The 66708-nt window shown below is 43.9% G+C and overlaps 2 long non-coding RNA genes across 2 annotated transcripts; both read left to right on the forward strand.

The window, feature by feature from the left end:
* Positions 1 to 23920: 23920 nt before the first annotated feature.
* Positions 23921 to 33261, forward strand: LOC148113572 (uncharacterized). The gene is made up of 2 exons (XR_015734593.1): positions 23921 to 31008; positions 31460 to 33261. It is a non-coding gene; the product is annotated as an uncharacterized LOC148113572 (long non-coding RNA).
* A 19089-nt stretch (positions 33262 to 52350) lies between these two features.
* LOC148113573 (uncharacterized) lies at positions 52351 to 56910 on the forward strand. Its single transcript, XR_015734594.1, has 2 exons — positions 52351 to 52537; positions 55202 to 56910. It is a non-coding gene; the product is annotated as an uncharacterized LOC148113573 (long non-coding RNA).
* Positions 56911 to 66708: the final 9798 nt, after the last annotated feature.

A 66708-nucleotide genomic window follows, 5' to 3' on the forward strand; every position in this document is an offset into this window, starting at 1 on the left:
CTTCTTCTGCCCCAGAAGGTTTGCAAAAGTCCCAACTCTCGTATTTCAAGCCGTAACTGGAGGCGCCTTGTTCTCCTGGGCTTTTTACCTTCCTACCTTCCTGAAGGAGCTCCTTGGCTCTCTTTGTGGAGCCGGGTCCTGTCAGACTCACCGACTCCACTTCATCAACTCCCATAAAGCGGCGCTTTCTTAGGTAACAGCCTTAAGCGCGTCAGGGCAGCCGGTTGTTGCGGCATTAAAACAAACACACTTTCCCATCACTTTCCCTGGCTCACCTAGTTTAGCGGCCAGGAAGCCAAGTGGCTGATTAGCTGGGAAACAAAGAGAGCATTGGGGAGGCCAGGACGACCGAGCCAGACCTCCAAACAGAAGAGCTGCTGCCCCAGAATTGGCCCAGGCTCCTCCTTTGCACGACTGGTATATTTGATGATTTATTTCATGCCTTTTAGCCCTGCTCCACCAAAAGAGAGAGAGAAGAGAAATGGCTCTCGGAGGTTTGCAGAGGTCAGTCGACTCAGCAATAAAGAGCCCCTTATGGCTCTGAGGCTGAAGTCAAGGGAACAAATTCAAATTCTGTGTGTGTGTGTGTGTGTGTGTGTGTGTGTGTACCCCACATCCAAGACATCATGCTCGCATGGAGTGAAATGAGCCTGTGTCTTTTTCAACAGGCAGGAAAGGATCTCCCCACATCTCCATGGTATTTTCATAGTATCATGTTTACTTGTTTGTTTTATTAATTCAGATTATATAGGCTGCCCATCCCGCTCACATATCACAGTTCATAGTTCTAGCATGTATTATAGGGCTGGAAGGGACCTTGGAGGTCTTCTAGTCCAACCCCCTGCCCAAGACAGGAGACCTCATGGCATACCAGTCAAAATGGCTGTTCAATCTTTTCTTGAAGACCTCCAGTAATTTAGCTCTTTTCTCCCTGTGGGCATCTAATTATTTGGCAGCCTGCAGAGCAGTTTAAATTAAAATTAGGGAGGGGAGAAGCAGCCAAGATGAGATCAGGGAGCCTGCGTAGCAGCTGATACCGGCCACAGAGAAGGGTTGGGTTGGGTTTCATGGACCTTCCAACGTGGTCAAACAGATCCAACTTTTTGAATGCCTGTAACAACACAACCAACCTCTTGGGACAGGTTGGATTAAAAATGGGCATTTGTGTTTTCTGATGTGCAGAAATCAGGCTTGTCAGATGCTACATCTTTTCTATCCTGCTCTACGGAGAGGAGAGCTGGCCTCTGACAGGAAGCCACCTGAAGAGACTAAAAGCATTTGAAATGTGGATTTACAGGTGGCTGCTATGTATAAACTGGGTCAACAAAATCAGAAATGAGGAGGTGATAAGCCACCTGGGAAAGCCAAGGGAAATCACCAAAACCATAGAAAAGTGAAAGTTAGAATATTATGGACATGGGATGCGACACCCAGAAAAATACGCCATACTTCACTTAATCTTCCAGGGAAAGATTGAAGGCAAAGGAGGTCCAGGCAGAAGAAGAACATCATGGCTTCAAAATCTAAGGGACAAAACTCAGCAGCACTTTTTCGTGTGGCTGTTGATAAAAATAGGATCGCCAACATGATTGCCAAAGTCCGATGATAGATATGGAAGAAGAAGGAGGAGGAGGAGGAGGAGGAGGAGGAGGAGGAGGAGGAGGAGGAGGAGGAGGAGAAGAGCAGTGCAAAGAGATGAGACTTTAAAATCATGAAATAAGGATGCCTAACTCCAGGCTGAGGATAAGGTGAGCTTGCATCCTCTGAATACAGGCATATATGGAAACGTATCAAGGAGACGTTGATACGTTTCTCCTTAGTCTAGAACTAAGGAGAAATTTCCTGATAGTCAGAACAATCGATCAGCGGAAAGGCTTGCCTTCAGGAGTTGTGGGGGCTCCATCGCTGGAGGTTTTTAAGAAGAGATTGCACAACTGTTTTTCGGAAATGGGATAGAGTCTCCTGCTTGTGCAGGGGGTTGGACTAGAAGACCTCCAAAGTCCCTTCCCACTCTGTTATTCTGTATTTTTGGTGCTACTCTGAGCTGTCAGTGACTGTGGTGCAAAATCCAGAATAATTTCCATTCTCTTTCTATTGTTAGAGGGAGGCAGATTTGCCATCTGGAAGCAACTCCCAGAAAATTAGCTTAGACTGAAGTTTTCCCAGCTCAATATTCTGGTCACACATGGCTGAGGAGAACCCGGAAATGGCCATGTCAGTCAAGTCAGGTTTTTTCCCCCGTAGTGTTTGAAAAGTCAGAAACGCTTCCCTCTTACAGGCACGGTTCTCTTTTGCAAATTTTGCCTTTGGTTCAGGGTGTGTTCAGTTGAGGTGGTTTACAGTGTAAAAATAAGAGCAAATGACCAAAACATAACCTAATAAATGCATTTAATAAATCAAATGCATTAAAACCGAATTAAGCAATGATCTGTTGTTTTCTATGCGTTCTTTACAAAAGTTTCCCGGGACATTTTTATTGTTATGAATTTATGTCTTTCTTAATAAACACAGAGCTGTGCGATGCAGAGATTTACAATCTATATCAGGAAAGAGCCAAGACTTTTCATAAATTAAAAGGCAGAGGTGCTTCTGAGCCACGTAGACCTTTTTCCATATTTGCAAAAGCACAAGAAAATTCCGATTTTAAGGGGAAGAACTGATGAGGGTCTGAGGGTCGCACAAGAGAGATTGTGCTTGACTGACAAACCATTTGTTTAGTGACTGTTCAAAGGTAGAGCTAGGGCCAGGGTTCACGTTACAACAGCCCTGGGAGGTTTTGTTGGAGGAGAGTCCGCTCTCCTGCGGCCTTGAAAGTTAATAATTGGGCAGCAGTGTTACTATCTACGGCCTATTAGCTTTCCTCAGGACCAAGAGCTCCACCTGTTTAATCGATCCTTTTGGCTACTTGGTGGTAAAGAGGGAATTTACCCTCACTCTTCCCTTTAGTAAGGTGGGTTTCTCAAATCCTAGAAGAGAATATTTGTAGCTCAATGTAGAACAATGTAGAACCAGGGGATCCTTGGTGCTCTCTGATCTTGTTTGCTTTCTTGCAGATGTTTCATGACCCAACTAGGGAACATCATCAGTGCTAGATGGTTGAAATTCGCCTGTATGCAAATTTCTCCCATTTGCATGCCATGCAAAGTGTTTGATGCCCATATGAGGTATCTATAGAAGAGAATATTTTTTAGCTCAGGGTTGAACCGTGGGGTCCTTGGTGCTCTTGATTGCTTTCTTGCAGATGTTTCATGACCCAACTAGGGAACATCATCAGTGCTAGATGTTGGGGGGAAATTAGTTTGATTCCTGCATGATTGAACTTCTTTGGGGTTCCATTTAACCCCCTCAGGACCAATTCAATGAATCAGTTGGTGCATTTTAGCTGTTCCCACATTCACTTCTTCCTGAGCTAGTTTGATTCTGGAAGGCCTTCCTTACAGCTGGGAAGGAGCCCAGAGCCCAGCTAACAGGAAAAGCATCTAGTTTCTCTTTAACTATGCTGAATGCTGAACTCCAGAAGCCCTCAGGAAAATACATCTTGTTCTCCAGTTCTTGGCATGCCTGTGAGCGTGTAAATTTTCCTGATCTAGAACAGCCCTACCCAGTCCTTAAGAAAGACCCAGCGTGTCAGAAACTGCTCATGGGAATTGACCTGCAGGGCATTCTTATCTGTTGAATGTAAAGGTCTGCCCTACGGCTGGGATAACTAGGCTGAAAACTGTAGGTGAGGAGCCAGATGTCAGCCAAGATCTAAGGCGCCTCAGTTTTTGCAGCCCAGTCCTAGATTTTTAGGCTCATCATCATTCATGGTGCAATTTGTTTCTTAGAAAAAAGGGAGAAGCAAATATTTGAAAATAGAGATGTTTGCAAGCTCGGTTTGGAACAGGGTTCCAAAAATTGTACAGCACTGCAGTTTCAGCAGAGGCACGAATAACAATTTACCCCACTCCAAATTAGAAAGCTGGGTTTACTGGTTTCAGTCCAAATCAGAAAGGAGACCTGAGTAACGGTGGCAGTCTGCAAAACTACTGGTCACTTGCTCCTCAGAATCCGAGCCCTCCCCTTAATCTCCCGGGCGCGCGGGGGGGGGATCGTTTTACGAGGCAGGAGTGGTCCGCTCGGCGTCATCCGTCCTGAAGTTGATTTAGAGAAGCTGCTCTGTGTGTTTCAACAAGTTCAAAAGTGCAAGGCTCAGCTCGTCTGGACTGAATTCCTGCCCCTGGAAAAGGCCTTGGAAGCCAAGCTGGTAACTAGGAAAACAAAACAAAAGCCAGGCATTGCTGACACGCAGAAGGACAATCGCTCCCTCCGTGGATTGCGGCATCCAGTTTAGATATAAGTGACATAGGAATTGTGGGTAAATTAGCACTGTCCTCCTTTACAATATTATTATTTTTTCATGACATATTTCATTAAGTGTTGTACCTTATGATTCTTGAGGAAAGCATCTTTTCTTTTATCTACTCCGAGAGCGTATGCACCAAGACAAATTCCTTCTGTGTCCAATCACACTTGGCCAATAAAGAATTCTATTCTATTCTATTCTATTCTGTTCTATTCTATTCTATTCTATTCTATTCTATTCATACATATCTGGCTTATCTACACTTGGAAGGGTTCCACATCTATCTATCAATCGATCGATCTTTCTTTCTTTCTTTCTTTCTTTCTATCTATCTATCTATCTATATCTATCATCTCTCTCCATCTATCCATCCATCCTTCTATCTATCTATCTATCTATCTATCTATCTATCATCTATCTATATCTATCATCTATCTCTCTCTCTCCATCTATCTATCCATCTATGTATCTGTCTGTCTGTCTGTCTGTCTATCTATCTATCTATCTATCTATCTATCTATCAATCATCTATCTATATCTATCATATCTCTCTCTCTCCATCTCTCCATCTCTCTCTCTCTCTCTCTATCTGTCTGCCTGCCTGTCTCTATATGGCTGGCTCAAGAATTCTGGGAGTTGAAGTCCATAAACCATAAAAGGGCCATGGTTCCCAATCCCCGATGTAGAAGGACTAGAGCAGCAAAGAATGAAGGCAGCCCATCAGGCAAGGTTACAGACGATGGTGATGCGAAGGTGGCCTCAAGTCTTCTGAGCTTTGGTGCTCCAGGCTGAGGAGTTCCTTCTTGATGTGGTCATCAACTTTCAGCAATGAATTGGCCTTCATGAGCAAAGTTCTCCTCCAGGGTAAACCAACTTCTTCCCTGATTCCCAGGACTTCGGTGACTTAGACGGCCACTTAGTAAACATCATCATTAGGAGATTCCACCTGTTCTAAAACTTATCCTGATGATGTTACCTAGTTTGCTCCTGTAACGAAATGTCTGCAAGCAAAGAACCACATTCAGAGAGTCCTGTGGTTCAACCCTGAGCTACAAATATTGTCTTCTATGAAATTGTCCACCTGAACTTTTTTTAAAAAAATTTCATCCTTGCCTTACTCTTGAGATCACTTCTGCTGGCTTCTCCCCCATGTAACATGCACATTGCTTTGCCCTGGGGACACGGAGATGCTGAAGAGGGCAAGGGGTTGGCCTTGAGAAGCAACTCTACACTCCACTTTTCTTAGTTATGTTGGGAAGACCATCATCTCTTTGGAGAGAAGGTGTTAGTTTTTCTCTCCATGGTTCTGCAACCTTCTCTGTGCAACAGATCAACAGCCTCCTTGAGTCTCCTTCAATTTGAACATGCTTCCCTCTTCTTCTCATTGTAGTTTGCATTCCTTGCCACCTTTATCTTCTTCTGAGATTCTTGTCTTCATCCCTACAGCTTGAGCTACCAATCGGTCCTCCTCCTCCTCCTCCTCCTCCTCCTCCTCCTCCGTTATTCTCCTGCACCTTCAACATCTCCTTTTACTTCTCAGAAAGTGATGCTCACTGAGCTTGTTTCCTTGCCGACGTTTCATTACCCAAACTAGGTGCCATCATCACTACTAGTCAGAAAGTCTCTGCAGTTTCTTGCCAAATGTGGCTTTCCCTCTTCTAGTAACTAAGGTACTTTCTCATCTTCTGGTGCCCTCTAGATGTGTTGGATTCCAAGTCCCGTAATCCCTCACCAGCACAGTTAGATTAAGGAAAACTAGAAATTATGAGAGGTGAATTATAACCTATCAAGAGGTTCCTAGATTGGAGGTTGCTGATAAGTCAGAAGACACAGAAGGTACAAAACAGAACAGCAACCTTTCTGGTCAACATCTCCTTCTCCCTGTCTGGTCTTGTTTTGTGGAGATTAGGTTCAGTTCACGGAAAGTGAAGCTCTGTTGCTGCACCTCTCCCCCATCCCTCCCCCCCCCATCTCCCATCCCACCACCCCAGAGGGCAGCCACTGGCGGGAGAACGGAGGAGTGTTTGCAAAGCCACATTTCAAAACCATGAGGTCAGTCTGTTTTCCATGGAGAGCACCAACCGACCCTTGAAACACAAACAGAAGCCACGGAATCGCTCTATAAGCAAACTGTAAAAAATGAATCAGTCAGCATTCCACCACCTGGGACAGGAGGACTTGCTTTCAAAAGTGGGGAGGGGGAGAGAATGAAAGCATCCTGCTGATTCTGGGCCTGTGGTCTTTTTGCCCAAGTGCTGATCAAATCCTCTTTTCGTTTGGATGGGGAGAAGGCAACCAGCAGCCACCTCCTAGAGGAAACGGGTTATTAGATCTGTTGGAAGCTGGTTGCATTGGAATGGGAGACCAACAGGAATTTCCAGGACTAAAGGTTGAGAAATTCAAAAATGATTAAAGATTTGATTAAGGATCAATGATTTATGGATCAGGCGGCATCAGGTTGGTGTCAACTTTTATTGAAAACATACGTAGATTTTCCCCACGAGGATCAGTTATCCACAATGGTCGTAAGTGTGAAAAATGATCAGAAGTTACTTTTTTTCAGTGGAATTTTGAATGGTCACTAAATGAACTGTCATAAGTTGATGCCTACCTGTCTAGCCATCTTGCTGCTGGTCCTGCTCTTTCCTTCCCCCTTTCCTAGCATCAGTGACTTCTCAAGAGAGATGTGTCTTCACATAATGGGTCTGAATATGATGATGATTTGAGCTTGGGCAGTTGTACCTCAAGCGATCAACTCTGGATTGATGAAACCTTGTTTGTTCCCCTGGCTGTCCAAGGCATGACATGTGGACATATTGATGTGTTGATTGCTCATCAGGAGTCAGGACACCGTTTGCTTTCACTGCCCAGGTTTGCACAGTGGGAAATTCAAGCCAGCTGCTACAACCAGGATTTCTTTAGCGTGGTCTTCTCAACCTTGGCCTGTGAACTTCGACTGTTGCTCCTGGCCAGTCACCGCCGAGAACCCCTGTGGCCCTTTGAGTGGATGGACAGATGGGACTCAGAAGAAGAGCAGCATTGCTAGAAGAGGTGACAGACCAGGCTCTCTATCAAGCAACCTGGTGTAGACAGAAATGCCCCCAACTTTCAAGAGGAGCTGGGAGGTGCTGCAGCTTCACTGAGATGGTGTTCTACCTGCTATTGTTAGAGAGAGCTGCAGATGAGGACTGCCACAAGCAAGCTGCTCGTGAAAGCCACGGGGCCCTAAAGTAGGGTGAGCTGTGACTACAGAACCCATTGAACATTTGGGTATGTCTAGTTTAATGAAAAGAAGGACTAGGGGTGACATGGTAGCAGTCTTCCAACTTTTGAAGGGCTGTCCCAGAGAAGAGGGGGGCTCAACCTATCCTCCAAATCACCTGAAGGCAGGACAAGAAGTAAGAGATGGAAACTGATCAAGGAGAGATCCAATCTAGAAGTAAGGGGAAATCTCCCATCATTGACCACAATTAATCAATTGCCTCACTGGAGGTTTTGAAGGAGAGCCTGGACAGCCAGTTGTCCGGAAGGGTCTCCTGACTTGAGCAGGGGTTCAACTAGAAGATCTCCAAGATCTCTCATCCAGCCCTATGATTTTATTTTCCATGTATGTATGTGTGTATTTATACATATAGACGTGTGTGTGTGTGTGTGTACTTCCTTCAGCCTGTTTTCACAAGATGGACCCACTCAAAGAAGAATCTGAGGTTTTAGTTCAGCTAAATGACATTCCGTCTCTACACCAATTACTATTTTAACTGCGGGTTGGTAAGATTTGCCTTTAAATCCTGACCAAATGCCTTCGTCCAGAAGATGCCTGGAGTAGACACAGCAGCCATCCAGGGTTTTCGTGGTTGTGACCACAGGTGACATTTATGGAAACTTAGGCAAGGAGCTTTCTTTAGCATCAATTTTTGGTTTGGGATTTATTTTCTTTTGGTTTTTTGGAGTCCTCTTGAAGAAAACTCTCTTACTGCACTACTTGTTGATTGGGAAAACAATCACAGGCAATTCAATCAACCCCAAACATCTTGAAATTGCCTGAACGCTCACAGATCTAGTGCCTAATTGACTGACAATGATGGAGGTTTCCTTTGGATGAACAACGTCTTTGCAGAATGGCATGCAAAGATGAACTTCAGATATTTAATGTTAAAAACGATGCCATTTGAAATAAAAACATTTTTAAAAGTATTTCTCAGCCCAATCCTGTGCATAATGACATAACAATAACAAAGAATCTTGGAGCAATTCAGTTTATTATTGCATAAAATTTTGGTGGATTAGTGCCTGCTGAATTCAGTGTGGCCTAACTCTAAATGCACAATGATGCTGACAGTCGAAATATTACATATATATATAATATTTTGACTTTTAATCAGGTGACCCGATAACCTCTCTCCTCTTCTCCCCCCCACAGTGATGTATCGTGTTAGAACATTTTTTGGGATCCAGAAGGATATTTTGGAGAAACTGAGCCAGCGCTAATGTTTGCAAAACCGAGAGCTGTTGCTGAACCTTTGAGGCTTTGCTGCCTTTTCACCTTCTCGCTTTCCACCCAGGTTCCTCCACTGAGTAATGTACACACACACTCAGGTCTTCAACCCCCTTGTCGCCCCACCGACCAAGATCAACAAAGGTGTAAACGCCAATGGCGCCTTTTGCTCATGGGCTTCAAAAGCGGGGATGACGTCAAAACATGCCACCAGGAGAAGGGGAAAAAATGCCCTAGGAAACTTTTTTTCCCTGGAACATAAAAACTAAGTCCTATTTTAGAAAAAAGAAGAAAAATTGCAGGAAAGGATGAAAATATTGCAACAGATTTTCATTTTTTGTTTCTGGGGATCCGTTCAAATAATTATCTTTGGTCTCTCATATTTATTGCTAAACACATGACAGAAGAACAGAATTGGGAGGGACTGTAGAGGTCTTCTCGTCCAACACCCTGCTCAAGGCAGGAGACTCTGTACCAATTCAGACAAATGGCTGCCCATTTCTTCTTGAACACCTCCAGTGATGGGCCAGCCATAGATCCCGTTGGCAAGCCTTTCCACCAATCAATTATTGTTGATTAATTAATTATTCTCACAGTCAGGAAATTTCTCCTTAGTTCTAGTTTGTTTCTCTTCTTGATTAGTTTCCATCCGTTGTTTCTTGCCTTTCCTTCTGGTCCTTTGGAGAATAGGTGTTGGAGGGGCAGCCCCTCCTCTCTGTGGCAGCCCCTCATATATTGGAACATTGCTATTATGTCTCCCCTAGTCCATCTCTTCATTAGACTAGACATACCCAATCCCTATAACCGTTCCTCATTCCGTGTTTCACCTTCCAGCCCCCTAATCATCTTTGTTGCTCTTCTCTGCACTCATTCCACAGTTTTTATATTGTGGTGACCCAAACTAGATGTACTCTTACCAAGGCATACTATGTTTCCCCGAAATTAAGACATGTCCGGATAATAAACCCAGTTGAGCTTTCGAGCGCATGCACTTAAATAACCCCCCCAAAAAAATAAGCCCCACCCAAATAGACGCATCCGTAGGGGGGGAAGGGAGGGGGAACTTCAGAGCCACTGCCGCCAGAGATCAGCAGGCCAAATTCGGTGAGCCAGGCCCGGACACATCGCTGCCACTCAGGAGAAGAAGAGAGAGAGGAGGCGCTGTGAGAGAGCCCATTTCTGACGTTCTTCTCTACCCGGACGGTGGCAGTGCATTCAGCTCCACAAATCTGGCTTGCCAATCTCGGCTGGCAAGGGGGAGTGGCAGATGGGGAGGGGTGGGGCAGTGGAGAAGCGAGATGCATGGAGTGAGACGGGGCTCCCCTTGTCATCTCATCTCTTCTCTCCCCCCCCCCTTGGCTACTAGGAGGTTTATCTGTGTCCTGAGATCACCTGAGTGGTGCAAATGGTTCCTGTGGTCTGCCATTCCAAGGGTGTTTGTCCCAAATTGTGTTGCTAAAAGTGTGTAGAGATTCTAAACGGTCATTAAATGAACTGTTGTAAGTCAAAAACTACCTGTAACTTGCTCAATTTTTAAAGCTCACAAACCTTTATAGACTTCGAAATTCCTCCTCCTTTGAAGCTAAAGGCCTAGGCAACAATCTGACCCATCAGCAGTCCAGCCCCTAGGAAAGCTCTCCAGCCCAGGCCCTCATGAACGCCATTCGTTCTCTTGAGGTTCAGAGAGAAATTTCGCAGCCACTGAATTGTCGTCCTCAGAGTTCAGTCCAGCCCTGTATCATTTCTCTGATCCTTGCCCGCTCCTGCCATCAACTCCATTTCCATTTCTAGGGAGATGGAACTGCAAGGAGGAAGCCTGCTGCTTCTCCTCCTTGGGGGCTGAGATGGGGGGCTGGGGGGGTTGAACCAGTGTCTCCTGGCCAAGACTCCTATTATCTCCCTCGGCCTAGCTGCAGGCTCCCTACAACGACAGGACGACTCAATTGGAATTTAAATACTGGGTGATTGTTGTCTTGGAGAATGGAGAAGGCCGTGTTAAATAGAGTAAATGACAGCTGAGAAGTAAGCAGTTTAGAAAGAAGAATGAATGGACAGAGGAAGACATTCCAAGCCCTCGTCCAGATGATTCTCAAAGATTTCCCAATTACGGAAAGATCATAGGGATTGATTCTGTCCAGGACTTTATTGGTTGTATCAAGTTGACCTTTGACTAATTAATTGGGCTGATTAAAAGAAGTTTGGACCATTATCTGCAGGCACATTACTGGCCCCCCTCCTGGTTTAGAGACTAATTATCCAAAGACATCAACTTGTGAGGGAGAAGCAGAAGAGACGGAATAAGTGAGGGATCCTTGGTGCTCTCTGAGCTTGGTTGTTTGCTTGCAGATGCCTCATTACCTAAACTAGGTAACATGATCAGTGCTAGAAGGGAGAGGGGTTTGCAGGGAGGAGGAGGAGGAGGAGGAGGAGGAGGAAGACTGAGGGCTGCTGGGTGCTCTCTGGGCTTGGGTTTCTTTCTTGCAGATGTTTCATTACCTAAACTAGGTAACATCATCAGTGCTGGATGTGGTGGGAAATTAGTTTGATTCCTGCATGACTGAACTTCTTTGGGGTTACATTTAACCCCCTCGGGACCAAGGTACAAGTTCCCGAAATGAGTATTGCAAGGTAGATGACGAGATCCCAGTATCCTTTCTTTTTTTTTGCATCACCCTGTCATCGCCCCATGTTCTTTGTGATGTCATCTCGATAACAAGTCCTGATAATGTACCCCACTGTCTCTACATGCTGGAACATTTTTCTAGGAGCCACCACCTCATTTCAGATGGAGACTGGCAGTTCCCCTGAGGCTTGACTCAAAACAAACTGCTGAGAACAATCACTTCTTCCTGTGAATCTCGTTGCGTTTCTTGGCTTGTCCCACAACTCTTTAACCACCCATTGAATGCAGTTGATTGTTTGTTAATAAAGCAAAGAATGGCATCCTTCAGCATCTGCTTTTAAAAACCCCTCTGTGGGTTCTTTCCACGGTGGAAGAAGGCTTGCAGCTACAGTTTAAAAGACCTCTAGAAGCCGCCAAAGGAAGGCAGGAAGGGCGTGAATCTCCTCCTCAGAATCAAACATGCCTGATTTGGTTTCCTATCCTTCCTCTCCTGGGCTGAGAATCTCTGCACCATGGGGAAACCTGGGGTGATAATGCAAGGTTTAATCCGTTTACTAGAGTGTTAACCATGTCGTTTTAAAATATTATCACCGTTTTTATCTTTTTTTTTTATCCCAGGTAGATTTGGTTCATCTTTTTTCCCCCTTTTTGAATCTCTGGAAAGAGTTCAGAGGAGAGCAACAAAGACAATTAGGGGAATGTACAACCACAATGATATATGTATAATTGGTAAAATGGAAAAGAAATTGAAAAGAAAAGAAAAGAAAGTGTATATTAATAAAAAAATAGGGGCTGCTCAGGCACCAATAGGGAAAATATTTGGATTGAAAATAAATACAACAATGGAGAGAGAATGGAGCGAGGAGTAGAGGGTAAGAGAAGAGGGGAGAAGGAGAGAGGAACAGAAGAAAGGGAAAAGGAGAGGAAGAAAGGGAGGGAGGGAAAAAAGAATAGGAGAGAAGGTTAGAAAGGGGGGGAAGAAGGGAGGAGTGGGGGAAAGGAAGGGGAAGGAGAGAAGAGGAAGGACAGGAGGAAAGAAGAAAGTAGAAAATGGTAGAAGAAGGGAGGGAAGGGAAAGAGAGAAGGAGAGAAGGATTGTTGTAAAATAAGGGAGAAGAAAAGGGAGAAGAGCAATCCTGAATATAATTTAAAAATATTTTTTCTTTAGAAAATATGTGTATATGTATGATTAACCATGTATAAGAGAATGTACATTTATAATATGCTTATAAGAAATAAAATTTTAAAAAACTTTTTATAAAAAAAAGATGATTAGGGGACTGGAGGCTAAAATGAATGATGAACGGTTGCAGGAATTGGGGGTGTCTAGTCTAATGAAGAGAAGGGGTGACACATTTCTCTTGTTTGGGGCAGCACAAAGAACTCAACAACATCATCACACTCAACAACAGAAAAAGGGTAGATGCAAAGAAGGATTTTGGCATTGTGCAGATCGGGTTGTGGTCCGTTCCTGCGAAAACTCCTGTACATTTCAAAGTAAGCACCGCTAAGATATTCGTAGCTGACTCAGATTCACAAAGTCCTTTAAAGGATTGTTTTGACTCCCCTCATTAATCTGACCGCTCTCCGTTCTTGCCTTCTGATCCATCCTTTTAAGCTTAGAGATCTTCTGTAGATAAACCTAGAACACTCGTGTAATCCCTAGATTTTAGACTAGACAAATAAAGAAACTGGAAGTGATTTAAGGCTGCACATTCTTCTCCTTTTTGTAAGTCAGGGGTCTTTTTTCTTCTTCTTCTTTTTTCTGTTTCCATCAGCCCACATATGTTGCTGGAGACAGACGCCACCGTATTTTCATTTCTTACTAGAATGTCAGTCCATTTTAGACATAGCAAAAGCATTAATAACTTACCACACACACATGCACAGACCCATACAGGCAGACACACTTTGTGCAACTATGTGGAAATAGTCAAAATGGATTTCAAAGCCAGCCTTTTGCAACATCTGGCATGTGACATTAACATACTGTTGTTTTTCAGTCCAATTGCTGTTTGCTCTGCCTTCAATTCAAGAAGGAGGCTTTGCTAAACATCTGATTCCATGAAGTAGTTAATGTAATTTCGGCCACATCTATCTTGGTTCTGCAACAGAAAACGGCATGTAGAAATTGCTGCCATGGACACGTCCCTTTGCTTGGAACCAGGAACACCAGTGGAGGATTGGAGGCCAACACAGATAGCTAGGTACTCAATCACGAGGCATCTCATAGCTCAGACTACGCTTTGTTTGGAGGGTGGGTGTTGACCCTCTCATCTTTGTAGGAGCCCCTCAAATATCGGGAGGCTGCTATCCTGCCACCCCCAGTCCTTCTTTTCATTAAACGAGACGTGCGCAGTTTCTGCAACCGTTCTTTTCTACGATTTAGCCTCCAGCCCCCTCATCATCTTTGTTGCTCTTCTCTGCCCTCTTTCCAGCGTGAAGATAATAGGTTTTCCATGAAGATAAATGCCTGGGCTCCTTTAGCTGCTGATAATCCACCAGCCACAACTTCATACTCCTAGTTGAGAAAGAATGTGCTCTCCTTTGAGGGCCGCTATCTCCCCAAAGCAATCGCTGGAGGTCAACACAGGTTCCCATCACATTGCCCTGTTACGAGCACTCCGGTGGGGGTGATGGGGGGGAGGGGGGAATACTAAGCCAGCAAATTTGTAGAATAAACTGGAATCCCAGCCGGAGTCAGAGTTTAGAGGGCTGAAAAGCAGCCTCTCAAAGGCGGATCATGCTAAAGCTATGACAGACACGTTCTTGCTGGGCGTGTTTTTAGGACAGGGAAAGTGAACTCAGGGAAGGGAGAACGATGGTTATTCATTCTTTCTAACAATTGCTGGCTTTCCGTATCCTGTCAGAGCACTTTAGCAGGGATGAAGGAGGCAGGATGAGGGGCTTTGAGAGATGGCTGGGAGAGGCATAGAATCAAGATCACGTGAAGTGCTAATACTGCTTTATAATGTCTTATGAAGACCGCACTTGGAATACTGCATTTTGGTCACCACGATGTAAAAAAGGTGTTGAGACTCTAGAAAAAGTGCAGAGAAGAGCAAGAAAGATGATGAGGGGACTGGAGGCTAAAAGAGGTTTCCTTGAAAATGGATAACTGGCTGGAAGTGTTGCCTCCTCTGGTCTATTAGCCTTCCTAGAACCCACAGCTCTATCTTTCTATTCACCCCTTTGGCTCCTGGTGGTAAAGAATGCGAGGGAACATATTCTCAGTCTTCCCTTTAGTAGGATGGAATTCCTCTCTCTCGTTTCTCAGACCTTGGCATTAACCTGAAAGGCCAGTCGAGGAGAATATGTGGGTTCAGCTCTGGCACCCACAGTGCTCTCTGAGCTTGGTTGTTTTTCTTGCAGACGTTTCATCACTCAGGTAGGTAACATCATCAGTTCTGCATCGTAATTGACAATGTGGCCTAGTTGGGTAATGAAACGTCTGCAGGAAAACAACCAAGCCCAGAGAGCACCAAGGACCTCACCGTAACCTGAAATACACTAATTGCTCCTTTTCTTGCTCATTCTCGCTTACATATTTGGACATTTGCGGTGCCCAAGGAGAGCCACAGTTGCCTCTTGGGTGAACCTTTGCCTGAGAGAACTCCCGAGGGCCATTTTGATGGGGTCCAATTCCTCCCATTTGGTACGGGGGCAAAACTTTTGTTTGCTGGAATGCCTTCAGTTCACGGTGCCACAATAAACCACCATGGGGGGTGGGGGGAGGTGTTGCGGTTTTCTGGAAGGGTTGGCTTGCCATGCTAGGGGGCCTGCAAGGATCCATGAGCTTTCTGGAACAGAGAGGCAGGAACTTTGGTGGAATCTCCATCCAATTAAAGATGTTCATATGAGCACTTCAGTATCACCAGTATCATTTTGTGCAAAACCAGCTGGAGCTGAATCCAGAAACATCGCCTGTCACCTACAGGATAGCACAGCCATTAAAATCAGAGTCCTTCCATTTATACATGAAACCCATTGATTAATGGAACCTGGGTGTGCTTTCCCAGGTGACTTCCTGCTTAATCAGTTTATACCTAAAATTTCAGATCATTTAACTGATTCCTTTCGCCTTTGCTGGTGAAAAGGATTAATGAATACCGCAAGAATAGAAATTTGTACTTCAAAATCACATGAGGCCAGTGGTTTTGCTAAGCAACTAAAATCCTTATATAACCCAAAAAATGTTTTTTTTAAAAAATCAAATTACTAACAGATGAAAGACCGATTGTGCTAAATAATTAGGCCAGGGATCCCCAACAACCCAGCCCGTGGCCTCATACTGGGCCGTGGCCTGTCTGGAACCGGCTGGCAAGCGAGCACATGCATGCACACTGCTCCACTTGCATGAGTGGCAGGCACTCACACACGCGTGCATACATGTCTGCCACTCACACGGAACCATCCCCTCCCCCCAGTGGTGGGATTCAAGTAATTTAACAACCGTTTCTCTGCCCTAATGATTTCTTCCAACCACCAGTTTGCCAAACTGTTCTGAAAGTTAACAACTGGTTCTCCCGAAATGGTGTGAACTGGCTGAATCCCGCCACCGCTACCGCCCCTGCTCCACCAGTCCGCCAAGCCAGAAAGTTTGGCAACCGCTGAATTAGGCAACATCTAAACTGCAAAAATCTGACCTCAAAATGGAAGGCTTAAAGTCTAACTCTTCACTGCCATCTGATGGTCATCTGGAGCTTTGCAAACCCATATTTGGTTACTCTAGCTCAGTGTTTCTCGAACTTGGCAACTTTTAAGACGTGTGGACCTCAGTTCCCAGAATTTCCCAACCAGCATGCCAAGTTTGAGAAACGGTGCTTAAGCAACTGAAAAGAGAACCCCTCCTAAAGTAAAGGCTTAAAGAGGGGGTAAAAGCCACAGAGAAGATTACTGTTTATATTTCTTTCCAATATTTCATAAATAAAAAATGTCTCTTCTAAGACCTACCAGTAGAACAAACAGGTATCTAAGTAGGAGCTAAAAATAAAATACGTTTAGCTGCCTGGGGTTAAAAACAGCCTCAGCAGCAAAACATGGAAGATTTTCCATTAGGCAGGGAGGCCTCAGCAGGAGGACCCACCATCTTCCACAGCCATAAAACATGGAAAGTTTTTTTTTTTACTTATGATCAGGTATCTTGTAGGATATATAGCCGAAAACTGCAACCGTTGGCCTTGTTTCTGGCCTTCAAAAAAGTTTGGAAAGAGCATAATGAGAAACTTGTTTTTCTCTCCATGGGAGTCCATGTGAGAGTCCATGCCTCTTACAAGAAGTTGGCTGGCCCTTTCAGCCAAGGAGACTCCGCAGTAAAACTGTAGCCATGAAAACTAAGAAGGCTCCGAGAATAGCACGGGGACCCTTCTCTTTTGACTGTTCCAATGGATTTGAAATCCTAAAATGGCCCTCCCCTCCTTTATAGGTTGGGAAAAAGGGAAGCAAAGTCGAAGGGAAAGAAAGAGGAAGAATACAAAATAACAGAGTTGGAAGGGACCTTGGAGGTCTTCTAGTCCATTCCCTGCTCAACCAGGAGACCCTAGAGCATTCTGGAGAAATAGCTGCCCAGTCTCTTCTTGGAAACTTCCGGTGATGGAGCATCTACAACTTCTACAACGTTCCACGGATTAATTGTTCTCGCTTACAAGAAATGTCTCCTTAATTCTAGGTTGGGTCTTTCTTTAAGGAGCTTCCACCAATTGCTTCTTATTCTGCCCTCTTTCCGACTCTAGCAAGGTTTTGGTAAAGCACCAGCCTTCCCAGTTGTCTGTTCTCCTTCAAAGGTTGTTTGTTTTATGTCTGGCAGGTTTATATACGGTCATGGTTTGCTATATAATATCTGTCCGTCCAAACAAGCAAAACTAAAGAAGTTGTAAACTGGTTGTGAGCTGAGCTCCACCAAGCGCTTCAGCTTCCTACAGAAACAGTCACAGCTTTCCCAAAATCTTCCACATATCACTAAATGGGCCTTTCTAAAAATGTTCGACATCTTTCCGATAAGGAAAACGTTTGCCAGGGGTTACTTTCGATGAAGTTCAAATATTTATTTAATAAAGTGGTAACCTGATTAAATACATTAAGTTAAGTGGGAGAAATGTCCTTTTTATTGATGAGAAAGAGCAGAAGGAATATTCTCCTTATGCTAGAAATGCAAATTTTCTTAGTTTCCTCCTTGCACTGAAAGGTTTGGGATGCAAATGACACGAATAACAGCCTCATATCACACAGGGACACACTTTGCATTCTTTGCATAATGATGTCATGTAATGGCCATTGCGGTGTTTACACGAGGCCTACTTTGGTTGTAGCTTCTGGCTGCAAACGTGACAGGGATGAGATATGGCTAGGGTTTTTTGTTTTGTTTTGTTTTGTTTTTTTCAGAACAACACAGCAACCTGAATTCTAACTCTTGGTCTTCACATTTCTCCCATTGTTCCTTCCTGAGGAACCTTTCTGATGATTGATGAGAAAATCATTTTTAATCAAAAGAGACTCCTGAGGTATTTGCCCAAGGGTACTTCTTGTTCTGTACAAATATCTCATCTTTAAACTGCACACCTTGAGTAGGGAGCTAAGCAGACCTTTAGACCTGTTTAGAAATTCACAGATGTGAATTTCTGGTCTTAAAAGGGGAGCTGTTCCCACCCATGCCTCAGGAGAAACGTTGCCATGGAAACAGTAGACCGGGGTCTCCAACCTTGACAAATTTAAGCCTTGTGGACTTCAACTCCCAGATGGCCTCAGCCAGGAGAATTCTGGGAGTTGAAGTCCACAAGTCTTAAAGTTGCCAAGGATGGACACTCCTGGAGTAGATGGCCTGGGGTTTTCTTGTTTTTTGTTTTAATTTCTCCACATGCGTGTTTTTCCACGGCACTTCAATGGATGGGATGGCGTTTAGCATGGGCTCGAGAGCACTGGGGGCGGATTTGCTTCAGCGCTCAGGAGCTGAGCCCAAAGATGGTTATGAACTTGTAAGCTGAGGTAATTACTCTTCTCCTCAAGCCTTTGAAGTTCAGCCACCCTGCCAATTTTAATCACATCCTGCTTTCCCTGAGGTGAAATAGTTTTGGTGAAGAACAGTTGAGTTCCATAGTCCTCTAAGGGAAATGCATGCTGGAATCCAAAGAGATAAAGTGAGCCATAGTCATGGCTCACCCACTGACTATATATAGCTAGCTAGACAAAATATTGCCACTTAAGCCCAGTGAAGGAGAAGAAAGCTTGGCATGGGGAACAGAAGACAAATGAGTCACCTGTCCCCAAGGAGCGAGCAGTTTTGCGGTCATTAAAGCATGGAAAGATCATTTCTGACTACTATGGTCCAGGATCACGTAAGGCCAGGAACTTTCCCTGGGTGGATTAGTGCACCATTGGGGTTGATAGATCCGCAGATGATGTCTATCTGCTAGAGTTCACCTACAACATCTGGACAATTCTTAGATGGCAAAAAGAGATGCAGAAAACTCCAGTTCCTTGCCCGTCTACACTGATAGACTGTTGGTAGACTACTCCGAGCAGGAGCTCTAAAATGGTGTGTACATTTTGTATTGTGTAGTTTGTCTTTGCTTGCCCTATTTTGCTGCATTTTAATGAGCATCTCATTAGAACATAGAAAATAGGATAATAAAGTTGGAACAGTTTTTGGAGGTCTTCTAGTCCAAACCCCCGCTCGAGCAGGAGACCCTATCCCACTGCAAACAATTGTCCAATCTCTTCTTGAAAGCCTCCAGTGATGGAGCTCCCACAACTTCTGAAGGCAAATTGTTCCACTGATTAATTGTTCTCACCGTTAGGAAATTTCTCCTTAGTCTTAGGTTGCTTCTCTCCTTGATTACTTTCCATCTGTTGCTTCTCATCTTTCCTTCTGGTGCTTTGGAAAATAGTTTGACCCCCTCGTCCTTGTAGGAGCCCCTTAAATATTGGAACACTGCTATCATGTCTCTATTACACACTCATCTCACCGAGTATGTAGTCATTGCTAACATCTCCAAGCATCTCCTGGCTGCTGAGCAGAATAAGGCCATATCCCCCGCTGAGCTCCTGTGGCACCATCTCCTGAGCATATGAACGGTGCCAACGTTCTCATCCATCATCCCCAAATGCAGAAGTTTAGTGCAAATTAGGTGATGTCACGGGGAGATCCGGGTTTCAAATCGTCCAACTGACAGCCAAGGCAACTGCCATCTTTAGCTGCTTAATAGGACAGCTGAGGGCTCCGATCAGAAAGCCTTCGTCATTTATCTCCCTTGGCCGAGGGTTGCGATTCCCAACGGAGCCCCAGGTTCTTGGCTGAGACACCCATTCATGACAAAGCAGTCCTTAGTCTGCAGCCTCCTGTCTCGGTGACCATGTCACCACTGGAGCAGCGAGGTCTCCTGGTTCTCACATCCTACACTATGCACCGCAGCCTTCCCAATTAAATCAAACCATTGATTAAACAAACCAATGAGCATAATTGGCTTAATTAGATTCTCCCCCTATTGGCACCAAACCATTGTAGAAAGGCCCTTGCAGAATGAACCAAACATTTCCTCCCCCCCTCTCTCTGAGATAATTAAGAATTGGCCGGTGCAATTTTAAAACCCACGACTCTGAATAGCGTCTAAGGGGAGGGGGTGAGGGGGTGAGGGGGGAGAGCAGGGAAGGATGAATGGAGGGAGGAAGAGAGAGAGAGAGAGAATAGGCCGTATCTCCAACCAGTCAAGGGGACGGGGCTTCGTTGGAGGCGGTGGGCCGCTCCTGTTGAAATGTGTGTCTCAAGTGCAGTTACTCAGCTTCCCTTGAAACAGAGTGGTTCCCTGGTCGCACCAATTCACACATGACCTTTTATTCAGGTGTAAATTCCATCCTGTTGAAGCAAACTCCAGGGCCTCAAAGCACAGCCAAGTTAAAAGATTTTAAAGACTTCTACGGGGCTTTCTTGGGGGCTAAAAGCAATTGATGAGGGCTGTAGGCAGTTTAGAAATAGGATAGATAGATAGATAGATAGATAGATAGATAGATAGATAGATAGATAGATAGATAGAAAGATAGATAGATAGATGATAGATAGATAGATAGATGATAGATAGATAGATAGATAGATAGATAGATAGATAGATAGATAGATAGACAGACAGACACATACATACATACATACATACATACATACATACATACATACATACATCAACCACCCATACATGCACGGCCATCTGTCTGATGAAGACAAGTGGCAATTTGTGTGTCATGGTGTCATGAACCTCTTCTCCAGAGCACCTGAGGGCAGGAGAAGAAGCAACGGATGGAAACTAATCAAAGAGAGAAGCAACCTGGAATTGAGGAGGAATTTCCTGACCGTGAGAACAATTAATCAGTGGAAGAGCTTGCCACCAGAAGTTGGGAATGCTCCATCACTAGAGATGGAGGTTTTTAAGAGAGATTGGAGAGCCATTTGTCTGAAATGCTCTAGGGTCTCCTGCCTGAGCAGGGGGTTGGACTAGAAGACCTCCAAGATCCCTTCCACCTCTGTTATTCTGTTATTCGGCAACTGGTCAATTACAGGATCCAGAAATGGCGACATTTGCAATGCATGATCTTAATGTAACACCGATAAGGCCGATTGTGGCTTGCACAGACAACGATCCCATGAGCGTGTAAAAGATGGCAAGGATAATCTTTCCTGTTTCTTTATTCTTATTACTAGGGATGAAATGATTGAGGGAGGAGTGAAAGTTGTAGGAACCTTGGGAGAGAGAGAGTGACCGTGTCGTACTAGAATTCACCATAATGGAGGCACAGCTAACAGAACTAAATAAGACAGGTGTTTTAGGCTTTAAGGAAGTAATATTAAAGTAAAGTAATACTACTGACAGGCAGATCCAAACTAAAATTAAGGAGGAATTTCCTGACCGTGAGAACAAGTGATCAGTGGAACAGAAGTTGCCTCCAGAAGCTGTGGGTGCTCCATCACTGGAGGCTTTTAAGAAAAGATTGGACAATCATTTGTCCAAAGTCACCAGCTGGTCAGTCAAAGCTGTAGGAAGAAGCGAATGGGAATCACTTCTGAACATGTTGCCCAGAAAACTGCAGGGACTTGTCCAGGCAAGTCAAGAGACAGGAGTCAAGGCTGACTCAGAAGTAGCTGGAGCAATGGGGCGCTGAGCCTGGGGCTAACCAAGGGAGGTCCCACTCACCTCAGGTTGTCTCCTCTGGTTACCTTAAAATTCTGAGAGCCTCCTTTGATCTTATGAGTAATTGGCCTATAAAGGAGGTTGCTGTGAGGCGTGAAGCTATGGAATCTTGGTAACTGTTCCATCCGTTGTCTGTGGACCTTTTGCTGAAGATCTGTGGATCACCGTTCAAAGGTCTCCCAACTGGATCCCTTTAAAGTGCTGCTGCAGTTCGGCACCCAATTTTCCTTGCCCACCTCACAATGTGTGAAGAGGATGAAAGACTCCCGCTTGGCATAAAAATGGGGAGTCTTTGGTCTTGCCGAGCTGAGGATTAATCGCTTCTGCCCAAATCACCACAACTTAACAGCAAATGAATTTGTTGGTTTGTCTCCTCTGGGGCGGTTGAGTGGACAATAGCACCTTCTCACGTAGGAAAAGGGGCCCCGTAGATTACTTGTCCTAATGAGCAATTAGGGAAGTGTGTGGAGTGTTTCCTTTTATCCAATCCCGGCCCGTTCAAGAGGCAAAGCTTTTCTTCCTGGTTTCCTGTTTGTCAAATGAAGGGCCATTCTGGGCTATTCTTTGGGGAAGGTTGAAAGGAGGGGAGAGGTTGGGTGAGGTGAAATGAATTAGTCAGCACTAAAGGGAGCCAGGAGGCACAAGGCGGGAGAAGAGCTCTGCCTGTTGTCTAAAATATCTCCACATACCTGAATCCACTTGGAACATGGTCTATTTGTCATGGCTGCACTCCCAGGAGAGTCTTCCCGAGGACGTTAAAAACACAATCAGGAAGGGGATAGGAGGGCATGTGGTTAGTGCCAGAAGAATACAGAAAGTCACCTCTGGAAGGCAAAGCTAGTCGTAACCCATGGGAGGCTAAAACACTCCTTCAGACCAGAGATCTGGGGGCGGGGGGGGGGATGAATAACAGAATGATAGAGTTGGAAGGGACCTTGGAGGCTTCTAGTCCAACCCCATGCTCAAGCAGGAGACCCTATGTCATTCCAGACAAGTGGCTGTTCAGTTTCTTCCTAAAAGCCTCCAGTGATGGAGCATCCACAACTTCTGAAGGCAACTTCTGTTCCACGGGTTGATTGTTCTCACTGTTAGAAAATTTCTTAATTCCAGGTTGCTTCTCTCTTTGATTAATTTCCATCCGTTGTTTCTTGTCCTGCCTTTTGGTGCTTTGGAGAAGAGGTTGACCCCTCCTCTTCTCTGTCACAATCCCTCAAATAGTGAAAGACTACTAACATGTCAGCCTAGCCCTTCTCTTCATTAGACTGAAATACCCAATTCCTGCAACCGTTCTTCATATGTTTTAGCTTCCAGGACCCTCATCATCGTTCTTGCTCTTTTCTGCACTCTTTCTAGACTCTCAACATCTTTTTCCTATCGAGGCGAGCAAAAGTAATTGAAGGCCTCCCTTGGCAGGCCTTTGATCACGTGACCTTGGCTTCCGTCTAGGCCTTGTTGTCTCCTCCCTAGAGAGCCCCTTTTTCAGACAAGCGACATCCAAGTAACATCCAAGTCTTGATGGGAAGCTGGTAAATGTAGTTGGCTAGTAGGACTGACATTTTCTCATGGAAGCTGTTGCTCAACAAATATTGACTAAATAAGTGTGATCCTCTTTCTCCTGAAGAGAGAATTGTTTCTAAAGAAGGAAGGTTTCTGGACTGAAAGCCCACCAGAATCCACACCATGCCTGAAGACAGAGAACAAGAAAATTCTACAGTTGGAAAACTGTCCTTTGAAAACATACTCTGTAAAGTTAAAAAAACCCTGTGGGAATATTTAACTAAAAATGCTTTATTTTATCTTTAGGGACATGTGAAAGTAAACATGTTCCATAACTCGTATTGTTTTCAGTTATAATATAACCTTCATCCACTCAAACTTTCTTTTGGGTGTCTATCTACTGTTAGACAGTACTTCTACACGATGGTAATTTTCCATTCTCCTCCCCACACACACAGACAAACACTTGCTTGCAGAATTGTTAAATGTTTTATTACAACAATCCTTACCCACCCCCTTATGTGGGCAACTATGGTCTTTTTACAACCTCTGGTCTTCAACTCCCAGAATTCTTGAGCCATCCATTGTTATGTGATGATTGTTGAGTTTTTATGCTCCCCTAAACTACTTCTAATGTTCCTAACATTATATAATATAATCTTCTTTTTATATATATTTATTCTTTTGATTTATTTGCAAACTATTTTTAACTTCTCCGTTTTTATATATTTTTAGCTTCTTAGCTTTAGACCTTGTATGGCTATTTATGGCTTCTTCCAGTGTTTGTGTCTTAAGTCCTCATGTGGGTTTACACTAATACAGGTTGATTATTTGTTCCTAAAAAGTTTTGCCCATGAATATTAGAAAGGCTGTGTGTTTGCTTCTTACCTTGTGTGCCTGCCTCACTGAAACCTAGACTGAGGTGAGTGGGAACTAGCTCCTAAATAATATTTTGCTTGTTTAAAATTACAGAAGTACTGTAAAGGTGGCATTTTTTAAAGTGGCACCTGGCTTTTGAGTGAGGCACCATCCTGCCAAGAAGACATGAAAAAAGAAAGGGGCAAAGCAGAACCAAACAGTTGAATAGGATTTAATTTAAATATAATTGCAAAACAGATGGATTAAGAATAATTAAGATGGTTGCCTCCTTGTTTTACAATAAAATTGGTACTTTTAGAAGGAGCCTGAGGGTCCGAGATTATGTATAGAAAATACTGCACCAGCTTGACATCAAGTTGAGGCATTACAGAGCCGACTCACATCTTCCAAACATCTTCCAAAAAGCCTCAAGTTCTGAACCGAACTGAGGCAGTGAGCTGTTGAAGCAAGATTTTAATCCTCTTGGGTGATATTTCTTCTAATAAAAGCTCCATCCACGCTTCAATTCAGTAATGGAAAATAGCTGGGAGAAGGGTAGCAGTTGGAGGAACTAGAAAGAGAAAACATACAATCTTCTAGATGATGCGTGGTGTTGATTTGGGTCTCCTTCAAAGGCATTTGAGATCAGATCACAGATACCCCCTGCGTTGAGGGTAGTAGGAATGCTAAAACCTGGATCCATTTCAAATTTCCAGTCAGCCATGAACTCCTTGGGGTCAACTAACCCTAAACTTCACTAAAACACTAAACAACCTGACAGCATTGTGGTGTGGAGGGCTGGAACAGAGTTTATGCATGTGTGTTTGTGTCAAAGCATATACCATTGTGACTTCCTTGAAGAAAAGATGAAACATACATGAAATAATTAAATGTGCAACGAAGTGGGAGAAATAGATTTCAGCCAGGGTAATCTTTGGGAATCAATTTTGAATTAATGCCAAGGACTTTGTCAGAGCCCCACAGCAAAAATAATCTGAGAAACATGGTTTGAAAAGGCAGTGTTAGGGTGATGCCGGCTAGGCTGGAAGGAGGGGTCAAGTGGGGAGCCAGTTTGGAATTGTTACAAGTGGCAGAAGCTTGATTTTCCTCAGGATCCATGAAGCCTTAGCTGGTGATTCCCAGGGAAAGTCAAGCAATCTGGTGACATTCTTGTAACATAGGTAGAAGACAATAAAGTTGCTTAATTTAGCTATTTACAATTTATTTCAGCTGGTGGCTCTAGTTGCTTGCACCTGACAGGTAAGAATCAAATAGAAATAACCTGGATGATGTAACCTATTTGGGCATCTGCTAATATTGATTCCTGGAGAGCCACGTACAAGCAGAACTTCCTTAACCTCCATTTCCAGCCTGTCTGCACATTTTCCTTTGCATTTTCAAAAGCTCAAATATACCCCTGATCCTACTTTCTTGTCTTTGTGGTGCCCATGTTGCTTTTTTGTATGGAAACTTTTGGAATTATTTGGCAGTGTGTGTGTGTGTGCGCGTGTGTGTGTTTTAACAGCAAGAGAAGGTCAGGGATCACAACTGGAGTCCCCACCACCACCATTTAAATAAGCCCAGATTGCTTTAATGATGGAGTCTTAGAAGGGGGGAAATCTTGTCCCCGAAGCGGCTGAGAACACAGTTTGGTGGCTTGCATGTAGAAGATCACATTACGCTTCTGCTACCCTCCAGCTTTTAAGACCCAGTCCCCAAATTCTTCTCTGGAAAGAGCTCTGGCCATCCTGACTCCAAGGGAAACCACAGTTTTCTTTGCTTATTGGTTGCAGTTGCCAAATTCTGGCTTTAACCTTCCCACGTACCTTGGTCGACAAAGGAGGGTGGCTTGGAGACCCCAGGATTTCCAGGGCAAAAGCATTTTGCAAAAGCTAATTATAGGTTGCTCTTGGTAAGAGAGAGCAAAAGGAAGCCCCCACCGAAGCAATGCAGGCCGCTTCTGTTACACTTTCTTCTCTGTATGTAATTATTTAAAGAGAAAACATATCCTAACTGAAAAGCAGCTCATCATGGGGTCTCAGAGGAGGAGAGCCTGCTGAAAACATTGCAAAGTCCCTGGAGAGGGACCAGAGCTTGCAAAATTGTAAGCACCCACCTATGCAATGGTCTTCGTTTTGAGTAGATTGTGGTCGATTGTTTATGAAAGGGGTTAAAGAGATATGTGTGGTTTTCATGTTCCCACAATAAAATGGGGCCTGTGAGCACTTCCAGTTCCACCAGAGGAAAATCCCACGTACAACTTACAAAAGAGAACCTTTGTTGGCCTCTGTCTGACCAACTGCTGCCCCCCAAGTCTCATCCATTCATGGGCTCACAAGCATCCCCCACGGAGATTTTAATTTTTCCTTTTCCCAACAAGACTGTAGAGAAGAACGTAGGAGCCATCTCGACATCTTCAGACAACAATAACAGCAACAAAGAAGAAGTTAATTTTAACCATAACGGTTAACTGAACTGAACTAAAAACCATAACATATATTGGAGGGCATTTTGCTTTCTCAGCCTCGGGGATCTCATTTGGGTTGATCTCATTCAGGGATCAGTATTAGTTTCAAGGAGCGAAATCTAACATCTTCTGGATCACTCGGACCTAAACTCAGCAAGGCTAAATGTCTCTCAGGTGTCCCAATTGATTCAGCCTTGTGATTAGGCCTTACTGTAGACATTTTCTGAAGCGTAGAAGGCCCTCAAGAAAATAATTTTAAATTTTCCTATTACTCCTTGATTATTTATAATTTTGGAGATGAGGGTAAAGAGTGGGTCAGTTCTCAGTTTTAATTGTTTCATTCATGAATTTAATCCTTCTCAGCTTTGAGTACATGGGCTGCCCTTCAGGTTGACAGTCTTCAATGCAAATCCTGTTTGGGGTGCTTTAGCATCGCCATCAATCCAGGATGAGACCTTTTCTTGTCTTCCCAATTTTGCATACATGCTGGGAGTTTTCCTCTTCCCTTCTGGCCTAATGCCACAGCTAATCCACCACATAGTAGTAGCCCAATTGAAGTACAAGACCACCTGGCTATTGCTGTCATTTTGCCTTCTCTGTGTTCCTCCTTCTTCCCCCAAATAAGATCTTCTCATTGTCTAAGCTGGTGACCTTCTTTTGTTGACGGATTTGAGCAGAGGCAGCAAACTAACACAAGCTGTTGGACATCCGCCCATCCTTGGTCCTTATGAAGATGCAACCCTTCCAACTAGCTGTTGTGTTGGCTTCCATTTGAGCTAAAATGTTTTTAATGTTTCATTGCTCTACATTCTTTTATTTCATCCTAGTGGGAAGCTGTGTACCACATTTAAACTGCATAGCTGAGCAACAATTGAAATGTTCAGAAATTAGTGGAATATAATTAACCAGCCTCTGTTATTTATAACGCCATTCAGACCATCCTTTTCTTTTGCATAACTTTGAAAGGAATTAGATCCTCTGAGCACCATTCCTTTAGCTCATGGCAAGATATTCTGACATTAAAACAGCATGATTTTTGCTCTAAAACTTAGCCAGGCTCTGGGCAGGAGAGACAGTAGAAGCTGTGGGTGCTTCAACACTGGAGGTTCTCAAGAGATTGGACAGCCATTTGCCCAGAATAGTATAGGGTCTCCTGCTTGGGCAGGGGGTTGGACTAGAAGACCTCCAAGGTCCCATTCTGTTAAATTTTGGATTAGTCTTGCAAAACTCCAGCTTCCTTCATCTAGGAGGATGACTTGAAATGATCCACCTCCTTAAGCAACAGCAAGATTTGAAGTTTAGTCTTATATGCGTCTCTCCAAACTACCTACCATGGCTCCAATTATGCCAACTATCCCAACGGTACTAAGAACGGTGAATCATTTTGTTTGAAAGTTACCAAATTGATTTATAATGTTCATGGCTTGCATATTTCTGCAACCTTCCAGTCCTTGTGGCCTTCCTTTAAGGAGAAGGAAAATAAATGAACGAAATAAGATCTTAATTGAAAACAGCCTCTCCTTTTCTCACATAGCATTCAATTTGAGAGCTTTATGCAGTATCCAAAAATAGTAATGAAACCTATCCCGCTAATAAGCATATGGTTAAAATATGCATTAGCCAGACCTTAATAGATTGAAAGAAAGCATTTGCATAAAGCCATGAAGTTGAACGTTTTCTGTAATAAGAGGAGCTTTACTCCATCTGATTTTATTGGGTAATTACTATTTATTTGTGTGCCTGATTGGAACTATTTTCAAACAAATGTTCTTAGCACACACTTCTCTGAACCACAAAGCCGGTTTCATCTCATCCTATTTAGGTAAATGGATTGGAAAAATTTTAATAAGAAGCATCGTGTTTGCGTGTGTGTCTCTGTGTGTGTCTGTGTGTCCTTCTTCTCCTCTTTCCTCTGGAAACAGATAATTGTGTTTTCAACACATCAGCCCTACAGGAATTTGGAGCGTGGCTGGCTTTGAATAAGGGTTAGACCAATTCATAAAAGTCCTGGGGCTCAAAGCCTCTTAACGGTACAAGGGCCTCTGGAGGACATCTGCTCCAGGAGACAAGTGGACCTCTTGAGGCAGTTGGTTGGCCACGGTGAGGACAGACTGCTGGACTAGCTGGGCCACAAGTCCGATCCAGCAGGGCACGGCTTGTGTTCTTAGGTAAGTTCAGGATATCTGTTCAATGTCTCTGGAGACTGCTTCTCATCCAAAAAAGCTTCTTCAGTTCACTGAAGAACAGTTCACTGAAGTTAATTTAAAAAATCAGATATTTTCCTGGTTCCAATGTCATTAACACAACCGTGTGTAGCTGCTGTGGTTGTTACGTAGTTTCTCAAAGTATCTGTACGATTGCTTTTATATATTACTGAGTTATTTTGGTGCAAGTCAGTTTCAGAAGAGTGGAAACCTATTTTTTGATTTTTAACTCACCTGCCAATCTCCTCTATTGACTTCAGGCACTGGGAAAACAATTTGTAGGCACAAAAATATCTTTTTTTTCCCCTTTTTTCACCACACACCTACATATTCTGCAGCTTTAAAAACCAAGTAACCACAACAAATTGGTTTTGGTCACAGATGGAGATGAACAGCAATAATGTAATTGAATTCTATGGGAGAAAATGAATTACAGTAATTCAGCTTTGCTTCAAGGTTGTAGGGTAATTGTAGGTAACAATCCCCTACAAGTTATAGGTGACTAGTCAAATGGACTTGTAAAAAATAAGAAACACACAGCTACTTAATGTAAACTTTTCCAATGATATCAACTTCTCTTCTTCTACTATCAATTGGTGCACAGTACACAATTGCATTCTAAGCAGAGATCACACAACAGTTGCACTTGTGATGTGGTCAGTGGACTCTCAGAAGAGAAATGGGCTCCAGACAGTGTAGATACAACTTTAGACTTTTGATTCAGGCCAAATACCCTTCCCCTCTTCCCTGGAGTCTGTCTGGAGCTGGCACTCTAGTAGTCAGCTCTTCTGTTCATCTCTTCTCCCTTCTTTTGGTCCCTTCCTCGTTTTTGTTCCACATTGTGTAATTCTGGCTTCCTTCCTTCCCTCTTCCTCTTTTTGTAGACTCTTCTTTTTTTCCTCCCATTGTGAAATTCTTGCTTACTTTTCCCAATTCCCAAGAGGTGCCAGAGGTGACATAAAAAGGGAACAGTCCCACTCTGAGCAAAGAACATCCATTCATGGTGGTTGCAGATGAACTCTTAAGCAGGATATAGGGATATTTCAGGTGGAGAATGAAGGGTGGAGAAGAGCAGCAGACTGAGATCAATTCCAAGCCTGCCCCACCATTCCCCCTCTTATCTCCATGCCTGCCTTGCTTGTCTTCAGGTCCTCTGTTGATTACTTCCCTCAAAGGAGATGAGTTGACTATAGATGAGTTGACTGTAACAGAACTATGTCTACCTTACTATGAGAATCCACCCAGAAGAATAAATATGGGAAGAAGCCTGGGAAAGAAGGGTGGGAAGAAATGCAGTATATACACCAGGTGGAGATGAGTTATCTGAATTCAGCTTCAGCTTCTGCTTTCACGATCAGTCCTGCACAACCTTAAGATACCCTGAGGCCTTGCAGGTCACCAACCTTGAGCTGGAAGAGAAGGCAAGAAGATAGTTGTGTCCCATCAGGATATTCATTAGCTTCATATCTGAGATGCACCTTCCCAATTAAGTTTATAATACTTTATAAATTGGAAACAAGGTAAGACCTTATGGAATTGGAAATAAGGTAAGGCTTTATGGACTTTCCAGGACAGTTTCCAAGGGATGGACACAAATCTCCCAATAACAGAACTGAAGAACCTTCTTGGTTGAGAAGCGAAGTGTTTTCAAGGACAAAACCAAGAAAGTCCAGTTGCCTTTCGGAAAAGCACCTTTGGGACAACCATGACCTGGATGATTGAAAAGCTCCATAGGCACTCTCCCAATAACACATTCTGGAAACCTTCAGGCAGAAAGGAGTGAAACCAGGAGTGAAATCCAGCAGGTTCTGACAGGTTCTGGAGAACCGGTAGCGGAAATTTTGAGTAGTTCAGAGAACTGGCACATACCACCTCTGACTGGCCCCAGAGTGGGGAGGGAATGGAGATTTTGCAGTATCCTTCCCCTGCCACGCCCACCAAGCCACGCCCACAGAACTGGTAGTAAAAAAATTTGGATTTCACCATTGAGTGAAACCCATTGTGGCATGACAATGGCACCTCCAACTTGCAACCCAAGGCATGACTCTTTATACTATCCTGGAGAAATGGTTGTCCATTGAAAACCTCCAGTGACGGAGCCCCCACAACCTCTGGAAGCAAGCCATTCCGCTGACTAATCGGTCTCACCATCAGGAAATTTCTCCTTCGTTCTAGGTTGCTGCTGTCTTCAATGATCTTCCATCCGTTAGGTCTTGTCCTACCTTCCGGTGCTTTGGAGAATAAATCAACCCCCTCTTCCCTGTGACGGCCCTCCAAGTATTGGAAGATGGCTATCAGGTCTCCCCCGAGTCTCCTCCTCAAGAAGAATAACATCTCTGAAGTTCGGGTGATTATTTGGTGTTATTCTGAAATAAAAGATCAGTTGAGAAGCTGATCTTTTTACAAGAGATAAAACTCCCTCCTAGACCCCTCAGTGTTTTACCCAATCTGAGTTTGCTCTGGAGATTTTTGGGATGAGATTAAGTGCCAATTCCCCTCTTCAGAAGAGCATGACTTCTAACCTGCACAACCATGTAGAGGCCACTGTGTCTTAGTTGTAACTAGACTGTGTGTTTCTGCAAACCATTTTGGGTACAAGAATGACACATCCTGTTATCAATTACCTTGGCTCTAAGTTTGTGGTTGCAAGCAAAGAAGTGTTATTTTCTCCATTTTTCAGGAGCGGAAATGGAAATATTGTTTATAGATGGTTAGTCTAAGGCCACCCAGAAATGTGTGGTAAGCCCTCCAGTGAAATCCTTTTTACATTTGAAACCCTCCACATCTTCCTCTTTTAGAAAGAGCCGCCAAGTGAACAGATCAAGTCAGACCAAACTTCAAGGAACTCAGGAATGTTTCAGGCTCCAGTTCACCAGATGGTACCAAATCTAGGAGACGAGGGATGAGAAGACCTCCGTCAAAATAATTCAAGAAAGAACCAGCCCCACGGATGCATCCTCCCCTGTTAGGCACCAAGTTACATGCAAGCAAAAGAGGCACTCTTGCCTGGTCTCAGTTAAAATATTTTGGGTGGGCCCAGGTGGTGTCATTATGAATGCTGGTTTGAGGGCTGAGAGAGACCCTTGTAGAACCAGAGTTAGCAGAATAAGCTGTGAAACTTCATAACTATTTGCAGACCCCCTGTGTAAGGGGGAATCTATTAGATTTATTTGTGAATATTTGTCAACATCCAACCAGGGTGGACGATGTATGTTTAATGTTGGCCTTACCTATGTTGTACACATTTTTATTATTTTTTCTTGTTGTTGTGTTTGTAATTTTTGTCTTTTTGTTTTTCTCTTCTGTTGTTGTAGTTTGTTTTTTTTTTCTAAAGATTTTATGTTTGAAAATCTGTGGAGATTCTCAGTCATCCAGGTATGGCTGTCTTGTCCCAAAGGTGCTTTTTCAAGAGGCAACTGGACTTCCTTTGTTTTTCCTTGAAGATGTTTTGCTTCTCATCCAAGAAGCTTCTTCAGTTCTGAACTGAACTGAAAAAGCACCTTTGGGACATTTAACTGTGAAATAAATTTTAAAAAACAAAAAAAAATATTTTGAGTTGAGGTGGCATCATTATTAATGCTGGTTTGAGGACTGAGAGAGAGAGAGATGTTGTAAAACCAGGGTTACCAGAATAAGATGTGAAAACAAAGCACCCTGTACCCCTCATATACAAGTAAGCCATCATCTCAAGATTTATTGTATTATTAATAAAGCCTGGCCAAGAGGCATCCACAAATTATAGTCAAAAAAGCCAAGGTGCCACAGTGGTGCGATCCATACAGATCCATTTAAAAAAACACCAGAGCTTTAATTCCATCTTGACCTTATGGACATCCTTGGTGCAGCCTGAATATAGAAGGAATTTAAGTCTAGGATTTCCATCTTATACAGGAAATTAATATCCTCACACTATTAAAATAAGGGAGCAAAAGAATTTGCATAAATGTAGAAATTTGCATCTACAATATTCAATTCTTCTCCCCAAATTCAATCTACATTTTTGCATCACCCACTGCTCAAAATTATTGTGATACATGGTCTATGATACTTTTTTCTGTTTTTAAAATGCTGTATCATAACCTTATATCAGATCATTTGTGTTGTTTATTAGTAATTGTGCACCATCCAAGTTAAAGCTGATGGCTGTATTTTTTGATGATGATAATGATGATGATGATGATGATGATGATGATGATGATGATGGCAACAATGTGGCTGGTTAAGGAAAAAGAGAAAGAGGGGAGGTACCTGGTGGCCTTCTTCTTCCTAGGCCAATCCTTCAAAACATTTTCAAATATTTGGATCAAATCAGCTTTTCAGACAGAGGTCTGCCATTTTTTTGGCTTCCAAGAATAACATTTTTCCAAATGTCATCAGAGCTAGAAATTCATTCTTTTTTTCCAATGAAAGTTAGAATTCTAAAAATACCTTCCTGGAAAAATCCAACGGTTTGAGTGATTCTGCAATTATAGCCTTTTCAGATCTCTAGACCATATAAATTCTGCCGTGAACGCTTGGATATTTTTCAGTGTGTTAAAAGAGCTGAATTATAAATCAAAATAGATGGAAGTGCAAATAAACCCATTATGTATGTATTCCATTCATTTGTTTTATGAGTGTTTTTCCTAGGCTATTCTAACTGCTTGCTGTTTTGATTGAAAAAGTGCCATGAAAATTTAGCTTTAAAGCTGAAAGCACAAGTTAGTTGGGAGGATGTTAAATTGGTTGATTTCACAGTTCCTGCTGATATGAGCATCTGTCCGATTCGCTCTCCTTTCACCCCTCCTTCCGAGAATTCTTGCTATTATTTCAGTGCCTGGGTCTAAAAGCCAAGAGAATGGCTCAGATAATCTGATAGGTAAGTGTGGGAGGTCAGGTGACGGACATTGCTACATAAACCAATAGGGAGATAGGTAGGCATGTGATAGGTGAGGGGGACAGAGAGAAACAGAGAGGTAGGGGAAGAGAGAGAGTCTCATCAACAGATAGGTAAACAGATAGCTATGGTGGATTGAAATGTCAGTAGACAGATAATCATATGAGAGATATACAGGAGAGAGAGAGAGAGAGAGAGAGATAGGAGGTAGAAGTAGAGAGAGATGACAGAATACGATAGGTAGGTAGGTAGGTAGGTAGGTAGGTAGGTAGGTAGGTAGGTAGATAGGTAGATAGATAGATAGATAGATAGATAGATAGATAGATAGATAGATAGATAGATAGATAGATAGATAGATACCGTGTTTCTCCAAAAATAAGACCCTGTCTTATATTTTTTTGAGCCCTAAAATAAGTGCTTGGCCTTATTGCCATGCGCTCAAAAGCCCGATTGGGCTTATTATCAAGGGATGTCTTATTTTGGGGGAAACAGGGTAGATAGAATGATAGACAGACAGACAGACATGATAGATTAGTAGGTAAAATAGGTAGGTAGACAGACAGACACAGATATAAGGAGAAAGAAAGAGATTAATAGAGATAGTGATGATTGATAGATAGATGATCTATTGAGACAGTGATAGACACACATGCATGCACTTTTACAGCCCAATAACAGAGAAATTACTTTCCTGGGCAATGTAAATGCAACCCCCATCCCAGTAGAGCACAGAAAAGTCCTCGATTTATCTCCTGCCAAAGCAGGGATTAAGGTGCCGTCATTCACAGACCTGAAGATTTCTTAGGGCAACTGAGAGAGACGAGATCTGCTCTAAAGAGCTGCCTGTTCTTCAGACGGAGCCAGCCCTTAATCCACCCTTGAAGGCCCCCCTCCCCCCCCCCCGGTCTGCTCTGCTCCAGGTCTCCCCCCTTTCAGGAGGCACTTGGCAATTGGATGCGATCGACTTGCTGCGTCTTTTGAGAATTGGGGCCCTCTAATCATGACCAATTTAATTAAAGAAAGGTGAAGAAACCCTTCTGCGTTTCTAAAAAGGGAGCTGAACGTAAGATGTCGACTGAAATTTTCCTTTTGAAATTGAGATAAAATTCAGAAAGTGGTTCAATTCCTGATGACCAGATGGTGGTCCCATGGTTATGATAAAACTGCGCATTGTAAAAGGCTTCACCAATTGCAAATAATCCAGAATATGGAAATACTTGGTTTGTGCCAAAAGTCTACATCCCTAAAATTTAGATAAGTCTCTCTCTTGAATGTTGAGCCTTTGCTCCATTTAATATAATTTTTTTCCTCTTATTTCCATGTTTTGAACTGATTTTTAACTAATGTTAGATCACATTGACCTAAAGAACTCTTCATAGTCATTAATTTACCATGATGCGTGTCTTCCATTAAATAAGAATGCAGTACAGGAGGCTGATTATCTTTTAAAGTACACCTTTGGAAATGGTATTTTCAGAATAACAGAGGTGGAAGGGACCCTGGAGGTCTTCTAGTCCAACCCCCTGCTCAAGCAGCAGACTGTCTAAAATTTCAGACATTTAATTTTCTTACATAGATGTTCAGTACAAACAACATTTTAAAAACAACGTTTTTATCTTATACTGTTTGATTCAGACAAAGTTACAGAATAACTGAAGGAGGGGGGGGTTTAAGAAGAGACTGGGCATTCATTTGTCTGGAATGGTAGAGGGTCTCCTGCCAAGGTCCCTTCCAACTCTGTCTTTCTAATAATACAGTACAAATAGTTAAAAAGGAGAAACATGCACATCCCGAATGATATTGAAGGGGTGTGGATGCCTCCCTTACTTGGTTCAAAAAATCCCTTCTTTATATCTATCTATCTATATCATCTATCTCTATCTATCTATCTCTATCTCTATCTATCTATCTATCTATAATTTTTGCAGTTTTCTTAACTTTTAATTTTATGCTCAGTCTCACTTTCTTAACAGTTGACCACCAAATAACGGGGTATTGGTGGGGAGACACAGCTTCCTTTAGAGAAATTGCTTTTGGGTTAAAAACCCTGAAACTTCTTAGTCTTTTACTCGCCCTGGTCAATTTCCTGCACCCCCAACTTTGCATTCAGCTTCAAGCAAATCCTGCCCAGGAAAAAAAAAATAACTCTGACCGTTCTCTTTTAAAAGTTAAATATGCTGAGAAAATCTCTTGAACCTATTTGTCTGTCATTTGGCAGGTTTTCATTGCTACTGTTTCCACAATCATGTCAAAGAGCCAGAGTCAGCAGGAATTTGGATTTTAAATCATAATTTAGATTTTGTCCTTGAGTTGTTTGGAGAATAGCATGGCCGATGGAGCCCTGAGATTCTGAGGGGAGGAATCCTTCCTTCCAACCTCAATTCCTATCCTGCTTTTCTTCACTGTTTCTACAACTGAGCCTACAAGAGTCAAATTTGAAGCCTTCCACACCTCCACATCCCCGGAATAATACCCATCGTAATTGGATATAGAATGGCAATTTTGATTATATTAATCATATTTATATATCGCTAACTAATGAGTTTCCTAAAGTAGCAGCTGGTAATTTGGGGTCTTTTCTGACCTTCAAATGTCATCAGATGTTCTGAGCTTTCATGAAATGAAGTAACTATCAAACACCGAGGAAATCCTTGGGCAGTTCAAAGGAGTATACAGATTTATTGCAAGCTTAAACTCTCTACAAGAATCTGAGCTAGTAACAGTCAAAGGAAATGAGCGGGAGATAAGAGAGCCATTCAAGGTGGTAGATCTCTTGTGGGCACTGCAGGGATTCATGACTAATGACATGTTTGACCCCTTCCACAGGCTCAGCCTGGACATCTCCAACATTACGTTGCAGCTCACAAAAGGCAGTGACTTTTAATAACATTTGCATTAATTTTTTTCTACAACTTCACGTAGATGCAAGTATCTTATATCCTTGTATAGAAAAGTCTTTAATTTTTTTACAAAAAAAAGACTTCGTATGTAGAAAGTTTTGAAGCTTACGCTGAGGTCCTCCAATATCAGAAGAACAGAAGCTCTATGCTGCATCAAACTTTGAAGAATATTCATGAAAATTCGAGTGAGAGAAGGCAGAATCACACCCAACCCGATCTCATGAATAAACCTAAAATTATTCCAAAAGATAATCTGATGAGATATCAAGAAAGTATTTCTGGATCAAAGACCTGTTACCCAGCAGCTGTCCCATCAAAGAAGACGAATGAATTCTAACTCACTAACAAAATGTAGTTACACCCAATAATAAGACTGAACAAGTAGAAAAGAATTTGCAAGGAGTTAAGGAATCCCTGGAGGGGTATCGCCGAGTTTCAAATAGGCATTTGCGTTTTGGAAAAATGTATTACTGTACAAGCAAATTAAGTTCTTGATGTGGAGAAACTCGCCCTGTGACTCTACTCCAGAGTTCTCAATGGCTCTGACACGCTCTAGTGTTAAATTCAGAAATGGCATGCAAGAGGAAGATGCAAAACAGAAAGATGCAGAGCTTAGTATCTTTCTTTCTTTCTTTCTTTCTTTGTTTATGTTTATGCTGCCTTACAAGGTGCCTTTGGGCTTGTAACTCTTTTTTTTTCTCCCAGAAATGCTGGTCACACCAGGGAATTTTCAAAAAGTGGCTGCCATCCATAACAATTTTTTTAAAAAAATATCCATAGGTAGAAATCATGAGATCCACATAATTTGTTAGTGAGGTTACAGTATCCATGTTTGATGTACATGCCATGTGGAGTTTATAGGAAGTTGGCTTACGGTGCTGGGTTTGTAAGTAATGGTGCTATTAATAGGTTTGAAATTATGTACCGTTGCGTAATGTAGAATTTACTACTACTCCAAGCAAGACTAGCATTTGTACATCCCAATCATGATTTATTATTAAGCATCCCATCACAGGGCCATTTCCTGGTTTGGCTTGTGTTTCTTGTTGGAAGGCCAGGCTACTGCTTGGCATCAACCTCCCTCTTGGCACAAGGAGGCTTCCTCTGACTTTGTTCCTGAGGACTTGAAGCCTTCCCGCTTGGCAATCCAGGAACCCTCCTGCGCCTTCCAGCCATTCACAAATGAAAGTAGGGATTCTTCTGAAGCTTCAGTGGGTGGCACCAGGAGCTTTCGATGCCTTTCAGCGGCTTCAGCTGCCCCGTCACGGAAGCTGCCAAGTCTTCCCTCCATAGCCAAGCTGCCATCTCCGTTCTCTGGGTTCTCAGAGGACCTTCAAGAGCAGTTACACCTACGATGCAATTCACATTCAAATGCCAACAATTAGGATTGAATCACCTGGTGGAGTTTGTATTTCCAATAAAATCCCACGGAGGGTGTTTCCCTCTTGTGTCTAACCATTGCACAAACTTGTCTTGGCGGCATCGTTTTTCTCTGTGGCCCCATGACGTGGCCTTCCTCGTATCCTGGCCCATGATGGAGATGGGTTTAAGACCTTAAGTGAGTGCTTTTTTCTTCTTAAGCCAAAAGCCTCTGCCCAGAGCTACAAAGGGTTTAAAACCTGTATTTCACTGCATCATATTGTAAGTGCTTAAACCACCCAATAGTGAAAGCTCTGTGTAGTTTACAGGAGAGCTTTCTCAACACTTTCATTAAGGTGTAGATGCAAAAATAAAACAAAGGCTCATCAAGTATTTAGGTTACACAAAACTGAGTGCCAGAATTCCACACAATGTTGTTAGGTTAGATAAGCTTCTAGAAGCCAAGAACATCTGGTCTTGCCTGACCATGGCTTTGCCATACTAACCTGAATGGCTGTCCTTCAAGTTTCAGCTGACTTTCTTTCAGGAGAGAAAAGAGTCCATCCTCCAGCCTTCAAAACCCTCTGTAGGGCAGGTGTTGGGGCCTTTTAGGGTCTGGGGATGCACACAGGTGTTTTTGTGGGGCCAAGGTCTATGAGAAAGCAGTGAGCCCATATCCTGTCCATGAACAAGATTTCTGAGATTGAGGATAGAGTGGGGTTTTTTTTAATTAAACGTCTTTCGGGTCTCCCTAATTTTGTGTTGCATCGTTTAGTAATACTCTTAGTTACTATCTTAGAAACCTTCGGAATGTTCTGGACAGTCGCCTGCCTGAAATGGTCTGGAGTCTCTTGCTTGAGCAGGGAGTTGGACTAGAAGACCCCCAAAGTCCCCTCCAGTTCCATTCTGATTGATTGTTCCGGGGTTCACAAAATAAGGTGTAATGTGTTTTTCCTCTCCTATATGCATAACTATTTGCAGTCTTATTTATTGATTAAGTTTATTTGATGCCCATCTCATATCGAAACAACTCTGGGTGGCTTCATCAGACCCATCAAGTTGAAGATGTGTGGACTTCAACTCCCAGAAATCTCCAGCTGCTGGCTGGCTTGTCCAGGTTGAAAACTCAGAATCTAGAACTTTCTACTTGTGGTTATCTTAGCTTTTGAGGATGAAGGGATTATACGATGATGGCCAACTGAAGCACTACCAGGGGAGACGTCCATAACAACTCACGGAGGAGACTTACTTAAGGGAAACCGAAGCGAAGCAATTGGAAGCTAAAAAAGGCGAAATTCGTTCTTCTCGCTGCCCTTTTCTTTCCCACTACCAATCACAAAAGCAGCTTTTCTTCATCTGGACAGGTTTTTAGGCGACAGTGCTGCATTTACTACAGGCATTAGCAAGTCTAAGCTTTAAAAAAAAAAAAAACCCACGACTGTAACTCTATTTACTTTCCAGTTCAGTCCATTGAGAGGACCCTGTTTCTCTCCTTTGGGCCGGCAGCCAGAATGGAGTGTTGCTTAATTCTGCCCTCTCCTTGCTTGACAAAGTACAAACCATCTCAGCAATCAATGCAGAGCTTGGAGAGGGAGAAGTTTGTTCATCTTCCATTAAGCCTGATTACCCGACCTTCGTTTCTATAGCTCTTTCATCCTTCCTTTACGTAAACAGATGCGGCCCTGCCTTGGCAACTCCAGGTACGATGTCACCTCTTGGGGCTGTGCAAAGGGTGTCCAACTAACTTTACGGGCTACGTCCGCCAAGGTTACTCTAGGTGTAGCCTGTTTGCACTTGTTCCCAAGTCCTAAGAGCAAATCCAAAGCTTAGGTGTTCCACCCTCCCATTATTTAGCATGACAAAAATATAAACATTGTCTATGATTAAAAAACATCACAAGGGGGCTCAGCATACAATAAAGATTGAGAACATTATGATGTCTTCAAACTTCATAAAAATTGGTGTCGGATTTTAAGCTGTGCTTTTCTAAAATCTATTTTTATTCTGTTCTATTATTCAATTCTATTATTTTTTTTCTTCTTTGTTTTGTGTTCCTGAGATGGAAACTGCCGTTCACAATACACATTTGATGTTACGAGATTTCATTCTGTAGGAATGTATTGCTATTTTGCTTTTTTGTTGCAGTATTTCAGGCCTGGAAGAAAAGAAAAGCTAGATTGTTAAACATGAAGGAGATAAAAGAGTTTTTAAAGGCGCACAGCAAATCTTGTTCAACTTTGGAATTCAATTGTCAGAATTTGCTATCTGGAAATTGCAAAGTCCACAAAACATGTCGGATTGGGAAGGATACATACGGATATTATTCTTCATTTTAAAAATTTCAGACAATCACCTGTATGTTTAAATTTAAAAACAATGCTTTCTTAAATTTCCAGATCTGAGCTGCAGAAATTTGGAGAATCATCTACTATCTTGCTCTAAGCTTTCTGATGTTTTCCTTGTCTCTGACTGTATTATATTGTAATATTGATATTATTAAGTGATAATAATATTTTTCCTGATTGAGCTTTTGATGATGCAAATACTGTAATGTTTCTTTACTATGTAACCATTGATTGCTAGGCCAGAAAACAATATATTTTGTGGCACAGAAATTTGAAAGAGATCAGAGACCCATATTCTTTGAGAATCTTGCAGTATCACTCTAGAATGTTCTAGAAACATTTTGTATGTTATTTGGGCTGATTCTTATAAAAGGTGTTCAGATGTGATCTGAATATTTGTGATGTGCTAAGTGACAATCATCATCCTCAAGCATCAACAGTTTTCATTTCAGCCTGTGGAAGCTTCTACTTGGCATCAGAAAACTACCAAACTTACACCCTTGATTAGCATCACGGACCTCCGTTTAAAGTCCTTGAAAAGCTCAAGAGAAAAATCAAAGGTCTGGAATGACAACTTGTATCCTGAGTGTCAAAGCTTATCAAGGTCCAAGCAAAGCCGGCATTGATCCAACTGGTCTTACAAAACCCAGAACTGTTATTGATTCCCTTTTTGGGGGGGGGGGTGGAATTCCTAGGAAGATGCGAGAACAAGGCAGGGGTAGAGAATGAGGTACATCTTCATTCCAAAGAAAGACTTGACTGTTAGAAACTGGATCTAGCCCAATAACTCAAAGACATAGCCCAATTCTTTTCAGTAGTTTTATTGTTGATCAGTTGGTACTGGAGGTCACTGACCTTGTACCTTTCTCTTTCAGGTATACATCTGGAATGTCCTGTGGACCATGCGGTTGGACCTTTTGTACCCAGGAGGAGGGGTTAAGAGGTAAGGAGTGGTTATGAGGATTATGGGATATGTGGTTAGTTAACCCTTGAGGGTCCGGGGGATCAGGGAGACATGGCAGTTAGGCATTTTATCATGACAAAACCCCCTCTAAATGCCTAACTGGGTACCTGAGGCGGTGTTAGCATACATACAGAGAATACACTGGTACAGGCATGAATTATAAGCAAACACGCATTTTTGACATGAGGTAAGCATGTTGTTTATGTGGTAGGGGTTTAGTGAGAATATCTGCTGTTTGCTCCTCTGTGTCACAGTGCACTGCCCTAATGAAGCCTATCTCTGAAAACTGCCTGACGTGTTTGTATTTAATGTCAATGTGCCTAGAACGCTGACCTATGGCATCGGCCCTAGAGATTTCTATCGCTGCCTTGTTGTCTTCGTGGATAACTATTGGGTATGAGGGTTCAGCCCAGATGTCGCAGAGCAGGTCATCGAACCATACTAAATTGTTTGCGGCCTTTGATAGGCAAACAAATTCTGCTTCCGTGGTTGATGTGGCCACCAGTTTTTGCTTTCCAGTGTACCAGTGGATGGGGCAATTGTTGAGTAGTAGCACGTAGCCTGAGGTGCTTTTTCTGCACTATATGTCCCCAGCCCAGTCGGCGTCAGCGTAGCAGGTCAGCTTTGGTTCCTTGGATGTTTCTGGTTCTAGGCAGAGTAGGGCATCTGCACTAAATTTTAAGTATCTAAGTAGTCTTTTGATGGCGTTCCAGTGTGTTACCGTAGGTTTGCTTACATGTCTGGACAGCAGGTTGACGGCCAAGGCGATGTCGGGCCTGGTCCAGTTGGATATGTACAGCAGTGACCCTATCGTTGATCTATATAGTTTGTTGTCTGTGAAGGGTTCAGATTCCTCATACATGGTTTTCAGGAACTCGGGTTGCATGGGGGTCTCGCTGGGTTTTGCTTCGGACATGTTGCATTTGGACAGCAGCTCGATGATCTTTTCTCTCTGGGAGAGTCGGAAGCCCTTGTTGGTTTTTATCACTTGGACCCCTAGGTATCTGTCAATCTTTCCAAGTGACTTTAAGGAGAAGTGGCTACCTAGGTCGGTGGCGAACTTGTCACACCTGTCCTTGTGCTTGCTGATGTACAAGATGTCGTCCACGTAAACGAGCACACCTTCGAATGAGTCGTTTTCTCTCCTCGTAAAGAAGCATTTGTCAGCTGAGGTGGCCTCGAAGCCCATGGATCTGAGGGCCTTGGCCAAGCAGTCGTACCACCTTTTGCCCGACTGCTTGAGCCCGTACAGGCTTTTATTCAGCAGCCAGGTTTGGTTCTTGTCTTTGTTGTACCCAGGCGGGGCTTTGACGTATATTTCCTTATCCAGCTCGGCGTGCAAGTATGCTGTTTGTACGTCGAATTGGAAGACCTCCAAGCCCAGGATGGTGGCCACCACCAGGGCGCTCTTGACGCTCTCTGCCCTGACGGTTGGCGAGTAGGTGTCCGTATAGTCTTCGGGGTATCTTTGGGCGAAACCCTGCGCGACTAGTCTTGCCTTGTATAGGGCCTTGTTGTCCTCTAATGTTTTAACCCTGAACACCCATTTGGTTCCTATTGGTTTTTTGTCCTCTGGAACTTGGGCAGGTGAGTATACCTGAAGGTCCTTTAGGCTTTCCATCTCCTTCTCCATGGCAAGCATCCATTTTTCTTTCTCCTCCCGGGGGAGCTCGAGGATGTCTTCGTATGAGCTGGGCGTGAAATGGGTGTTGTGGATGGTCATAACGTAGTCCTCTAGCTTCTTTGGTAGCTTGTTTCTGGTTTCTCTGATTGGCCTACTGGGGGTTGGCTCGGTCTCCTGCATGATGTCTGCCTCTTTGTCCGTCAGGTCATCTATCTTCAGTGAAGGGTGCCCTTCTTTCCAACCTTTGACGCTTGTCTTGCGATGGTTGGCCTTGTGCCCTGTGACCTCTCTGACCTCCCTTTCCTCTTGGCCATGCTCGAACGTGACTCTATTGGCTGGGATGTCGTTGGAGTGTACCCTCGACCAGTTTGCGTTTTCATGGAAACTGGCTGATCTGGAAACCACAAAACGGTTATTGTTGTCGACAAATCTGTAGCCCTTTGTGCCCGGTTCGTAACCCACGAACCTTAACCTTTTTGATAATTTTTCCCCTTTTCTTCTTAGCTGTCTGGGAATGTGGACATCAGCTGGGGCGCCGAATATGTGTAAATGTGCGATGTTGGGCTTTCTGTTGTATAGCATCTCGTATGGTGTCTTATTGATAGAGCTTGACCACAGTCTATTCAGGGTGTAATTAGCGTAGTGTATTGCCTCTGACCAGAAATGCTGCCCCATCCCAGCATCCTCCAGGGCGCATCTCATCATGGTTTGCAACACTCCGTTCTTTCTCTCTGAGACTCCATTTTGAAAGGGAGAGAAAGGTGAAGAGGTGTAATGCGCTATGCCCTGCTCCCTCAGCCACCTTGTGAATTCTTTGGCCATGAATTCTGACCCCCTATCAGTCATTATCTGCCTTATTTTCATGTTATGTTGCATATCTACTCTTCTGTGGAATTCCTTAAACCTTTGGAACACTTCGTTTTTGTGTCTGAGGGAGTAGACATACCCGTATCTGGTGTAGTCATCTACGATCGTGAGGAAGAATCGCTTCCTATGTCCTACAGAGGGTTTCATTGGCCCTACCAAGTCCATATGCACCAATTGGAAGGGGTATTCCGTGGTTCGTTTGGATCCCCTGGGGATGGCCTTAACCTTGATCTTGGAACGCTTACAAACTGAACACTCTAAGTAGTTTTCGCAGTTCTTTACTTTGAGACCTTCGGTACATTCCGTCATTTTCTTTACAATGGGGAAGCTTATGTGTCCCAGTCTCCTGTGTAGGAGGTGGGCGCAGTTATCATGTAATGGTTTGCCGATAGATACAGACTTGTTTGTCTTCTCATGGCTACACCCTGCCTCCTGCTGCACCCCCTCTGTTTCTGGATACTTATCTACCTCGTGGTTTGTGCTGGCATCAATGCCTTCTTCCTCCCTTGCGTTGGGTGTGAAGTAGGGAAGCCCCTCGTGTATGGTTACCTTTCCTATCTCTTTCCCTTGCTTGATCAAGTGTGCCTTTCCATCTTTAAATTTTATTTCTATATTTGTGTCTCGTGTCAGCTTTGTGATGGCTAGCACGTTGTGGGGGATTTCTGGTACGTACAGTACTCCTTTTAGGTCCCCTACCTGTGTGATGTGTACGTTTCCCTTTCCCACTACTTTGACCTTGCTTTGGTTTGCTACCTTTACTTCTGAGTCTATTTCTGTGAGTGAATCTAGCAGCTCTGGGTTACAAGTAGTGTGACTTGTGGCCCCTGAATCCAGGAGCCATGTGTTTCTCTCTGCCTTATGTTTGTCATTTGGGTCATCGTGCCTGATCCCATACATGGAGCCAGAGTTACTGTCCCTGGAGTGGTCTCTGCGCTCATGGTGTTTCCTGGGGTTGGGTGACCACCCTCGCCCTCTTTCCTTTGGGTGCCTGCGTTCGGGTGACCTTCCCCCTCTACTGTCGTGCTGTCCCCTATCCCTATGGTTCCTGGGGCAATCCTTCTTTAAGTGGTTCCTTGATCCACAAGAATAACATTCTGAGGTATCCCTGGCCCTATCCTGGAAATCCACCCTTTTTGTGGGTCTAGGGTCCCCTTTGGCTAGTTGGCGTTCCCTCCTCAGGGTGTCCTCTGCAACGAGCTGACTGGTCAGTGCGCTTAGTGTGAGGTATTGCAAGTTGAGGCTATTTAGTTGGGTCATGAAGATGTCCCAGCTGCTATCAAGAGAGTTTATGATTATGCTTATCATGCTCTCTTCAGTGATGATTTCCCCCCTCTGCATGAGTTCTGCCCTTGCAGCATTCATCTTTAAGATGTGCTCACTCATGGGGACCCCTGCCTTATGCTTGGTAGAGTGGAACTCCCTAGATAGTCTAGTGGTGGTGGCTCTGCTTTGACTATAAAACAGGTTACATAGTTTTTGCATAATATCATAAACAGTTAGATTGTCCTCAATAGATGGATACATAGCAGATGGAATGGAGGTTAACATGATACAAAATGCCCTGTGATGAATGCAGTCAATTTCCAGTGACCAGGGCTTTTGGGGAGGTTTGTTAGCTAGGAACAGTGCATTCTCTCTCATGAGAGCAACCCTTAATTGTTGGCTCCATTCTATAATATTACCCCCATCTAACTGCAGTTTTGGCAAATTGGCATAATTTGCCCCAGAAATGTTAGTAAGGTTACTTACTGGGGGGAGCTGTCCATGGTCCAAGTTGTGATTAAACTCACAATAAGGCTTTGGGATGTCTGTGGCCATTCTGTACTTGCTTGGATCTATGCAATTTGCTTCTCTTATTACAGGCAGGTACTGGGCATGCGCGAAGCTCATTCCGCGCTGGAGTCCATCGGGTGAGGTTCCTGTTGCTGGAGCTCCCAGGCCTAGGCCTAGGCCTGTCGGTGGGAGGCTGGACCCGCCCCCGGTGGGTCCGAAGATCCCCCCTGAGGCTGGACACCACTGCTGGACGGCCGGATCCCCGGCGAAGAAGGGGAGAAGGTGAGGGGGCGACGCGGTCGTAAGTCGAGGACTTTCGCGGGTCGGCAGCGCGGCAGCAGCGGAGGTCGTAGGTCGAGGATTCCCTGCACCCAGCGGCTCGGCGGCGATGGCGGCGACGGCGGCTGATCCTCCCTCGTGGTCGCTGGTCCCTGGTCGTGTGGACTGGCCTGATGGGTGTCGTGGCGTTGGTGAGTAGCCGGTTCTTCTTCTCTGCCTCGGGCCTCGCGTTGCCGGTGTAGCGGGTGGTGAGTTCGAATCCTGCGGTTGATTTTTCCTGCAGGTGGGCGGTCTTTTGTGCCGGTTGTTGGTGTGCGCGGTGTTTTTAGTTGGCTGTGACTCGGTTGCCCGGTCTTTGTTGGTTGTCCTGGCCTTCTTGTGCCCCCCAGGATTTCTCTTTGATTTTTTGAGTGCCGCAGGGGGCTCGAAAGCGGAGCCTAGGGCAGCGGTGATGGTCTCGATTGCCTTTTGCAATTCGAGATCGGTAGGCGTTTTTCTTTTTGTTATTGCGATCTCTTCGTGGTCGCTCTCAGAGCTGGGTTCTTCGTAGTCGCTTTCTGAGCTCCCCTCGTCTGTTTCGGGGTTCGGGCATTTTCGCGCCAAGGGATTCAAATCCTGGCTTCCCATTGGCTGGTGCTCGTCCCAAGATGGCCGCCGGGAAGTGGGCACGGAAATGGATTCTGCCGGCTCAGGGTCATCGGGTTGGGGTGGCTTACCCTTTTTTGCTGGCTTTTCTTTCTCGGTTGTTTTTGGGGCCTCGATCGCTGCTTCTTGTTGTTCGAAGAGGCTTTGAAGGTCCGCGATGAGGTTTTCTTTGTCGCTGTTTCCCTCCATCAGTTTCAGGATGGAGAGTTTGAATTTTTTCATTTTTTGTGCTGTTTCTTCTTCCGGGGCGGTGATCTCCTTGGATGGCCCCTCTTCATCTGATTGTGAGTCCAGGCTGGAGTCCTGCTCGCTTCCAGCTTCTGTCTCCTCCATGGCTGTGGCTTTGGTGGGAAGCTTCTCAGCCATCTTCTTGGTAAGAGCTCTGGTCTGTGCTCTGTTTGCTTCTTCTGGGTAGGTGTTGGGTTCAGTCATTGTCTGGAGTTATGGGCAACCATCCTCTGCTACCAATTTGTTAGAAACTGGATCTAGCCCAATAACTCAAAGACATAGCCCAATTCTTTTCAGTAGTTTTATTGTTGATCAGTTGGTACTGGAGGTCACTGACCTTGTACCTTTCTCTTTCAGGTATACATCTGGAATGTCCTGTGGACCATGCGGTTGGACCTTTTGTACCCAGGAGGAGGGGTTAAGAGGTAAGGAGTGGTTATGAGGATTATGGGATATGTGGTTAGTTAACCCTTGAGGGTCCGGGGGATCAGGGAGACATGGCAGTTAGGCATTTTATCATGACATTGACTGAGGGGGGAAGAAAGACAAGAAAATCTCTCTTCAGGAAGTGGTTGTGTTTTCTACCAGTTCTCCTGTTGGGACCTCTGCAGCAGAAGCTGGAAGTGTCAAGGAGGTAGATCCATGTAAAAAGCCACCTCCCTCTGTATCCACCATCAGTTTCAGAGACTCTGCTTTAGATGTATAAATTAACAGAATTAACATGTTGTCCACCAAGAGAGTAATGGACGACATAAGGTGTGTCCACTAGGATTCCAAGATATTGGAGTCCTAATGGACAAATCACTTAAACATGAGCCAGCTTTGTGCAGCAGCAGCCAAAAGAGCCAATGCAATCCTAGGCTGCATCGATATAGAGATAGAATCAAGACCTCATGAAGTGTTAGTACTGCTTTATAAGGCCTTGGAAAGACCTCATTTAGAATGTTGGGTCCAGTTTTGGTCACCATATTATTAGATTAGATTAGATTAGAATTCTTTATTGGCCAAGTATGATTGGACACACAAGGAATTTGTCTTGGTGCATAAGCTCTCAGTATACATAAAAAGAAAAGCTACATTTGTTAAGAATCATAAGGTACAACACTTAATGATAGTCATAGGAGACAGATAAGCAATCAAATCATACTAGGAAACAGTCAATATAAATCGTAAGGATACCAGCAACAAGGTTACAGTCATACAGTCATAAGTGGGAGGAGATGGGTGATAGGAACAATGAGAAGATTAATTGTCATAGTAATGCAGACTTAGTGAATAGTTTGACAGTGCTGAGAGAATTGTTTGTTTAGCAGAGTGATGGCATTCGGGAAAAAACTGTCCTTGTGTCTAGTTGTTCTGGTGTGCAATGCTCTATAGCGTCGTTTTGAGGGTAGGAGTTGAAACAGTTTATGTCCAGGATGTGAGGGGTCTGTAAATATTTTCCCAGCCCTCTTTTTGACTCGTGCAGTATACAGGTCCTCAATGGAAGGCAGGTTGGTAGCCATGGTTTTTTCTGCTGTTCTAATTCTCCTCTGAAGTCCGTGTCTGTCTTGTTGGGTTGCAGAACCAAACCAGACAGTTATAGAGGTGCAGATGACAAACTCAATAATTCCTCTGTAGAACTGGATCAGAAGCTCCTTGGGCAGTTTGAGCTTCCTGAGTTGGCACAGAAAGAACATTCTTTGTTGGGCTTTTTTGATGACGTTTTTGATGTGAGGTGTCCATTTTAGGCCTTGAGATATGATAGAACCTAGAAATTTGAAGGCCTCTACTGTTGATACTGTGTTGTCTAATATTGTGAGAGGTGGTAGTATGGGAGGGTTTCTCCTAAAGTCTACCACCATTTCTACGATTTTGAGTGTGTTCAGTTCCAGATTGTTCCAGTCGCACCACGAGGCTAATTGTTCAACCTCCCGTCTGTATGCAGATTCATCATTGTCTCAAATGAGACCGATCCCTGTTGTGTCATCTGCTATCTATTATAAAAAAGATGTACAGACCAGAGCGTGCAGAGAAGAGCAACGAAGATGATGAGGGGACTGGAGGCTAAAATGTATGAAGAAAGGTTGCAGGAACTCGGTGTGGTCTAGTCTGGTGAAAAGAAGGACTAAGGGGAGACATGGTAGCAGTATTTCCAGTATTTGAGGGGCTGCCCCAAAGAGGAGGGGGTCAAGCTATTCTCCAAAGCACCTGAAGGCAGAACAAGGAGCAATGGATGGAAATTAACCAAGGAGAGAAGCAACCTAGAACTAAGGAGAAATTTCCTGATAGTTGGAATAATTAACCAGTGGAACCGCTTGCCATCAGAGGTCGTGGGTGCTCCAACACTGGTGGCTTTGAAGAAGAGGCTGGACAGCCCCTTGTCTGGAGGTTGACTAAAAGACCTCCAAGGTCCCTTCCAATTTTGTTATTCTGTTATTCTCTTAGTGGGGAATATTTCTTCCATGCGTGCTTTTCTGCAAGATCAGCTAAGGGCAGAAAAAGGCTTTTGAAAAATGATGGGGGTGGGAATCTTATCTACCCATTGCCCCCAAGCCATCCATTTATACAAACACCCAGAAAAGCAAACCTATATTTTTGGAAATATATGAAACTGATACCAAATAACCACATTCAGAGAAAATTATAGACTGTCTGCTGGAAACCCTCTTCTTTATTTATATTTTCCCTTGGTTTTGGTTAATATTTCCAACATACTTTTTTTTATTCATGGCAAAAGTTCAGTGTTTCTTGGTTAAGAGCAGAAAACCAGATTGTGCTCTGAAAAAAAAATCCCTGAGTGGTTTATGCAAAGCTATCATTTCACAGCTTTTCCCCAACAATTTGCTGAACAGTTTTGCGTATCAAAATCTGAATGGTGACTTCTAAGTCCAGGATGCCCAGAAATAACAAAACGAAGACCAGAATCTGGAGAAAACATCTTGATGCTTTCTGGCACTATCGTAAAATTTCCTGGCCAACATTAAACACAGCTACTCTGTGGCAGGTTACCTTTCTTAAATATATATATATATATATCATTGGTAATAGAACGGAGGACACTTGGGCGTCGTAGTGATGTGGGCTGCGATAGGATGAGGAATTTCTGGGTTTGCGTGGATGAACTTCAACCCCTCAACAGGTTGCTGATGTTGTGAAGGCCATGTCAATCTGAACTCTATGGACACTGGAAGCCCTCGACGTTTCTTTGGAACAGAGGTCTCTTGCCTTGGCCACTTTAAGACTTGTGGACTTCAACTCCCAGAATTCCCCAGCCAGCATGTCCCACAAGTCTTAACGTGGCCAAGATTGGAGATCCCTGCTCTAGTATACTTTCCTTTCTACCTTTTAATGAAAGGGTAAAACCTGATACAAATGTTTTTCATTGTGGGTCCAGTTTAATCTAACAAATCTGGTGAGGTTTATGTGTTTCAGCTGAGGCGTTGTAGGTAAGGACAGACAGAAATACCACTGGGGTGGGAACTGGGGGTGGTGGGTGGGGCTGCTCTCAAAGAAGTTGCTCCCCATGTGTGGCACCAATTCTTCATCCCGAAGGCCTCTGCTCAGCTCCAGTGGGCGGCCGATGGGCCCTCAGCGTCTCACCATTTCGTTTTTCCTACTGAATGCCAAGTCTGTGTACAAGGAGGCTTCCTCAGCCATGAAGTTAATTTGAGTATTGGAATATTTTTTTTTTAATTTGATTTATATGCCACCCTTCTCTGGAGACTCAGGGCGGCTTACAATGCATTAAGCAATAGCCTTCATACTTTTGTATATTTATACAAAGTCACCTTATTGCCCCCACAATCTGGGTCCTCATAATAAAGAATATTCTTTATTAACCAAGTGTGATTGACAGATAAGGAATTTGTCTCTGGTGCAGAAGCTCTCAGTGTACATACAACCAACAAAGTGATAAGCCATGGATCATAAATTACAATCATCAATCATAAGATACAAACAACAAGTGATAAATCATAAAATACCACTAGGAGAGGGTATTAATAAAGATGAGAAGATGAGAAGGATAAAAGTAATACAGTCCTACTACATGGTTAGATATCCTTAGGCATACATAGTGCTGTGGGAATTATGTGTTTAGCAGAGATGGCATCGGGGGGGGGGGGGGAAGGGCCTGTCTTTGTGTCTAGTCGATTTGCCATGCAATGCCCTGGAGCAGCGACCTGAGGGGAGAAGTTGAAGCAGTTGAAGGGGTCTGTAGAGATTTTCCCAGCCCTCCTTCTGGTCTGTGCAGTAGACAGGTCCTCAATGGGAGGCAGGCTGGTTGCAAATGTTTTTTTCTGCAGTCCCAACTATCCTTTGGAGTCTGTGCCTGTCCTGTTTGGTTGCTGTGCCAAACCAGACACTTATAGAGGTACAAATGACAAACACAATCATTCCTCTGTAGAAATCAGCAAATCCTTGGGCAATCTCCCTGAGTTGACACAGGAAGAACACTCTTTGTTGTGCCTTTTTAATGACGGTTCTACCCTGTTTCCCCCAAAATAAGACACCCCCTGATAATAAGCCCACTCGGGCTTTTAAGCGCATGGCAATAAAGCCAAGCACTTATTTCAGGGTTCAAAAAAATATAAGGCAGGGTCTTATTTTCGGGGAAACAAGGTAATGTTAGGTGTCCATTTGAAGTCCTGGGAGATTATAGAATCCAGAAACTTGAATGGTGTGGGATTAGGAACGGATTCCCAGAGAAAAAAATTGCAGGCTACAGGACCCATTTGCACCACTCAGGTGACCCCGAGGACACAGATAAACCTCCCAAGTGGCCTCAACGACCCTCTAAAAGGATGCAAATGACCAGCTGTCTGCAAGGAGTATTAATCCTTCCGTTCCTGTCAGAGCTGAAGAAGCTTCTTGGATGAGAAGTGAAATGTCTTCAAAAGAAAAAATAAGGACGTCCAGTTGCTTCCTGAAAAAAGCACCTTTGGGACAGAAACTTGAAGGTCTCTACTTTTGATACTGTGTTGCCTAATATCGTAAGAATGATGAGAAGCAAAATCTGATGCATATGAATGAGACCTTCCTGGGCATGGGGCCTGAGGACTCATCATGGACATGTGTCCACCTGGATTTTGAGTGTGACTTCAGGTTCATTCCAGTTACTGTCTCAAAATATCTGTCCATGCCCCACAAAGTCCAGCAGCCTCGTCATATCTAGGTGCTTTGAGAGAAGGACTCAGTGGGTTCCTAGTGGAATCAGGGACGTGGGCCTCCTCTGTTGCAGGGCCTTGCCCTGTGAAAGAACATTTTCCCCCAAAATTCAGATTCCCCCCCCTGCCCCCCATCCCTGTTGGTCTTTTGCAAGTCCTGCAAACATTTTCATTTTTCCTTCAGACTGCTAGAGGAACCATCCAGAAGTGGAATGACTCAAAGGGAATATGCTGTGGTTGGCCTTGGCGATGTTGTCTTGGGTGTGTGTTGTGTGCACATTTTTGTTGCTAATGTCCTTTGTTGTTTAGACTTTTAACCATATGTAAACTGCTCCAAATGACGACTGCTGCTAATTGACTCCTTATTGAAATTAATTATATAAATAAAATGTTACGTTGCGTGATTTAATTAAGACAGTTGGTCGAAAACCATGAATATTATATACCACACTCAGATTATATTTGGAATTTCTGCTTAGGATAGGAGGCCCATAAAGGTGCACCCAAGCAAGCAAATAAACAAGGAAGCAAAAAAACCGTCAAGCCAAACATAATAAACATAGTTTGAAAAGCACTGTGAATGGCTGCAGGATTCGTTCAAACCAGTTTTCTTGAGACTCTTTCAGATTTCTGCCTGAAAGGTTAAAGAAAAAAACCAACGTTTTTATTAATTCCTCCATAGGAGGCAGCAGCAGCTTCACCCAAGAGATCTTGGTGGAGACAAATGCCTTCTTCTTTCCAAGCCCATCCAAGAGACAGATCCGGCCTTACCGGTGGAGCAGTCCATGCCAGAAATGGGTCAGAGGCAGCACTTGCAATTAACAAGGATAAAGTCAGGCTGATCATTTGTCTCTTAACAAATGCAGGAGGTGAGAGTCCTTCGGAGTCACTTCTTTCAACTTTATTGCGCAAAAATTTATCTCCCTTTCCATTGTTAAGCCCTGGAGAATAGGATGAGTTGGCTCTTTCCCTATCTGGGTGTATTTTAATACCCCGGTGTCAACCACATCCGGAAGCACCCCAATAAAAACACAGGGAAGAGGGGACTAAGAGGCTGCTCCTTGTGCCTCTCTTGGGATCAATGGCCCTGCCTCACTCACCAAACGGGGCTTCCAGCAGATGTGAACCAGGTCCTCCTCCTCTTCTAAATCTCCCGTTTCCCAAACGTTTCTTCTGTCTTTCCTTTTGCTTTCTTTGATGGGAAAACATGATTTTTAAAAAGGAAAGACAAAGCAGCTTTACAGTGTGTTATTTTAGCTACAGGTAGTCCTCAATTTACAACAATTCATTTAGTGACTGTTTGAAGTTATAACGGCACTGAAAAAGTAACTTAGTAACTTAGGACTTAGGATAATAATTATAATTATAATTATAATTATTTTATTATATATATATATATATATGCATATTCTTTCTAGCCAGGTTCCACCTACGTAAGCTAAGTTGTTCTTCAGCCATAGTTCTGTGAAATCTCATTCACAAGTTTCTGGGCTTTTTGTATCCTGCTGAAAAGCAACACTCAGAACTAGGGCTGAAGAACAACTTAGCTTACGTAGGTGGAACCTGGCTAGAAAGAATATGCACATAAAAGCCTACGAAAAAAGAAAAAGACATATATATATATATATATATATATATATATATATATATATATATATATATATATATATACACATATACATATATATATATATATATATATATATATATATATATATATATATATACATATATACATATATATACATATATATATATAATTATATTTATAATTATTTTATAATTATAATTATTAATTATAATGATATAATTATAATTAAAATTATAGTGATGATGATGATGATACTGGGTTGATACCTAGGATGCTGGCAGCAGCCCATATCAACCATCAGCGCCAGTCAATGATTTTTGTGATACGTTTTTAAATGTTCAGTTGACTGAGTTTCCTCTTTAATGAATAAAAGTTTTTAAAAAATAATAATCCACTACCCAGAGCATCTCTTTGAGGGAGATGGGTAGTTTAGGAATATTAAATATAAACGAACAAATAATCCTTATGTAACAAAATGGCCAGAGCTACAATTGCACCACTGTGGCAAAAAGTCTTGACTTTTTTCACTAAGCACCCTCCGGGTCTCCCTGCTTTTAGAAAAGGCCCCCCAAAAACACAAAGTGTCCAAACTCTCCTTCTTGGGGTAGGATCCCCCTTCTGCAGCTCTGGAGCTCCTTGGGCTTGGGGGGAAGTTGTGGGGGCTCCATCCCTGGAGGTTTTCAAGAAGAGACTGGACAGCCGTTCGTCTGGAGGGGTGCAGGGTCTCCTGCTTGAGCAGGGCAGGGGGGCTGGAGTAGAAGACCCCCAAGCGGTCTCTTATTCTGGGACCTCCCCTGTGGCCCCAGCAGAATGGACTTCCTTCCTAAGCAGAAGAAGTGGGAAACGGGGGGTGGGGGTGGGGGGAGGATGGGGAGGGAGTGGGAGGGGTGCCAAGGGGAGGACAAACGCTCTTAGAAGAGAATTGGGTAAAAAAAAGGAAACGTCAAGAGATAGAATTGTGGCCCAAGTGCCTTTTCTCTGGCCAACATTGTGCCTTTGTTTCGAACCAGTCAAACGTAAAAGCGGCCCTGAGAAGGATTCGGGGTTTGGGTTTTGCATTCCTCCTTCGATGGAGCTTCTTTTCGGCTCCGTCCGTCAGCGGTTCAGAGGAGACGTGATGGGAGCCCTTTGGGTCAGGACTGGGCCTTGAGAGCAGCTCCGCCTGGACTTGTTCAGAGGTCCTTCCAGACTCCCTTCACCTCCAGCCTCTCTCCGTCTTCCTCAGCTTCCCTCTCTCTGCACCAGAGGCCGCTTTTCCCAGGGTGGGCAGAGGGCCTCGGCTCTCTTGTTTCTGCAAGCAAGTTGAGAGTTGGGTTGACTTAAGAAAAAGAGAGAAAGAATGTTTTACTTCATGTTTAAAATATATATATTCCTTTGGGCCTTCCCCCCCCTCTCCCTCCCTCCCTCCTTGTGGGTGAGGGTAGGCGCTTACAAAGCAGACTTCAACGCTGCCTGTTTGTTTGCCCCTCTCTGCCACAACTCCTTTGCCAAGAACACAATCCGACACAAAAGCTCTGAATCAGAAACGCATCTCCTGTCAAGCTGAAGGCCACTTGCTGGACGCTGTGTGTTCGGGTTGGTTTTAATTGCTCCCCACAAAGGACTCACAAGAAAACCCACCGGTGGGAATGGCTTCCATGAGGTAGCTTCTCTTTAAAAAAAAATACCCACAAGCAAAACACACGTAGGCGGTAGATGGGAGGAAGCCATATCTAGTACAGGTAGTCCTCGACTTATGACTACAACTGAGCCCAACATTTCTGTTGCTAAGCGAGTTTATGACCTGCAACTGTCATCAATGCATGCCAAGCACCTGACCCCAGGGGAGCCGCAATGGTTGTAAGTATGAAAAACAGTCATAAGTCCTTTTTTCCTTGTGACTTTCAATGGTCACTAAGCAAATGGTTGTAACTTAAGGACTACCTGTATTATTTTTCCTCAGTTCCCACTTTCAAGGCCTTCTGATCGAGAGGATTGTAACCAGCTTCCTCTGTGTCGAGTGAGCCTCCTTTGGGCTGGGCTGTTGGCCTCCTTGGCCTCTGACTTCAGTCTGGAGAAGCTGGTGAGAAGAAGCTGCTTGGACGGGCAGGGAATGGCCTCAAACCAAGAAGAGGTCCGGTTGCCATGACCCAACTTGTAGGCAGAACCTGGTCTCTGGATCTGTTCCGGCCTGTTGATCGTGGCTCTGTTCTGGGCCCTGGGCCTGGAAGGGAGGGAGGGTGACTCAGGAATGGAACTGCTGTCCCTTCGCTTCTTCCATCAGGACGCTTTGTGGGACTTTTTTGGGGTGGGGGAGTCTTGAATGTCTTTCTCCATGGTCTCTGGCTGGATCCAGCCCACATTTAAACTTCAACTTTCCTTTGCCAACCTCTCCCCAACACCAGATTTAATCCCATCCTGGTCTGCGTCACTGGGCAGAGGTCCTGTTTGACAGACAGACAGACAGACAGACAGACAGACAGACAGACAGACAGATAGACACACAGACCTGGGTTCTAAGCCCATGACATCCTTTCTTCCCTATTGTATGGGGCTGGAAGAAATAAAAATCAGTGAGGAAATACAGAGTTGGAAGGGACCTTGGAGGCCTTCTAGCCCAACCCCCTAATCAAGCAGGAGACCCTATCCCATTTCAGACAATTGGTTGTCCAATCTTTTCTTAAAAACCTCCAACCATGTGAGGCAAGTTATTCCAGTGATTTCTTGTGTTCACTATCAGGAAATTTTTCCCTAATTCTAGCTTGGGTCGCTCCTTGTAAAGCTTCCCTCTACTGCTTCTCATCCTGCCTTCAGGTGCTTTGTGGAACAGGTTGACCCCCTCTTCTTTGTGGCAGCCCCTAAAACATTGGAACACTGCTAACATGTCACCCCTGGTCCTTCTTTTCTCTAGACCAGACATACCCAGTTTCTGTAACATCTCTTCAAATGTTTTGGCCTCCAGCCCCTTAATCGTCTTGAAGAACACTCCTAGCTAGAAGAAAAATCCAGCAAGGTGTCCCTCCTATATCAATAGGGTCAGAGTTCCCAACCCAAGTTAAGGCCAGGAAGTTCCTGAGTGTCTCTGCTAGGCTCTGCATCAGGGACGTCATTTCTCTTCTCCTGATCACCCTCCAGAAAGCTGCTGGTGGGAGGACGATGAGCAGGAGGGTCAGGCACCCCAGCCCAAGCTCCTTGTTGGCTGCAAATATTCCCTGCCTGCCTGCCGGGAGTCCACAGAGCAAATCCTGCTCAACCGTGGTTTGCTCAGAGATACGTGAGCGTCTCCTCACTCCCAAAGTATTTGGCCATTGCAGTTTAAACACAGCGAGCAGTTCATTATCGTTTGTGTTTCTCCGCTGAGCCTTCACCCTTTTGTAAATCCACTTAAGTCCTGATTGAGACATGGCCAGTTCACCCCTGCTTATCTTTCCCATGACACCCCGTCTCTCCGGAGCCCCCCGGGGCCGTGGCAGGGCCCTTCCACCCCGAGCGATTCTTCCAGCTGAATGGCGGTCTTTCCCCCCACCCTCTCTTTTGCTGAGGGGGGTGGGCCGGCTCCGAGTGGGGCCCAACACAATGTGGCAGATGCATGGGGTGGGGGGACCACGGACAGAATGTTAAATGGACCGTCCTCTAAGTATAAAAAACAGCCAAAGATGCCTGCTTGATTTATACGAATGCTTATTTTCTCTGTCTGGTCAAAGGTTTAGGCACTTCAAATAGTTTCCCAGGGCAACCTGCCTGTGACAGCCTTTAAAGGAGCTTCAAGGCATAAATTGAATTACAGTAGGCTTAGCTTGGGGTTGCTAAGGAGATTCCCAGGATGGGGAGAACGTTCCTGGCAAGTCTTCGCTGGGTGGAGGATTTTGGGGGGTGGGGTGAACCTGTCAAATTAAACTTCTCCCCTGGAGCTGAGCCAAGGTTGGCCTGACCCACTGACACCAAGCCTGAGAGCCCAAGCAGGCACAAAACAGATCTAGCCCGGCTGAAATCAGATATGATGGGACTTTCTCCAAATCAAGGATTTGGAGTATGATCCATAGGTTTTCCTTCTTCTCTTTCTTGCCGAATTGGGAATCAACTGGAACCGAGATGGAAGGGTTTGGGGATCCAACCTCATCTGCAGATGGATACACTCCCTCTAGGAATGTACGACTGTCAGTCCTTCTCTTGTGAGGAGACAAAGTTTTTTCCTGCAAATGGGAAACAAACCGTGTCTGGGCCAGGCTTTAGCTTCCCATGGGAAGGAGCTGCTGTTGTAAGAGGCAGTGTCCTCCAACCTGCTTCCATCTTTGAAGTCTGGGGACAGAGCTGCATTTTAGGCTGGATACGTGGGAAGTGATGTAGCCTTGTAGAAATTTAAGTTACGCAAAAACTTGGTCCGCTGTGCAGATGGAGCTCTGTGCTTTCATTCCAACACCAGCCAGGTGCAGAAGATAGAATAACCGAGTTGGAAGGGACCTTGGAGGTCTTCTAGTCCAACTGAAGCAGGAGAACCTAGAGCATTCCGGACAGATGGTCGTCCAGCCTTTTCTTTAAAATCCTCCAGTGATGGAGCAGCCACAACGTCTGAAGGCAGCCGTTGGTTGTTCTCTGAGTGACTGTTCTCACTGCCAGGAAATTTCTCTTTGCTTCTAGACTGGATCTCTATGAACCTCTTCATCGGTCTTTGCAATCACAGTGAAAGCTGTGCTGGATGGTGCTCAAGCTCCCCACTTCCTCTCCAGTCCAGAGCAGATGCGAAAAAAGCACAAATCAGAAAATTGTGCTTGAAAACAGATTAGAAGAGTTTCGTGTTCTTCCGGAATGCAGAACAAGAAAGAGTAGTTTTAAAACAATGACAAAGGGGCCTCGGGAAAAAGGACCTTAATGCTCAGAGCTCTTTGGCCTTAGAACCAGTTGCTTTGAGAGGCTGCGGACATTTAAGAGAAAGGTTATCAGGGGAAGAGACTGGATTCCAGCCCTGGGCAAAGGTTTCTGTGATCCAATGAGAGCAACAGGGGGAAAAAAATGAAAAATCCACACTCAAATGTCATTGGCTCAAATTTTACCCGGAACACCTAAAATCCAGCACTTTAAAAAGTTTTCCACAATTTATTTACAGTAGTTTTGTTTTATTTTACGGATAGGGTGGTAGTTTGGAAGATAGCTGTGTGAGCGCCCCCTGCTGGATACATTCTGCATTGTGGTTGGTAAAGATTTTCAGAGTTTGCTTTTACAACCATCCAATAGATAGAATATATATAGGACATTCTATAATTTAGAATACTTTTTTATAGAATAGAAACAAACAATATAGGAGGCATTGCATGTTTGTTGCCCAATGCAGAAGGCAGTCCCTAGCCATTCAATGCTAAAAGCAGTTTTATTTTTAGCTTCCCGGTTTATTTTTTAAAATAAATCTTACGCATTTGATGTTGATATTGGAAAGAGAGCCCAACTGCATAAACAAGTTTCCCAAATGAACGTTCGGGTTGCAACTGGGAAGAAATTCACACTTTGGTTTTGTTTCATGTTGTTCTATGTGGATTATTAAATAGAGCTGAGCAATTCAACCTGGCTGGAGCCTATTGGGGGCTCCGGAGCCCTGCAATTCAGTGTTTCTGACAAGCGATTCCAGAGCTTCTGGGGAGGAAAACCTATTCCCAAGGAAACCAAGCTGTAAACAGATGCATTTTTCATGCAGGAAAAGGGATTTAAGCTGTCGGGTCTCAAATGCCAACCTTTCCGTCTCTTTCAGCGCATTTGGGAGACCCAGCTGAGTTGAACTCCAGTCTCTCTTGAAGCGTATTTAGTCAATGTATTGGGTCTGCAGAAATTTTACTTCCAAAAATATTTCCAAATTCTTTTTAAAGCAGAAAATTAGATTAGTGCAATTGACTCAAAGTTCCACTCAATGAATTCCCAGGTTTGGATATTGACCTGTTGCCCATTCCTGACCATTAGAAATCCCCACAATCCACCACAAACACACCAGCAGCAGCATCAATCCCTTCCTGAAATACTAAAGAGGATGGAGATGTTGTCTGATGCCACTCCAAAAGCAACTTTCCTCTTAAACATTAGATGGATCACTTGCAGGGAATGTGACAGAATAACAAAGTCAGAAAGGACCTCGGAGGCCTTATAGTCCAACCCCCTGCTCAAGCAGGTGACCCCGTACCATTCTGGACAAATGGTTCTCCAATCTCTTCTTTAAAACTTCCAGTGTTGGAGCACCCACAACTTCTGGAGGGAAGCCCTTCCACTAGTTAATTGTTCTCCTTAATTCCAGGTTGCTTCTCTCCTTGATTAGTTTCCATCCGTTGCTTCTTGTCCTGCCTTCTGGTGCTTTTGTAAAACTTGTCTCATAGAAAGTCTCAGGGCCCAGGGAATTGGGGTTGATTGTATGAAATAGGGGTCCTCTGCAGGTAATTTGGACCTAAATCAGGTGTTAAGCAAATGCAACGGTCATTAAATGAACGTGTTTTGATCAACAGGTGTTTTTTTTTTTGCTGGAGACCAGAAATAAATACTTCCAATTTCTGCCAAAAATGCTGAACCATTATGAAGGACAAAAGAGTCTGTTTGGATGTAGGCAGCTTCCTATGCCAGCCAAGGGCTTCAAGGGCTGATGTTGCCACCTCCATCCATCCCTTTGAAGGCCTCAGAAGAACAAGTACGGTAAAGGGTCAAGGCAGCTCTAAGGTCTACATCTCAGAATTCTGGGAAGTTGAAGTCCACTAGTCTTAAAGATGCCACGGCTGGACACCCTCCGGGCTGCATCAAAGTTGGACCACGGTGCTTCTCTTTCCAGCCTCAGATTTTCTGACCATTCAGCCTTGGCATCGATATAAGGCAACCCACCTTGAAGTAGCTGTGTCCAGTTCGTCCAAGGGACAACCGGCCACAGGAGTCCACCAGGATTCTAATTCTGACATAGACCCTTAAGCCAGTGACAAGCAAGCACATATTATGATTCACAGGCATGTCCGAAAACAATACATACCTGTGATTGCAGTGCAAAACAGGACTGTTTCCCAAAACCATTCCGTTCTTATCTACAATTGTTAAAACCTGAAGGATAGTGAAGGTGGCCTGGGATTCCTTCCAGAGGTGCTTTCACCCAAGAGAGGGACATTTCCCTTGGCCTGTACCCATAAACTGCTTCTGAACTATGCAGACGTCTCTTAGATACAATACACCTTTTATCAGCGCAGACTCTGCTTCTTCCATAGCGTCTCCAGCTCGAGTGAGAAGACAAGCCTGTCACAGCCGAGAGGAAAGGCAACCCAGGAGTAGGGCTGAAGGAATAACTGCCCTCCCACCGCTTGCTTTGATGACAGGCATTCAAACTGGCTCCGTTTCTTATCCTCGCCTAAAAAAAGAGCCAAGAACCCCCCAGCCTGTTCTTTGCAGGGGGCAGCAGCAGCAGGATCCGATGGGGGCAACGTGGGAAAATGGCTGGAGAAATTTGGAAGGGAATCGAGAATTCACAGAGACTCTCTGCAACCACTTGGACTCCCTGCTACACCACAGCAGGCGGTGATGTGATCAACTCAATGCAGCCAAGATTCACAGCAGAGGTGTAAGGAAAGGGAAGTCACTGTTGGGAAGAGAGAAGGCAGGAGATCCAGCATGCCCCTCAAGCCAGGACAATCTCCCTATTGTTCAGGCTGGTTCCCTAGTGAGCTCCAATGTGGCTCCCTCTGATCTGGAAGAGATGCTAAATTAGCAGAGCAACCGAACTCATGTGAGCCAAGACAGCAGAGCCAGCGCACATCCTCACATTCAGCAGCTCAGAGACCCAGGAAGGTCCAACCAAGGAGTGAGTTACTCTTCTGAAGCAGAAGATGTGGGTATTCTCCTGGGAGTCAAAGTGTTGCCCAGTGTAAATCTAGGGCTGGGTGGGCTGCGACACAGAAAGGAGTCACCAAGAACCCAGATATTTCCTCTGCCGGTGAAACTCTGGCCAAAGCTAATGCTCTGCCCTTTGATCTGGTGATCCAGACCCACCACATGATCTGAGAAGGATTATGGTTGTCTTGGCATCTCCAAGTAAGGTCGGTCCAGACTCTGCTAGTAGTCAGCAATGAGAATCCCGGGCTTAGCTTGGGCTCCTCCTCGTAAGGCAGCTACTTATGTTCCTAAGAGGAAGTTTTTATTGTCCGGACAACATCCCTCCACGAATATAATCATCAAAGGGTGAAATATCTACAGACACCGGCTGCAGAATCTCCACAAGCCCAGCGATGGAGCCTCAGATGATTCCAAGAGATTCAGCCTGAAACCTCAAAGCTTTGGAAAAAATACACCCCACTTTTCTGTATTTGTCAGGGGGGAAAAGAGGCTAAACAGGCTTGAGGTTTTCCTGGAAAGCAACTGGGTTATAAATTCTATGCATAAATCCAGGTAAAACAAACTATCAAACAAAGCTTTTGACTTCCATTTCCTCAGAAATCACAAATAAGTTTTCAGTTAGCACAGGATTTTTTTCTTAATGCCTCTTATTCAGAATGGACAAAGGTCAAGTTATGTCTGCCTTGACAGACTCTTGACTTGTCCGGCTGTATTTCTACCTGTCTGTTTGCTCTCGATCCTGCCCATCAGCCAAAGTGTCACCTTGTGATCTACCTTAAAGAACAATTAATTTTATCCGGGGGGGGGAAACCACCCATCAGATTCCTGGAGTGGTTTCCAAAACGACTTCATTTAGGTTAGCTTCTCTTATTGGGGTACTCAAACGGTAGACCTGTAAGGTTATTGACTGTTCACCTTGCCTTAACTCACTCTAGCTTGCTTTGCCATCCTACGGAGACCTTATCTTGAGTGATGTGCCTGGGAAAGTAGTCGTTTCGTTGTCTCTTCCCCGTCTTGTGAGTAGCTTAACTTAGCTGTAGTGAGATCAGGAGATTCGTGGATGTGAAGATTTACAGCCTTAGTGATCAACAGCTTAGGTTGACACATGAAAATCCCAGTGGTTTTGATTTATGAAATTCTGCCACTAATATGAATCCCTGCACAGCAACATGTCGTGAACCTCTGAATTTATCTGAGGATTAATTTAGTCTTAGTGTGGCTGGAATGTTGGAATAAGAAGGTTAGATTCGCATTCAGGTTCTTGCTCAGGCGTGGGCTTCCCTGGGCGACTTTGAGGTATCAATGCAACAAACAAGCAACACCACCGTCTGGTGCATTGTGGCTTCTATGCCATTGCGCTGCATGGGAACCCAACGCCCACTTTGCTTCTCCTGAAGGCCTGGCTGAAACCTTCAGCGGCTTCCAAAAACGGCTCCTGGAATTGTCCTCTCCATTTGGGAGTGGAACGCTTGGGTGGGTTCTGTGATAACCTGCTCAGATGGTTGCGTCACTGTACACACAACCATGTGAAACCACAACTGCATGTCCTTTGGCTGGTCCCTGCTCTCATGATGTTTATTAAGGAAGCTGAATTATAAACTCCTGCAGGAGAAGCAGGACAGGGAGTCTTTGACTTACATCAATTCGTTCAGTGACCATTCAAAGTTGCAACGGCACTAAGAAAAGGGACTTATGACCATTTTTCACAGTTAACAACCGTTGCCGCATCCCCATGGTCACGTGATCCAAATTCAGATGTTTGGCAACTGGCTCGTATTCATGACGGTCACGGTGTCCTGGGGTCACGTGATTCTCCTTTTGCGACCTTCTGACAAGCAAAGTCCATGGGGAAGCCGGATTCATTTAACAACCATGTGACTCTGCAGTGATTCACTTAACAGCTATGGCATGAAAGGTCATAAAAGGAAGAAAAACTCACTTATCAAATGTCTCACTTAACAGAAATGTTGGGCTCAATTGCGGTCGTAAGTTGAAGACTACCTGCATTAATAATGAAGCAGACATCATTTTAAAAAATCAGGCATAGGAGTAAGTAAATGATATTCATAGTTTGCTGATTTTTATTTATTATTTTGTTTTATTTGAGCAAGTGTAGAATTGCACCCACTCAGGGTTACTGAAATCAGGATAAATGGAGGGAATTCAGGTAACAGCATCAGGGCTTAAAATGTTTGAAGGGGCTCATAAGGAGTCCTTTCATGTAATAAGAATAATGTTTTTGTAGGGTGGTTTATTGGGCACATAAAGCCTTTATTTTAGTTCAAGGGATTGTTGCTTTTCGATGACAGTTTGGAGGGGCTACTGAGCTGGTGGGCCAAGACTGGCTCCGGTGTGCATAATTTCTGCTTTGTTATGTCGACAGGGCAAGCCCCAAATAATTTAAATTATCTGGCCATTGACTTCAGCACGGGGAGAGGGCATTAAGCAAAGGCTGCCTCTTCATTCCAAAATGTGGGATGGTTTTGAAATTCTTCCCAGCCATCTCTGCTTATGCACCCCTTTCTCTGTCTCCTCTCCAAGGAAAACTCTGCCTGCAGTTGTAAAAACCGCTTATTAGAGAATAAATTCTGGAAGACCTGCTTTGTGGCAGAAAAAAGAAACAAATTTTTTTAAATTTTTAAAAAACCAAAATTTAAAAAAAAATTTAAAACCAAAACCCAGTAGTCCTTTTCTGGCCTAAGATTGGTGGCATCTATCTATCTATCTATCTATCTATCTATCTATCTATCTATCTATCTATCTATCTATCTTCTATCATCTATCTATCTATCATCTATCATCTATCTATCGATCTATCGATCTATCGATCTGTATATCATCTATCAATCAATCATCTATCTATCTATCTATCTATCTATCTGTGTATCTATCTCATCTATCTATCGATCGCTTGATGGATTTTCAAGGCCACTCGACTCTAAAATAGACTCTGGAAGCAAAATGGCCCCACACTGTCTGTGGTCATCCATGATGCTGTCAGAGAATTGGTGGGCTGGATCACCAGATATTTATAACCCGGTTAAAACCAAATGGATAAGATGCTATTATATTCCTCAAGTCCCACCTTAGACACAAAAGCCGACTGGATGACTTTGGGACAATCACCAGGAGACTGGGAGTTCTAGTTCCATCTTCTCACTGCCAGGAAATTTCTCCTTAGTTCCAGGTTGCTTGGTTAGTTGCCATCTGTTGCTTCTTGTCCTGCCTTCAGGGGCTTTGGAGAATGGGTTGAGCCCCTCTTCTTCTCTGGGGCAGTCCCTCAAATATTGGAAAACCACTATCATGTCACCCCTGGTCCTTCTAAAGCCTAAATCCACCTCTCTCCAATCTTCCTTTGGGACATTTTGAATTGCAACTCCCATCGTCTCAGCATAGCTCTTGACTTTGGGGTCCACTTATATTTTGTACCTAAAATGACTGTCAATTGTTATGCAGGCCTGTACTTTCTGGATGTGTGAATGTAGAAAGATCTGCTTTATAGAAGGGTACATGTAGAGTAGGGTTAGGGTTAGTTACTAATTAGTTTTTTAGTAGCCTGCTGTGTACATTGGAGAGGATTCTGATGGTTAGAGGAGGCATCTTCAAAAGGCTCCCGTTGTTGGACTTGGGCCTCCAACAAGAAGTCGTATGCAATACTTTTTCATGTTTTACATCATTGTTGTTGTCAAGGCTTCACAGTTGGAGGATGTTACATCTCATCGGCATGAATAGATGGATAAACAGAAACAAAACTGGAAATTTCAGATGTGCTGACTTACGCTAAAAAGGCAAAATTCTAGGACATAAAAAAAGTGACGGTAAAGGACACCATCAAAAGGCATAAAGTAGAGATGGGAAAGATGTCAATGGTAAATAGACACTCTATAATACCACAAATACTAATACCATTCTATAAAGCCTTAGTAAGACCACACCTAGAATCCTGCATCCAGTTTTGATCACCACACTATAAAAAAGATATTGAGACTCTAGAAAGAGTGCAGAGAAGAGCAAGAAAGATGATTAGTAGACTGGAGGCTAAAACATACGAAGAATGGTTGCAGGAACTGGGCATGGCTGGTCTAGTGAAGAGAAGGACCAGGAGAGACAGGATAGCATCTTCCAATATCTGAGGGGCTGCCACAGAGAGGAGGGGGGGTCAAGCTATTTTCCAAGGCACCTGAAGGCCAGATAAGGAACAATGGATGGAAACTGAACAAGGAGAGATTCAACCTGGAAATAAGGAGAAATTTTCTGATAGGGAGAGCCATCAACCAATAGAACAGAAGTTGCCTTCAGAAGTGGTGGGAGCTTCATCACTGGAGGCTTTCAAGAAGAGACTGGATTGCCATCTGTCAGAAATGGTGTAGGGTCTCCTGCTTGGGCAGAGGGTTGGACTAGATGACCTCCAAGATCCCTTCCAACTCTGTTATTCTGTATTCTGTACAAACATTAAGATCAACCACATCAGCCAGAAGAAGAGAAGGACCTACAGCAACTGTCCCTGCTTGCTGACTTTCGTCACAAGCATCTTCAGTGGCCATTCAAGCTAAGGATTATGGAGTTTGTTGTCCAGCACAATTTATTAACTTTCAGGAATAAAAACTGAAAATGTGGCCTCAATCAATCTGCGTGGCCCACCGAGCGCTTTTTCATTCAAATGTGGGTGAGGGGCAAAGTATATTTTCTTTCTTTTTTCCCTCATCCACTGAGATTTGGCTAGGAGACAAGAAGCTTTTAAGAAACATCTTCATGGTTTAGGTAGCCTCCGCCGTGTAGCTACGGATTCCTTGTCATCTGCGGGGGTGGGGTGGACATATTTTGAGCACAAAGACACATGTGTGCCAAAGGAAAAACCAGCTTCCTGCATTTTGACATGGCATATTTTAAAAGGCAGCCGGTCTCTCTGCATTCTGGGGTCGGGGCTGTTAAAGGCGGCCTGTTTTGGAACACCCACTAAGATGAACTACACACACACACACACACACACACTGCACACATAAGAAGTGTGGCAGGGTTTCCCCAGAGAAGCCGTGAGGACGGGACTGGCTGCCTTCTGTCTTTGCTCACTTGTGCAAAACACACTCCTGCCTGTGGGAGAGAATATTTGCAGCTCAGGGTTGAACTGTGAGGGTCCTTGATGCTCTCTGAGCTTGGCTGTTTGCTTGCAGACGTTTCATGACCCAAGTAGGTAACGTCATCAGTGCTAGCAGGGAGAAGGGGTTTGCAGGCACATAGAGATATGCAGGCACATTACAGAGGCACACGGAAAGCCAGTTTGGTCTAGAGGTTAAGGCGCTAGGCTAGAAAGTGGGAGATTGTGAGTTCAAGTCCCGCCTTAGGCATGAAAGCCAGATGAATGCCCTCGGGTCAGTCACTCGCTTTCAATCCAACCCACCTCACAGCGTTGTTGTTGCGGGGAAGATAGGAGGAGGAAGGTGTGTTGGATATATTTTCCGAGTTATTTGTAAAAATAATAAAGGTAGGATACAAATAAATAAACTTCATCTACATAACATTCAAAAGGGACAATCCAAAAGCCAAAAAGAAAACAAAAAAACCCAAAATGATTGATTGAAATCAATCAACCCCCAGATGAGCAGAGAGTAACACCAAGATTAGTACTAGACC

This window comes from Pantherophis guttatus, chromosome 5 (genome assembly GCF_059756535.1).
Source record: "Pantherophis guttatus breed Tessera chromosome 5, ASM5975653v1, whole genome shotgun sequence".
In the NCBI taxonomy this organism is placed as follows: domain Eukaryota; kingdom Metazoa; phylum Chordata; class Lepidosauria; order Squamata; family Colubridae; genus Pantherophis; species Pantherophis guttatus.